The following is a 72,089-nucleotide window of genomic DNA, read 5'->3' as shown; positions in this document are numbered from 1 at the left end:
TCCTTTGTGGGATTACTTGAGAAATCCTGAATCAATGTCTCTCTAAGGACACTGAGATCTGCCTGGAAGAAAATGTGCCCTAAATTTATAGACTATAGAGACTATGAATGCTGTGTAGAGGAGCCTGATCCTTCAATTGACCCTGTAGGCTGGTGACACTGTCACTATAGCTGAGGCTATACACCTGCAGGTAGACAGTGATGATGCTGAGGAACTGGTGGAGGACTCTCAGAAGATCTACTGAGCAACTTCAGAAACTTCTGACTCAGCAACAAAGAACGGCAGCTGAGGAGCTTTTTGAAAAGGAGAGGGAGTCTATGACCATATGAATGTACCCAATCTTGTATGAAGAGGGACAGGAGTATCAACAATCAGTTTAGCAGGTCCTTCTTCTGAAATAAAGGCAATCCTGAAAAAAATGGATGGGGCTACAAACATTTTTAGAGAAGATCCACCTGGACAGAGAAAAATCCAGTTGTTACATTTACTTGCTAATGACAGTGTCATGTTATACTACAGAACAGTTTTAAAGAAAAGATAGAAACACATAACCTTAGACCAGTTTTTAGTTCTGAAAAAGTTGAGGCCCAGTAAGCCAGAAGTAGGTCCTACAAGCCTACAGTCTCCCAAAGAAAAAAAAAGGACAGCAGAGTGCCAGATTCCTGATGTTCTGACGGAAGGTGATTCTCCTTCCAAATAGTAACCACTTTCCATTTCGTCCCCCCTTTCTGCAAGCCAAAGATGTCAATTTGAATGATGAGTACAGTATGAAATTGTTGTTTCTGGTAAATTGGGCACAATCTATGAATTTTTGGTTTACACACTAGGAAAAATTATTGGTGTTTCTGATAAATTACATACATTATACAACCCTTTTTATTTGAAATGTTAGTTCAGGGATGCTTTGGGAGGTTCAGAGCGCATTGTGGGTAATTCCATTATTTCTTATGAGAAAAACAATCTTGAGTTACAATCAGTTCTCACAAACAAATTGAGTCACAACCAATACAAACAAATTGAGTTCGTAAGTCAAGATCTACTGTAGATCCAACAATCCCCATCTACTCCCTGATAGTTATAGTAGAACTCATTCAGTAATTAATTTATTTAATCAATAGAAGTACCTCATTATTTAAACATTTAGTCACCTAAACATTTTGCTGATATGCAAGGGTTACTAGTGAAAAAGGAAATCTCTCAAAAATTTCATTTTTCGGTTCTTGTGAAGTTTATATGCTAGTGAAGAACACTTACACTTACCAAAGAGTCACAGAAATAAACATACAATTAAACTATATTTTGGAGTAAAAGGAAAGAAACATGAGACAGCATAGATGCAGGCAGGATACTAGAATGCCTCCCTCCACTAACAACTCTGCACCCTGCTGTATAATTCTCATCCTTTGAGCCTGGAAAGAACATGCAAATATATAGTTTTATTATGATTAGGTTTTTAATTAATTGAAAGAGAGAATATCTTTGGTCTACCTAAATGAGTCTGGCTTAGTCTAAAGAGCATTAAAGTAAAGTTAAACATCAGAAAGATGCATGGCCGCTGTCTCAAAGAAAGTTAACAGTCGTGTTATGATCCTCCTAAAAGAGTCACACTGCAAGGAACTGTGTAAAACTAGAAACTGTCTGGTCAACAGGCAGCAGGAGAAAAGAGAACCTACATTATGTAACTTTAAGGAAATGAATTTTTCCAACAGTCGGTGAGTCTATGAAACGGTTTTGGACCTTTTATAATGAGAACATCAGTTCAACAAACATCTTGATTAAAATCTTGTGAGAACCAAGCAGATCTATGTTAGAAAATCATGTGCAGACTCCTAATTCAAAAAAGTATAATTTATGTTTTCCTGCTTTAATAAGCTTACATTATTTACAAATTTGTGTTAATTTGTTTCACAAAAATATAAAGCTAAAATGAGCATAGCAAATAGAGTTGACATAGTCAAAGAAGATTTCTTAGGGAGAGATATTTGAACTGAGTTTAGAGAAATGAATTGGACTTAAAATAAGACAGAAAGAATTGGAAGTGGGAGAATCAGATAAAGAAAATTTAGATTTAGAAGTATTATATGGCTTGGAGGTATGGCAAACATTAGATATGCAGAGCTATCTAGGGTGGTAAAGAAAGAATAAAATAATAGAAAATGTGGCTGGTAATTAGTATTAAAAAAACAAGTTTCAAGACTATTTAAAGAAGTTAAGATTTCATTTGCATTGAAAACAATCTGTAGTTATCCCTATCCCATACCATGTTATCAGAAGATATCGTATTTCTTTTACTGAAAATTTTCAACCTAGAAGTCTCCAATCTTCAAGGAACTCTAATACAAGCTCTGGTACTCAAGAAAATAGGAACTGTCTCAATGATCCTGAAATTCTATTCCCTTCCACGAATGAATACAATAATTCCTATTCCCTAGTTTTCCCAAAATTTCCTGCTGCAGGGACAGGTCTTACTTAAGAGAAAGTAAGAATGTAAAAGAATTTCCCAAGAGTGAATAGATTTCTATAACTCACCATATAATAGCTTTTGAATTAAGAGTTTGCAAAAGAAGTTTTCAAATACTTCTTTGGCTAGGTTTTTTTTTTTTTCTGTGTATGAAAAGATTCTGTTTCTCATGCAACATAAAATACATCTTCTTTATTCTCATACTCTCCCATTTCAAAATTTAAATGTCAAAGTTAAATTTACATTCAAATCCCTTTAATAAATTCACACCAAACTTGACTTCATCAAGTCAAACAAACTGCTGCTAAAGTTAGTATTTAAAAAGCAAGTATTTATCAGGTTGCCACTGGCTACAAGAGAAAGCTTCATCCTTAAACTTTTTTAAAAGGTAACTGATAAAGCATAATAGAAATTACATAAGTTATGGTTCACTAGATACAGCAATTCCACATTACATAGAATTTTAATCAATCTTTCAGAGATTGCAGACATAGATCAGTAGGAGGTACTTTTGACCTTTCATGGAAAGATAAGCAAGATGAGATAGTGAAAATGCATATTTCAGTAGGATTGCTAGATTATATATAATTGCCTTTTTCAGAATCTCTGGCCAAATTTGAGCCCTTCTATTTGGCAACTCATTTTGTTCTACATAGATAAAGCAAAAAGCACATTTTATTTATTTTAATCAAAATTTTCCTGTTATTTAAACCTAAATATTTTCTCTCTCTACCTAAAAAGGGGAGAGAATAAGTAAAAGAGATCACCACACAAAATTATACACGACACATTAAAATTATTCTTCTACTATTCCCTGTATATTTCCCTCATGTGTTGGTTAACAGTGGTCCCCATAATTGTTAACAACATTCCACTCTTACAAGTATGCACATACAGTAAGGTGTATTTTGATTCTATTTCAAGTTTGGTGTTTTGTTCAGCAAAGTAACCCCAATATATCTATCTAGTTGTTGTTATCCTACATTGTATGGTAATGTAGAGGGGTTATAACTTCTACTTCAACATAGGAATCAACGTAGCACAAAACAAGGTTCCAAAGAAGTAGATAATCCCAGGAACCAGAATCAGGAAACTACAGATATGACACTGAAGCCCAGTTCAACTATAGATAAAGGGAATAGAGCATGAACTTTTGATCATTTACAATCCAGTGTATATGATTCAACACTTAGAATGCTCTTTTTTCCATTGGGTATGTTTTAGTACTTCAGGGTTTTGAAAAATAACAACAAACACTTAGAATTCAGCTGTTGAAAAATTATTTGATAAATGAGAAAGAGAAGCCCCAGACACAGCAAAGATGTTCCAAAAGCACCCAGCTTTTTGGCTGAAACAGAATGGTGACTATCATGATTCTCGAACAACACTTTTCCCCTGCCATACTCTCTCTCATGTCTTATAACTATCTACAACTGTCAAATTTTGAGTTTATATTTATAAGAAACTTTTATAATTTAAGACAAAACTTAAAATACTTGTCAGTTTCCTGGACTTTGTAACAAATAGTCTAAATCCATATTTATGTTAAAATTTTTAACTTTAATGTACTACATGTAGATATTAATAAATATAAAAACACATTCTTTTTTGTATCTACAAAACTTCATTAGAAAATGACACTAGTTAATGCACTATGTATTATAATCTTAAAAGAACGGCCAAAATGCCAATCAAAGTACAAGCCATAGACAAAAAGTCTCTCTCTTACAAAAAGAAAAGAATAACATAAAGTTTTCTTTTCAGTGAACTAAAAAGCTGGTAGTATAAATGATACAAATTAGCTTATGTGCTGAATATTTTGAATCCACAGAGTAGAGGAGTTGAGGAATGATTTGAATTTCTCCTTTCTTATATTTCTCTACTTTCTATTTTGCGCTCTCTGTCTCTCTCATTCTCTCTATATATTAGGTACACATAATAAATATAAAATATATATAATTTATCTGTAAGAGAAACCATGAAATATTTAAGCTGTGTGTCTGGGCTTATTTCACATAATCTTAAATAATGTTAGTTCATTAGTAATCCTATAATCATATAGTTTCAATAGACCTTTTAAAACTCCTGTTATACATTTCTGTTTAAAATTCCTGAAACCAATACTTGATGAATATATCATATACAAAGGCAGAGGTTTGGATCTTCGGAATAGAGTTCTGAAATGAACACTCAGAATCTGCTTGTGCTAGGTAAAATTGTTCAAATATAAAATTGATACTGTTTTCAGAAAGCTTTGCAAACAACATCCATTAAGCTAATTATTTCTTAGGGATGAACATCTATATTTATATCTATATCTGTATCTATATCTATATATTATATATGTGTATTTGTCTGTGTATAAATTGGCAGAAGTTGTATTTTTACACTTAAAAAAAAGCAATGTCACCAGGTATGGTGGTGTATGTCTCTAATTCCAGCACTTAGGAAGCCCAGGCAGGATTGCTGTGAGTTCAAAGTCAAATTAAACTATAAAGTGAGACTTAAACTACATAGTGAGTTCAAGACCTGCCTGAACTACATAATTAGACCCTGTCTCAGAAAACAAAAAAAAATTTTTTTTAAATGTGATGTCAAACTCAATAAAATTTTGCTCATCTTTAATACTGAAATTTAATTCAATGATATCACATTTTGTATACACTCACTCATATAGGATCTTACCTTGAGAATATAACCTGATAACCAATTAAGAGAAAAAGGTACTTTGAAATCTAATTCAAATTTTACTCAAAATCTACACATTCTCACGAGTCACTTTTAGAAAATTTCTGTACTTTCAAAGGCAAAATCTATCTTTTCTATGGTTTCTAAAATGATAAAGAAACACAAAACTGCTTCAATACACTTGAGATATTTAGAGTTTTTCAGCAAAACATAAAACACGTATACTATGAGATATACACACTAGAGATTTTATTCATGTTGATGTTGTCATGCCCTGTGGAAAATCTGCCAAGATTTTTGTCTTCCTAGTTGTATTGTTAGCACATATACTCCAATGCAGAAGCATTTCTTGACAGTAATGACAGTTTTTAAGCAAAAAGGACAGTACTTATGAACATTTCCATATTGACATCATAGTAATATACAGAAATAAGACTACTCATAGGTTAATCAGTCTGAGAAGGTTATTACTAGTCATATAATTTTCTTTAATTTTAACTTATTTTCTTCTTATAAAACTAGTATATTCTCAGTCAATGTTATAAAATATTCATCATAGTTTATTTAAAAATCATAAATTCAAATATTATAAAAATGTATCTTTAGTAAATCAAAAGCATCTTCTACTTTTCACTCTGAGAGCTAAGACAGCAATATTAAGTAAAAGAGTATTTTCTTACAAATCAGGAAACTTAGAGCTTTAGAACTGATGTGCCTATTTCATCCATTTGATGCATATTTTTCAGTGTCTTTATTTAAGCTAGAGACTGTGAGAGAAAAGAAATATAGAGACAAAAGGAAAATCCCTAATATCAGCATCATAATTAAGGAGAAGAAAAGTAAACACATAGTTATAAAAAGCCTACATGCCTTAGTATATGAGTCTAAAAAGTGATGTTAGCCCATAAGAAGAGGCAACTATCTTCATTCTGTGGCTGTTGAGTGGAGAGAGATATCAAAATATAAGCATGTTCAAGAAAAGTGATTATCAATAATTGTAAATTAATTTATCAGGCAAGTGCTTTGCATAAAGAGTGAAAACTATAGACATATATACACACACACACACACACACACACGAGTCACTAAAGAAAAATGTAGGAACAAACTGAAGCGTATATACAAGCACTGAGAAAGAAAGGATTTGGGAGAGCAGAATGATTGGAACACGAGAATGAAGAATGAGAAAGGGAAAGGTCCATGATGAACTGGTGAGAGCAGTAGAGGCCGGAGCAGATGGAATTATCCTGAGAACACTTAGAAGTGATGTAAGGGTGTAGGCTGAGACTGGTGTATCTGATTGGTGTTTTCAGAAATGTCATTTTTGACAAAGACAATGAATAGAACCAGCATAAGTTATTGTAGTATTCAGACAAAAACTTAGTGAGAATGGTAGCTCAGATTGGTTCTATATAATATGCCGATAACCAAATTATTCCTGAGAGTAATTCACCTGAACATCCACTTGCCATTTTGCTAAATTTATCATTTTTATTAATTTACTTCTGAGAGAATGCCTTTCATAAGAACTTCATACCAACTCAGTGACTCAAATGTCTGGAGCCCCTAAACAGAGATCCAGAAAACACTTATTGATCAGCCATTGGAACACCACTTTTCACTCAAAAGGAACTTATTTGCCTTTTAACCCAGCACAAGGTATCATTTTAAGAACACAAACTTTAGTCACAAGTAATTAAATATCCACCATAATGAACTGGTACTTAGGAACCAGCTTGAACTTGGAACTTCAATAACTGTCTTTGTTTGCTTGTTTGTTAACAACTCCAAGACCAAATAATGTATCTCCCACATGATTTAATGGCCTTGGTGGCTTAGTGGGTTGCAGCTGAAGTCCTGTATGAATGATACCAAATAGAACACGGTAGCAAGTCTGGGTCTGAGAACTAAGTATCATCTCACTATGGGAGAAATTGTTCACTTTCTAATTTAAAATTTTCTCCTCTTAAAAAAAAGACAGACAAGATAAAAAGAAAAAGCAATAGAAAGGTCAGTTAAAATATTCTGTATCAACCAGGTGTGGTGGCGCACACCTGTAACACCAGCACTTGGGAGGCTGAGACAGGAGGATCGTTGCAAGTTTGAGATCAGCTTGCTACAAAGTGAGTTAAAGGTCATTGAGACCTTGCCTCAAAAAGACAAAAAAAAAAAAAAAAAAAAAATTCTGTCTCATAGAGTCTCACAGAAGCTCACAGGATGGTTAATTCACTAGATTTCTGGGAAGAAAACACAAAATTAATATACAAGTTAGTAAATAAGCAGTTTAAATTCATAGCACAGAGCTGAATGGAGATAAATGATATTTCCCACAGTCTACGGTAGTGATTATGACTATGAATAATGAGAGAGAAAAGATGTGGCAAAGTTTTTAAATTTTCTCAACCAGGAATCCAAGCATTGACTATTAAAATCACATACCTAGATTAAAAATAACCAAAAGAAAAGAAAAGTTTCAATAGATTTTTATTCACTTTTCATCATAAGACTAGATTTTTATGAAATTAATTTGCACTATATTTAGAACAAGAACCAGAATTAAAATAGAAAACTAAAACCAGATTAAAATACTGAGTCATTGCTTTGTTTTCAAGGAAAAGGGAAGATAAATCCATCACAAGGTTGGAAACATTAATATACTTAAAATTAATACTGACAGGCTTTAATCCATTTACTTGACACTCCACAAATGTAATTAAAGAAATTCAGTAAATGCAAAACAGACACAGGGAAGAATTAAACATTATATCCCACCAATGAGGTCTCTTTTAGGAAATAACTAAAAAAGAAAAAAATAAGGGTCTAACTTTGCTTTCATTGGTGCTATATTTTGAGCTGTTTAAGAACCAAAATTGGTATTATAATTTTGGGGTCTATCTTACAGTTCAGTGACAAATTCCCTCTTTCTTTCCTACGGCTGGGACTAGATGGTGAACATTTGCCTTTCCCCGGTAGGGTGTAAAGGCCTTATGATGTGTACTTCTCTTGTTTCTCCAGAGCAATAGACAACACCAGTCAATCTAGCAGACACTTAAGGGAAATACGTTGTCTCAACTGCCGAACCCTGAAAGGCAGGGCTCTCAGGACATAATGGTGTATCTTAATAACTGTATTGAACATTTTTTCTGTTGCACAGAGGCAAGTGTAAAAATTTGCCCTTTGGTTTAACGGCTCTAAATTCTGAGAAAGTCCAAATTTGTTATGAAATATATCTGACGTTATCTTCATATGGTAACTTTGCTTTACTCCGATGAATATGAAAAAGAAGTTATTAGGCCATGAAATGGATAAAAAATAAAATGCTCATATATTGCCTATGATAGGGCAAATGTCTGGGTATCTCCTTCATAACTTGCCTCAGTAAAACTTTTTCAGTACTGAAACTAACATTTTTATTTCCTTTCTACTTTGAAAGAATCATGGGTAAAGAGCAGAGAGGTGATAAATATTAAAAGTATTAAAAAGAAAATGAAGTTTATAGTAATAATACATCAGGACCAAACTAGACTTCAAGGCAAAGACTGCTAAATTTGGCCTGACAACCACTGTTATGACTAGACAATTTTAAATTCTATGTGTCAGGATCTTTATGTATATAATAATAAATTTAACTAGATAATCATTAAGATCTCTTCTGTCCCTAATCATCTATAGAAACTCAACATTTTAGAACTGGTGATTCTTTCACATCTGTACATTTTGTCAATATTTTGACCAATATTAAGAGTCATGGTTTGAGTTTAGCATTTATAATCATTTTGTTATTGCATTATTTTTATATAAGTATCTATGGTCATGGCACTGTTTATCATATACTTTAATAAACAAGGCAATATTTATGAAAACAGGCAGTTTCAGAGAGTTACCCAGAGACAATATTGAACTGAAAATACTGTGACCATATTAGGACATCAAAAAGCAATGTATTTTACTTATTCACCATTTTCTTAGGCTCTTCTAATTATCTTCGGAACACTAAAATTGGTTTAATAAATAGCAAATGCACAAAAGTGTGTGACTTGTTGCAAGACTTCATAAGCATCATTATAGATAGCTACCTACAAATTACAGTAAAGTGACTATACTAAGAACAAAAATCTTAAGACATATTTCAATAAAACAATTTTAAATCAAGCCTATGTTCATAAAAATTGCTTTCTTCTAAAACAAATAATAAATATAGATAATACAAGGCATGATTCTACCCCAAAAAGTACAGTGCACTCAAGCAATATCTTTTCTTTGTAGAAATAAAAATAATTAGTAACCTGATATTTTACTACAAGGACTGTGATAAATATTTGACATTGTGTCACAGAAGCTAGAAAGCTAAAACTATATTCCCTACTTTCTATATGGAAGTCCGGATGTAGTTTAAGTCCAATTAAATAACCTTGCACATTACTTAAATTGAGCACTAATTTCAGCGGGAAAGAATTTGTGATAACCTAATTTGTTCTGGATCATTTCAAGTAGGTGTGACACAGCTCTGAAATCTATAGTTTTGAGGTTAGCTTCTTTGTTCCCCAGCTCCTTCACTAGGTCAGTCTGTGACTCATGGCAGAATTGTTACACAACATTATTCTAGGAGTTTCCCTGCAAGGAAAATCCAACTTTTGATCCTCTCAGTTCTCAACATTTTCTAGGTAGCTACTTTTTAAAAAATTCATTTCTTTTGTTTAAAATAGCTGAGCTAGTTTGTGTTATCTGCAAATAAATCTCTGACAAATATATAATTTATCAGTGATAACTGGACAAATACAAGTGAGATTCTTAAGTTTATCCTTCTTGAAAAATGGATGCACCCTTTTTTTCTATGAGAAACTCAAAATATAAATAATGAACAAAATAAAAGACAGATAAAAGGAAATAGGGTATTAGGTATTTTTCCATTGGAACAGAGCCAACAGATGGAAGGAGAGGAGGGGAAAGGGGTTAAAAAAGAATTGAGATGTATTATGTACGTATACCAACCTCACACATACAAAAATGTAATCATTGTGTACTGTAAACAGGTACCAATAAAAAAATTAAAAACTGAAAAAATCCAAAAAGACTTTTAACTACTAGAAATTAGGCAAAACACTATATCAACATACACAAAAATGTATCTGAGTTTTCTTTTAAAAAATGAGGACCTGATTGTTGCAAAGGGTTGCAAAACAGCTAATTAGTTATTACTAAGGTCATCTGAAACGTAGTGCCTTCTAAAGACACAATTCCAGAAAATGAATAGTGTTTCAAAAACATATTAGGATGATCAAAAAACACAACAAAAGTCAGATTTTTGAATTACTGTGGCAGGCAGGAACATAATTTTTTTTTTAAGCCGTAAGCCAGAGAACATAGACTTTCTCTGATTTGAAAGAATCTTTATGGTCAGTCACAGAACTGATTATCTAAAAGTTGAAAGAAGAGTCTAGACCATTAGTTACTGAAACAAAGCCTTATATTTGTAATGTGAAAAATTAGAAACACTGTTAGGAAACAGTAAATACTTTGAAAACTCAAAACTGATAATTGGGATCGTTCATACAGCTTTGAATACACAGCTTTCAATTCCTTCAAACAAATGATACATGGAAACTCATAAGAAAAAGAGGTGTTACATGCATATTTGTAATTGTATTATATGAGACAGATTATATCATATATTTCAAATTGTATAATATATTTTGTCATTTACGCGAAAAACTCTGGTAATTCTTTTATCACTGCTCTTTTGGGAAGCAGCAATACTGCGGAGAACTTAGCTCATCCCCTTCCTGTACAGGTTACTTCATTAAGCTATCTATTACTAACTAGTAATAGAGATCTCAGCAATTACCAAGATGACCTATTCCATGATCAATGCTTAAAATTAATAAATTTTTAAGTTAATGTCAAATTATAACACCTGAATAGTCTATCCATGAATTCAAGTTTTTAACCACCTGAATAACTGAGATCAAGACATACTCTTCTCATATTTGTCAAGATTTCAAATACCTGGACAGCAATTATAATATCTTAATTTTCCCAGATGAAACATTCCCAACTCCTTCTACTGTTTCTGATATGGCATTCTATTTGTTAATGAACACACCTTGGTTCTGGTGTTCCCCAAATTCAGGGCTAGGTTTTAATAAAATTTTTAGGCCACACATATATATTATGACCCAGTAATTCTGGGATAGAAATAAATCACAACTCTGGGTGAAGGAAGTATAGCCAGCTCACATAAAAATATTACTCTCCCTGATTACAAACAATAGAGCTTAAAACTGTATTATAATTACTAGTGTTAATCACTTTTAGTATACCCAAAATTAAAATCTCTGGGGAAGTACCTATGCCATCTTTCTATTCTTGTGTGTTAGCCAATTATACCCAGGTGCATTGCTGACAAACAATCGCTGTCATTGCTCCTTTTACAGTTTCTCAGCTTATAGTACTTGTATTTTAATTTTAGATGATGTCATCAAGACTATATGCACAGTTCAATGTTGGGAATAACAATATTTGTTCATTTCCCATTTGTTTATCTTTTCCTTACCACTTTACCAATAACTATTTAATCAACACTTGAAGTAGTTTTAGGTGCTCATATTTAGTATTATCTTCTAAGAATAAAACATTCTTGTATAGTCTAGTAAATTTCCACAATATTAGGTTTTTTTACTTATGTAATAGCTGATCAATAATTAAATTATTCAAAGTAACTTAGTATTAATGTCTTTTATTGTGCTATTTTCAAACCATAACTTCTGTTTTTTCAAATTTCTTAAGGGTTTATTGGATTCCAATAAACCCCCAGGCACTAAACTAAGACACTGGGGAAAGGTAGTGAATAGCATCTTTGATCTCCTTTTTAGAGCTTAATGCCCACATGGGGACATACTGAACAAATAATCACACGGGTAAATAGAAAATAACAATTGTGATGGGCATCACAAAGGAAGTATAGAATGTCAGATGATAATGGGACCTGATTTACACTAAGATTCAGGGAAGAATTCTCTAAAGAATGTCATTTTAGGAGATGCCTCAATGAGATACAGGCTACAGCCAGGCAAAGGGGAGAAACTCCAATCAGAAGAGCAGTAAAGATCCTTTTGGGAAAATGGAAAACAAAACAAAAATTTGGGCATGTGGATGAAGTGTAAGGAAAATGAATCATGATGAGACTGAAACTCATTAAAGGAATGAAGTTATACAGGTGGTAGTTACAGATCAAATTAAAGTGACTTAGATTTATCTTAAACATAATCCACAGTCACTGAAGAGCTATACTTGGGGAAATGCTAAATTTTTAAAAGATTGCTCAGAGCTACTATAGCAGAATGTATTGTTAGGTAATAAGAAATAGAAAATCAAGTTTGGAAACCTTACAGTATAGTTCAAGAGATAAAATATATTTGGTTAGACAACAGTGATGACAACAAATGTTTGAGAAGTGTACTTATTCAAAATACACCGTGAAGGTAAAATCTGTCGGAATCACAAGGAAGCTGTAGAACTTGACACTTTTGCTTTTGCAGGCATTGTCTGAAACCTCAAAAAGATACCTAATCATCTCTTTACTTTTTTCCTATTTGTTCATTTCAGGTAGAAGCAAGGTTTACTTAACTTTACACAACTGGTCCAGCATGACACAACTTTGTTCTTGTCTATTAAACCTCACTTCATAAAGTTCTATCTAACAATACTCTGGTGTTTTTTGTGAATCAGTATTAAAAATACTTAAGGAGAGTGTCATAATGTTTAGATGTTTCATTCAGTTCCAACAAACAAACCTGATAATCCATTTAAGTGTCATTTTTTCTCAAAAGTTAAAAGCAATTCTGAGTCTGGAATGTGAACCTCATCAAACTAAGCACAACGGTAAGCTTCCAGGAACCACCAATATCCCTACACTCAGTGAAGCACATCACTATATATGCCATGAGAATATAAGATCGTTTTAATATTTTCTATATGAAGTATGCTGGACTTACAAATACACATAATATGCATGGGATGAGGTTGAAAAATAAAAATAGTTTCACATGTTACTGTATTTGAATATGAGATGTAAAATTGTTTCGTCCTAAATTATATACTCAGAAAAAAACATACAGAGGAAAATAGTGTTAAATTTATATAATACCCTTTAACTTTAAAAATCATGCTAACTAATTCTTCTGTCTCCTAGAATGTCAACTAAAAATGAAACAATATGAATTACATAGCTGCAGATATTTTAAGTCCGTTTTCTTTGCTAGGACAGAGATACATTTTGAAGAATAAAAAGAGGGAAGAACTGGTCAAGTGGAGATTTATATATATAATGACCATATCTTCTCCATCGGTACATATTCCTAATTCACCTTGATCATTTTCTTCATGGCCAGTAGGCACAAACCTAGGGTAAAATAATGTAAGAAGACTGTGTGCACATATAACAGATAAATACAAACCGCTCCCACTTGAAGTGTGTTTATCATTAACTGCTGTTGCATAAACTGAACATACAATGGCCTGTGACACTGGATAAATCATTTGTTTCAATGTGTTATTGATGACATTTCATAACTCATTTGAGGCTCTGCTTTGCCCCGTCACTCATGAGTTATGAGGTCATCAATCATGACTAAGAATAAATGATTTATTTAAGTGTCCCTATTGTCTATTTTAGTACAGTATACAATAAAATACATACTATTGATTTCTAATATGCATGCATTATGTTTTTCACATGTATTTATAATACTGTTATCATCCGCTCCAACATCTATGTATGAAAAGTTAAATAATTTGAGAAAAATGCACAAACATAATTTTGAGAATTTTTATTTTTAATGCCTTTATTTAAGTTAATCTAAGTTTCACTAAATTAAAAATGTTCTGTCTCAAGGAAAGAGAATTGTAACTAAGGCCATGAAATCATAAAAAAGATTATGATTAGGAAACCAAAGAAGACTAATAGAGACTCTGACTAGGGCAAATAGCACCCCAAGTACTCAGTAAGATTCCGAGGAAACACTGCCTCCTTAAGAACATTTTTGCACCATGCGTTATGTTAGAGACATTAACAGAGAGCTATCAAAACTTTCAGCCATTCATAGACAGGAAAGAAGTACAGATAGGAAGAGATTGGGAGAAGAAAATAATCCTTTAACCATAATTCCTTTCTCCATGAGAGCTTAATCCTTTTATAATTCAAATTGAGTTTTCAAAAAACCCACAATTAACACATAAATAGAAAATACACATAACAGGATCAGGGAATGTTCCTGTTTGGATGGCGCTCTGTACCAGGGGAGAAGGCGTCTCAGAGAGCGGACTCTCACTGCTGTTGTTTTTTGCCTACATCCTTCTTATTCCATCCAACTGATTATCTTTTTTAATTTTTCTCCTGATGAGCTTAAAACTATGAACATGGTTTAAAAATATATATGTAACTGCAAGAAAATGCAAAGAAACTTGAGGCAGGCAATCAAAAACATATTGAAAATCAAACCTAGAATAAGAGCATCAAAGATCCAGGAACTTTCAGTTATTTGCAATTACGAAAGTAATTGCTATTTTAACGTGTTTGCCTGTTCCAAAGAAACTGGTTTGTAAGCTGAAATTCAAGCAGTTTAAATCACAGCAAAATCTTTTAGAAGCTGATCAAGACTAAATATACAATCAAAGCAACCTATTATCTACATATATTAGTTGATTTAGAAAAGATGCCTCTTCTTCAGTATGAGGTAGATGATGTTGACCAATATTACCATCACCAGCGATTAAAAAAGCCTGAAGTATAAAAACTGCAGGTCAGACACAAAGAAAATTTTCTTCTAACAGGAAATACAAACATTTATATTAAATACTGAGAATAATGGCAGAATTTGGAAATTTAAATATCTTTGTATAATAATATAGTTTTTCTACTAATCTAATGGGCAAGCATTGCATTAGAATTTCAAATGATTTTTCACTGTTCTTTCTCTGCGTAATTTGATAACCACACTAAATTAAAGCCATCGTTTTATAGAGCAATGACATAAGAAAACAAGAAATTTCAAATGTTAGTGGTGGTAGTTTTGGAGATTAGATTATCTACTTCTTGAGAAAATGCATCAGAGTTCCATGATTATTTAAAAATTCATAGACTCAGTCCAATATTATTTAAAAACCATTTTATATAAAATTCCATTTTTAAAATTTTTTGTCTAGATTTTTTTCTAAGTGCTTTAATTAAGTATGAGATTTCTTAAACTACACCTGGTATCAACTTTAAAGAAGTTCAGGAACAACCTGAACTTCTATACTGTACCTATATATTTAAATAGGTACAGTATATGATGAATTTGTTGGGGAGGACTCATAACAGTAAGATTTTCACAGTAATCAAAGACCCCATCCACAAACAAGAAACTTTAAAAAGTGACTATAAACCACTGATAACCAAGATAACTGTTCTTTTTTCTGAATTGTATATCAAATTAATTATTTAATTTGCTATTTGTTAATTGTCTCTCTGTTCCTCTCTCTCTCTCTCTCTCTCTCTCTCTCTCTCTCTCTCTCTCTCTCTCCCCTCCCTTCCACCCTCCCTTTCCCACCCCCCACCCCCCCCCCCCGCCGCCACTTTTTCCCTCCCCCCAGCCACCCTGCCCTGATTCATTTGGTCCAAAGGAGTATTTTAATTCAGTCGTTCAGTGACTAATCTTGCTCTTCTTCAAGGGCCTGTGAGTAAATAAGGCTTTGTTGTGAATACACAAGTTAAAAGTTGTCAACTAAAATCCATTTGTTTTCTTATCTGCAGATATAAATTAAATGTCACTTCCCTTCTGCTCCACATATAATCACAGTAGGTACTAACTTAACCATGGCAACTCAGCCAGGGATTTAGCTCAGTGGCTTAAGTGCCTGCCTGCCAAGCGTGAGGTTGAGAGTTTGATCCCTGGTACCAGAAAAAAAATATGGCAACTCAGATATGGAATCAGAAGTCACTTTTTAAAATGTTTCTTTTAAAACTTAGGGTAAAACTTGTAGCTTTTAATTTCAGATTTTACATTTTTAACAATAAAATGTGATGCAATATAGGAAGATCATGATTTGATATAAGAAAGCAACACAGAGAGGTGGAAGTATAATTAGGAAGCATCCCTTACAAATTTGTTCAGTAAGTGGTATACCATCAATCTAGGATATTTAAAAAACAATTAAAGAATGAGAGAAAAAGAAACTGAATAACAGCCTGGTGGAAGCCATTTAGAGCTGATTTAATTAGCTTGCTCTTTACGCCTTTGAAATGCTGATGAAGGCATAGCATATATATTTGCTCCTGTACCAAGATGGGTTTGAGGAGACTGAGGACTTAACCTCAGCTCCGTTCCTGACTCACTGAGTGACATAAAGCCTGTTAAACCACCTGTTATGCCTGAGGCAGGAGATTCAGTGTAAAGAAATCAGTCTTTACTGCTCCACCCATCACATCAGCACCACTGCTCTTGAAGGAAGCTTTAGATACTTCATTTTGAAATTTTCAGATCACTAAATCAAATGAACCAGTTCAAGGGTAATTTTTAAAGGTTGCCAAAAATATGCACAGATAAGATACCTATCTTAGAGCAAATTAGAGCAGAAAGGTTGCTTTGTAATGATTAAAAAAGAAAATGGATGAGAAAGCAGCTTCTTGAGTTTGGAAGTTTTTAGATCTTATGTTTTGCCCTTATTTTGGTGGATTAGATTTCTTGAATCTTTTAAGACTTGTTCCATCTTATTTCATATTTACAAATTAAAAAGCAAGCTGAGGATTTAGCTCAGTGGCATAAGTGTTTGCCTGGCAAGCATGAGGTTGTGAGTCTGATCCCCGGTACCAAAAAAAAAAAAAAAAAAAGCAGCTTGGACATGTAAATCATAAAATACAACAATAAAGATTTACCATAAAGGCCTACTGTTTGAACAATGTCTCACATAAACTTTTTTGTTAAGAAAATATACCAAATTTGGGTAAAAATATTGAAGATATAGGGGTAGGTAGAGAATTCATGAACAAAAATCAAACTGCACAAGAAATACTACCCAGAATCAGTAACTGGGATCACCGCTTATTAAAAAGTTTCTGAATGTCAAAAGAAATCTCCAGCATAGTAAAAAGAAAACCCACAAAATGGGAAAAAAATCTTAGTGAACTGTCCCTCAGACAAAGGACTTCTGTCTAAAAGATATAAAGAATTAAAAGTCAAACCCCTGAAATTCAAAGACTCAATCCAAAAATGGGCATCTGAGATGAATACACAGTTCTCAGATGAAGAAATACAAATAGCAAATAAATACATGAAAAAATGTTCATCATTGGTCATTAGAGAAATGCAAATTAAAACCACACTGAGATTCCATCTCACTCCAGAAAGAATGGCCAGGATCAAGAAAACCACCAACAACAAATGCTGGAGAGGCTGTGGGGAAAAAGAAACTATTCTGCACCGTTAGTGGGAGTGTAGACTGGTGCAACCACTGTGGAGGTCAGTCTGGAGATTTCTCAAAAGGCTGAGATTGGAAGTCCCATTCGATCCAGCTATTCCACTGCTAGGCATATTCCCAGAAGAACTGAAAACATCATACCACAGTGATATATGCACACCCATTTTGTAACAGCACAGTTTGTAATAATCAGATCTTGGGAATAACAAGTGTCCACCAACTGAGGAATGGACAAAAAAGATGTGACATTTTTATACAGTGGAGTACTGTACTGCTCAGCTATAAAAAATGATCACATTGAGATATTTCTAAATAAATGGATACAACTTGAGACCATACTCAGAAGTGAAATAAATCAAACTCACATGTATAAATACCGTTTAGTCTCCTTATTGTAAGAAATGCTAAGAGTACTTAAAAGTTTATGGTAATCATGATTCCCCATTACATTACTTTGAAACCTTATTATGTTTCCATTCATTAGTTGGAATAGTTTTATCCTGGGTTATTTGATTTTATTATCTTTGATGGTATGAACAGCTATTTTGAAGAAAACAAGACATTATAATAGCCAGTGCTGATTTAATATCATCTTGATTTGTGGTGCTACTGTACTTTTGATCCTCTGTTTCCATTGGTTCTGTCATGTAGCATATTATTGGATTTTATCATGTGTGGTAGTATAAACAAATTTTTTATGGACAATGAAATAATATGATAACCATTGTTCATTTTCTTTTATTTGGTTTTGAATGCCCTGCACTAATTCTCTTTAATGGTTTTGTACTATTTTGTTATGTTTGATACTATTGTATATGAAGGTATACTCAAGTATTTCAAGGAAACAGACATTATGGAAACTACTATTATATTGGGTTGTCTCATGGTGAAATACTGTGTTGCTTAAATTGTTCTGTTCTAATCTGTTTTGTTATGTCCTTTTCTATCTTAATATCTTTAAAATTAACAAAAAGAAAATATACCCGATTCTTAAATTGTAAACATTCATTAGTTGAGAGATAAGCATTCATAATATAGTTGCATATCTATCTTCCTCTGTAATGTATCAGGTTTCTAAATCAAATAATTTGTTTCATTGGAATTGATATCTTAGGGTACCAAAATTGTACTACAAATCCAGACCAGTTACAAATTTTAATCAAGTTTTAATCAAAATTAAAATAAATAAGTCATGCAATATAATTAATAACCTAAAGTGTCCACGACAACTAAACTTACCCTAAGTAATCATGCAGGAGGGAAAGTCACGAAGGAGAGGAAGAGGACGGATCATTTCATTCTAAACCCTAGGCAACAGTAAATTTCGCTGTTCCGGAATTTTAAAGAAAAAGTAACAGAGCTTTTGTGTGACTAGGAATCCTGAGCCAAAAATACCACCTATCTCAACTACACACACTAGACAAGGCACATTCCTTTAGAAAATAAAAAGATCAGCAGCTGTAAACGAGCAGAATCCATCAGCGCAGTGCACTGCAGCACCCTTGCAAGGCTGCCTCGCGTGCTTAGAGCTTCATCAACAGGGTTTGAAAAGCGCCCTCTTCTCCAGATAGTGCTCGCTACATGAACGCTAACAGAAATCAAAAGTACCGGCGTGTGCTCCTGTAGTCACTACTGCTGAATCCTCTCCTCTAACCCCCTTCCCACCTTCACACAGGGTCATCTCTCCATGGAACCGATGTATTCCCCTTTCAAAAGTCTTTTCTTTCATGAAGGATTATAAATGCTTTATTGATTTTTCAACACGAGGCCAGTCAACTTCTGGCTTTACAAGAAAAGTAGAATATAGTGGCTGAACCCACTGCTGCCTTCCTGCCCACATAACTGAAGCGCCCTGCCCGGTCGATTTGAGTTCTACTAAGTGATGTGGTCCTAGAATGGCCATCCTCGGTTCAAGCATCCTCGAAGGACAGAGGCATTCCTTGCTTCTGCCTGACAAAGTGACGAGCTCCTTGGCCAAATAAATTCATGACTGGTGGTTACTTCCTCAGTCTCAACCCTATAAAACAATATTGACTCAATCTCTGAAAAGATTCTTCTCATAACGGATTATCTTTTTAGCATATAAGTAACAAAAGAGTGCCATATCATTTGCACTTTTTAACAAATTAAAATTATGAATTTAGAACTTTTACCTCAAAATTTACTCAATTTTGCAATGAATCTTTAAATTTTTCACCTATCTTTTTAGAAAATGCTTATTCTAGTATCTTTTTTTTAATTATAGGTTATTAAAATATCAGACTACTTGATAAATTTAATTATGCAATGGATAATATTTATATGATCCACAGATCATTTCTTTTCAGCCTCCACTTTCTTTAAATAAGATTAAGCATTTTCAAAATTAATCTTACATCTAATTTTTCTGCCTTAGAAATTGAACAGCAATTTTACACTTTATATAAGTACATACATTTGTGTATACCTATCACTACTCACTATATAGAAGTATATATGTATCTTTTCACATAGTTTCTCTCCTGAACTGTACAAAGATTGGTAGTATTAAAACCTAATAGAAAATAAACAAATGAAAAGACAGTAAAAAGTCACATTTTTAAAAATTACATTAACTGCATTAGGAAAAACTCAATAACCATTAAAATTTTGTTCTTACAGATTATTCTCCTTGAAACTACTCGTAAGATTCTTTAATTTTTTAAATTTAATGTGGTTTAATACAAGAAAGCTGCACAATGTTGAGTAGATACTAAAAAAATATATGTATGTAAATACCATAAGTATCATGAACCACAACATTTCCTTCATCTCAAAATTTTCTGTCGTGTCTTTTTGTCATAAATTCACTTCTCTCTTCCTGCCCCATCATAATTACTGATTAATATTGTCTTTTCTAGAATAATGTATAAGTAGAATCTATAATACATAATCATTTATGTTTTATTTTTTTAAACTCAAGATATTGCTTTTCAGTTGATCCATATGGTTGCCAGGATAAATAGTTAACTGCCTTGACTGATAAGTATTGTATTATATTTATAGAGCGCAGGTTTTTGTTTCCATTCATGTATGAGTTGAAATTTTTGCGTAATAATATAAACTGAGCTGCTATAAGCATATGAATATAAATCTCTTTGTAAGCATATATTTTCATGTCTGAGCAGAGGAATTGTCAGATCATGTGTAAGTATATGTTCTTTCTTGATGATTTTTATTAGATATTTGTGATGAATAATAACTGCACTCATCTTGAGTAATTAGCATATACATACATCTTAATCATTTAATATGTTTAATTTTAAAAGGACTATAAAACTATTTTCTATATTTCTGTATCATGCTGCCCTCTCCTAGCAATGAATGAGATATAAAGCTGTTCTGTGTTTTCAACAATATTTGGCAGGGTCAGTCTTTTTAATTTAACTATTCTAATGAGTATGTCATGGTATCTCATTTTGTTTGAGGCATAATTTACATATCTTAAAATTTGCATTACATATGCATAGTTCAGTATTTTTAGTTCATTTATATACTGTACAATCATCACCAATATTCGATTTTAGAACATTTTAATTCCTAAAAATTCCCTCATGCCTATTTGCAATCAATCTTCATTCTTACCACTGGCTAGCAGGCTGATCTGCTTTATCATCATATATACTTGAAATTTCCAGAAACTTCAAAAAAAAACAAAATCATACATACATAGTCCTTCTTATCTGGCAACTTTGATTTATTGCAGGATATCTGAGGTTTGTTGTGCAGGTAATCCATCTCTTTTTTTAAATGTATGTCAGCACATGATGTACCACACTTTGTTCATGTATTCACCAATGCATACACATTTGGGTTATGTCAGTTTGAGTTCTATATGAACACTGCTATCAGCATTCACATGCAAGTATTTGTATAAATAACTTTTCATTTCTCTTGAGAAGGTTTGAAGAAATAAAATTGCTGGGTCATTATAATAAAGATATTTTTAACGTTTTAAGAAAATTCCAAAGTATTTTTCATTCCCAAACACAATGTACCAGGGTCCAAATTGCTGAACATCTTCACTAACCAAGACATTTTCAGTCTTGCATTACAGCTATTCTATTAGATGTCTAATGACTTCACCCTTGATACTAATTTGCATTTCATTAATGTCTAATTACTTTCAATATCTTTTATGTTCTTATTAGTCACTCATATTTTTGTTTTTTTGTGAGGTCTATTCAAATTATTAATATTCCATATTGTATTATAAATCATATAATTCTGTACCTCATATATATAAACTATAATTTCTCAATCCACAGTTTTAAAAAATTAAAACAAAATAAGTCATATTTACTCTCATGAGACTTGGCAAAGCATCAGCTTTGATGGCCAAGGGATTATCTCTACTATCTGCTACCCAAACGTGGGTAGCATAGCTATCGTAAGACCAGAGCTCACAGACAGAGCTCTAGAATTCATCTACACCTAACAAAGACCTGCCTCTCAGAGGGACAGACTCATATTCTGACCTACATCACTAACAGCTGTGACATGAGCAAGTGAACTCTCAAGACTGTGCAGGTCCTGATTGCTGTGAGATTCAGAGATCACAGCTTAGAGGACTAAGGCTTCACTAACCGTCACTAACAAAAGCCCAGCTACAGATCCCATTAGCGAGGAGTAGGACAGCACATAACACTAAAACAGTGCTGAGCTGTTGAACCCTAACATTATTGATATTTACAAAGTCTCTGAAACAGTTGTGGGCCCTGGAGAAAACATGTGAACCTAGTCTACTGGTCATCTTTTCCAGCTATCATCTGCCACTGTTATCACCAGTTTTTGATCATGACTCCATGTCTTGTGAGCCTTTGTTTTATCCCAATGTAGTACTAGTCTCGTCTTAATAAACTATAGGCTTAAACTGCCACTCAGCTAAGGGATGGTGTTAGCCACAGGAATGACATAGGTACCAGGAATTGGTCTATTCATGAGTCTGTTCAGAGAAGGGCAGAATGCCCAGTGCCTGATCACAAGTTGGTACCCATGAGAGAAGCCTCTACACCTATTTTGGTTCCAGGGAGAGGCTTTGGGAGAACAAGCTATTCTCTCTCTAGATGCCCTCCCGTTACGTTTTGAACAATATATTCACAGCATACTGGGGCAGCCTTGTGTTTGAATTGTCTTCTCAGACTGAAATGGTAAAAACTAACAGAAGGCTCGTAACCAACGTGGACAGGGGTGTCACACAGTGCTTAAAGACAGGAGAAAATAAAGAGAGTTGCTTAGAATGTCTGGAAAAACAGGCCCAACACAGCCAGACCAGGAATACTAAAGAAATACTTAATCCTTCAATGCCCAGGGAAAGCTAAAATACCTACACACATCAGGCACTTTCAGGTTTTTAAGTAATCGTGACTTCACCTAATAGTTAAACTAAGGGGCCAGAAACTTAACAAAACATAGTCAGTATGGGAGAATTCCCAGATAAAGAACTAAAAATCAGCTTTTTAAAAGAAATTCAATGTATATTTTAAAAAAACCCTGAGAAACATTGCAATATTCTAACAGAGACTCCTAAAAGAGATGAGCTGAAACACTGAAATTTAAAATTCAACATGAAGGATCAATAATAAGATCAAATAGAAGAACTAGTGGGCTCAAAGACAGACTTTTAAAATACATAGTTAGAAGAGAAAAATGAAAAGACATAAAGAAAGCATGCAGCAACTTTAGGACAATATTAAAGAGCAAATACTTATATGGGGGAGGGGTCAAGAAGAACTCCAGAATGCCAAAGGTATAGAAAAAGAATTCAAATAAATAATAACAAACCTCCCCAAGACTATAGGAGAGTAAGTTTCTCAGTTTCAGGAATGTCAAAGATGCCAGTCAGTGTTAGCTCAACAGAGACTACTAAAAACATCTTACAACCAAGTTCTCAAAAGTGAAAGATAAAAAGAAAATTCTCAAGATATCAACAGAAAATACCTAAATAAAATAGAAGGTGTCCCCATTTGCCTGAGGTCAGACACCAGCAAAATTTATGTCAGGAGTAGCATGACGTTCACTGAAGGAAGAACTGTCAACTGAAAATAAAGAAGACCCAAAAAAGATAACTCTTAGAAATGGAGAAATAATTTCCCAGACAAGTAAAAGCTGAAACCCCACCAAGACTGTCCAATAAGAAATGCAAAAAGAAATCCTTCACAATGAAACAGACATTAATGGGTAAGAAGCAACACGTGAAGGCATAAAACTCAGTGGTAATAACAATTATATAAACAAACTCAGAATGCTCTAATACTGTAAGCACGATTTATAACCATTCATTTCTCTAGTATACAGCCTTAAAAATTAAAAAATAACAATAGCCATGTTAATGTATCAAGAAGTAGTGAACGCTATAAATGAAAATAGAAAACGAGACATTAAAATTTCAAAATGTGGGAAGGAATGGAATGCAAGTGAAGAATATTTTAGTAGTATATTTTTTCTCATTGTTTGTTTCTGTCTTGTCCTCCCAATCATGTTAGGTAGCTAGCATTTCAAGATAGTCTGCTCTAATCAAAAGATGTTTTGTAACCCACAAAACAAAAATCTATAATAGCCTTATCAAAAAATAATAAGTGATGCCAGGAGTGGTGGCACATGCCTGTAATCCCAGCACTAGGGAGGCTGAGGTAGGGGGACCACTCCAAGTTAGAGACCAGCCTGGGCTACAAAGTGAGCTCAAAATCAGTCTGAACTGCACAGGGAGACCCTGACTCAAAAGATGATAATAATCGTAGTAATAATAATAAGTGAGCAATAAAAAAACATACTAGACTAATTCACTTAAACCCAAAGGAAGAATGTAAGACAGGAGCAAAGAAACTACAATAAAACTAGAAAATAAGCTAAAACATGGCTGTAGTAAATGCATTAAAAATCAATAATTATTTTGAATGTAAAGGATTAAACTTCTACTTATAAGATATAGGGAAACAAGTGATAAATAGAACAAAATCAGCTATATGCTTCTTCCAAGAAATTTTATATTGTTTACAAGAAGCCTGCTTCACCTGTTAGTGCATATATAGACTGAAAATTAAGGGACAAAATAAGATACCATGTGAATGGGATTCAAAAGAATAGCCGTATTTAGGAGACACAAACTTTAAACCAAAGCATTCAGCATAATTCACAATTGCCAAGAAATAAAAACATCAATAGTCCATCATGAGTTGGTAAAGAATATAACATGGAACACATAATGTAATATTATCCCATTAAAAAGAATAAAATCTGGTCATTTACAACGGCATGCATAGAACTGGGAACAATATTACTGCATGAAATAATCCAGGCACAGACTCATATTCTGACAGAAAGGCAAATACTGCATTTTCTTATTCATATGTAAAATCTTAATAAACTCATCTCATAGAAATTTATAGTAGCATAGTGGTAACCAGAGGCCAGGAAAGAGGATGAGGCAAAGTTGATCTGTGTGCACCAAAATACAGATAATGATAGATATTAATAATATACTATGCACTTCAAAAGATAGAAGGTTTTCAGAGTTTTCAGTCCAAAGAAAAAGATATTTTGTGGTATTGGGAAGTGAATTTCATGGAAGTAAAAAGATAAGTGTTTAAGGAGATAGACATGCTCAACTATATTTAAACATTACATCATGTACACATGCCTTGAAACTTTATATGGTAACACATTAATATCTACTATCTATGTTTCTATGTAAGAATTGAAAATCAATTTAAAATAAATAAAATAACATTAAAAGAAAAATGATAAAATTTTCAAAAAAGCAAAACATTACAGAGCAATACATGGGAATAAACATCAAAATAACTGCAGAATTTTCATCAGAAAATGTTTATTACAAAAACAGAGAAAGTAGTACATCTTTAAAGTGAATAAAGAAAAAAGCAACAGATTTTCAATATTAACTTTTCCATCCAGAAAATACTCTTTAAAAACGTAGGTAAAATAAGATTATTTTAGATAAAAGAAAATTAAAATTATTTATGAACCAACATTCTACACTAAAAGAAATGCTAAAGAAAGATGACATGGTACTCTACATAGAAGACCCCAAAAACTGCCATTAAAAAACTACTAGAGTTAATAAACAAATTCATCAGTGTATGGATACAAAAGCAACACTCAAAAATCACTACACTTCCTGTACACAAACAAAAAACTCACGAAGAGAGAAATTATGGAAATATCACCTTTCACAATACCACCTAAAAAAAAATAAAATACTTAGGAATCAACCTAACCAACAATGTAAAAGAACTATATGCTGAAAATTAAACTATTCTTTAAAAGGAGAGTGAAGAGGATATTAGAAAATGGAAGAATATTCTTTGCTCTTGATTAGGAAGAACCAACATTGTGAAAATGGCCATAATCCCAAAACTGTTATACAGATTTAATGCAGTCCCAATCAAAATACCATTAACATAATTTACAGATCTGGAGAAAACACTCCTAAAATTCATTTGGAAACAGAAGAAACCTAGAATGGCAAAAGCAATTCTGGGCAACAAAGGCAAGGCAGGAGCCATCTCAATTCCTCAATTCCTTAATTCCTGACTTGAAATTATACTACAACGCTACAATGATAAAATCAGCATGGTTCTGGGAAAGAAATAGACCTGGGGATCAAAGAAACAAAAGATGCAAACACAACTACAAAGATATTCAGCCACCTTATATTTGACAAAGGGGCTAAATATGTCCACTGGAAGGAGGATAGTCTCTTTAATAAATGGTGTTGAAAAATTGGCTTTCCACATGCCAAAGACTGAAACTAGACCCATGTGTATCACCATGAACTAAACTACAGTCAAAATATATCATAGATGTAAACATTAAAACAGAAACACAAAATTTACTGGAAGACAAGGTAGGTAGAAATCTTGGAGACATACGGATAGGCTAAGAATTCATAAACACAACACAAACCACATGGGAAGTACTTCAAATTATGAACAATTGAGATCTCATCTTATTAAAAAATTTTTTGCACTTCAAAAGAAATCATCAATAAAGTGAAAAGAAAACCCACAGAATGGGAAATAATTTTGCCAGCAACTCCTCAGACAAAGGACTTATATCCAGAATGTATAAAAAATTGAAAAACATCAATCCCCCAAATTCAAAGACCCTCTCCAAAAATGGGCATCTGAGATGAACACACATTTCTCAGAGGAAGATATACAAAGGGCAAATTAATATATGAAGAAATGTTCACCATTACTGGTCATTTGAGAAGTGCAAATTAAAACAGCATTAAGATATCATCTCCAGAAAGAATGACTGCCATAAAGAAATCAAACCCTTAATAAACATTGGCAAGGCTGTGGAGAAAAAAGGAGCACTTCTCCACTGCTGGTGGGAGTTTAGACTGGTGCAGGCACTGTGGAAATCAGTATGGAGATTCCTCAAAAAGCATGGGAAGTCCCACTCAGTACAGCTATTTCCCTGCTGTTTTATGTCAGAAAAATTGAAAATATCATGTCACAGTGATATATGTGCACCCATGTTTAGAACAGCACAAATTGTTATAGCTAAATCTTGGAAACAACCTAAATGCCAATCAATGCAGAATGGATGAAAAGATGTGGAATTTTACGCAATGGAATATTATTCAGCTACAAAAAAGATGATTTTAAGGTTTTTGTAGGTAAATGGAGACTTGAGACTATCCTAACACATGAAATAAACCAGACTCACATTTGTAAATACTATATTGTCTCTCTAGTATAAGAAATAATAAAAATCTGACAGATTAATAAGATTTAAATGTATAATAGATATTATAATAATGAAATGGAAAGAAAGTGCTCTAAAGGATGTAACTGCAGGCATGTTTAAGTGTGCAAGATAGATAACCCTCCTCCTAGGTTTTTGTTAGTTTATCAGAGAATAGTTTGTACTGTCATTGTTTGTCCACTTTTTATGCTTTGATTTTATGACTTGAACAACTACTTCTAAGATAACAATATGTAATTTTTTTAAAAAGAGAGAAATGTTAAAGGAAGCCATTTAGGCTGAAAGAAAATATCAGATGGAAACATGAATCTTTAGGAAGACAGGAAGTGTTGGAAATAATGAACAGCTGAATAAATATGTTATTTTTCCTTTTAATATCTTTAAAAACATAACTTAAGAAAATGTTTAAACTATAGAATTTATAATGTATGCAGATGTAGTACACATAACACTTACAGTGCAAAAGAAAGTGAAGAGTGTTAAACAGCAGATAGAGATACAAGCTTTTTACCATTTTATTTAAAGTAACTCAATATTAACACTAAACTACAAAACCAAAGTACACATTGCAACTGCTACAGTAACCACTAAAAAAAGTTATACAAAAGGATATCACTGAAATGACAAGGTTTAAAAAGGAATTCTAAACATTTATAAACATTTGTAATATATATAGCATTTATATAACATTTATTATATATTTAGTACATGTATAATATATAACATTTTAATATATATATATATATATATATATATATATATATATATACATATCCAAAGGAGAAAAAGACAAATAAAATACAGAAGAAAAAGGCAAAAATTTTAAATAGTATATCCCATCCTAAACATATCAATTTCAGTTAAATATAAGTGAATTAATAATTCTAATATAAAAGCACAGGCTGTACCCCAACATGGTGGCACACACCTGTCATTCCCACACTTTGTTAAAATGAGGCAGGGAACTCACAAGTTGGAATCCAGCCTGAACAACTTAGCAATTTAATGAGATCCTGACAAAGTGAAAAATCAAAAAGTACTAGCTACATAGCTCAGTGTGAAGGCACTGGGTTCAATCCCCAGTACAAAAGAAAAAGAAAAAAATTTAAAAAGAGTTTTTCAGATCGATTTTAAAATAGGAGCTCTTTCTCTATGCTGTTAATGTGAGATGTGTTTTAATTATAAAAACATGTATAGCAGCACAACTCCCAACAGCTTAACTCTGGAAATAGCCTCAATGTCTATCAATAGACAAAATATATGTACTAAAGAAAATTAAATATAAATTATATATGTAAATCATATATATAAATTTTATATATAGTGAAATGCTACTCTGCCATAAATAAGAATGAAATCATGTCATTTGCAAGAAAATGAAACCTGAGACAATAATCTTAAGTGAAATAAATCAGACACAGAAATTCAAATATCGCATGGTTTCTTTTATGGAAGAAACCTAAAACACAAATAAACACTAAAAAAGAAGAGACAGTACAAAAGATGGTGGTGGGAAGGAGGATCAGGAGGGATGAGGGGCGGGGAGAGGGAGGACCAAGGGAAGGAAAACGATGAAGATGTGCTACATATAGGTGCCAATTCCTAAGCACAGTGTAACTAGGACGTACCACAAACATACGGTAACAACGTATAAAATCCAAGGTAGCATAAATTACTGAAAAATAAATACCTTCAACCTGCTGAGTGTTACAAAGACAGAGTGGCTTTCATAGCAGCTTTATGTATAACAGGCAAAAAAGAAAGCCTACATTCTGTCAAGGGGCAAATGGGTAAACAAACTCTGATTCATCCACACACTGGAAGTTACCTGGCAATTAAAAGTACCTAAAAACTGATACATCCAATGACATGAAGTCATCTCAAAACGTGAAGGAGAAGCTTTAAAATCACAGGATATAGTATTTGTTTCGATTTACTTCAGATTCAGTCTTAAAACAAGCCAAAGTAAGTGTGGTGGGAAAGATCAGAGGAGTGTTCCCAGCTGGGCTGCAAGGAGACTGACAGAAGAACGCGCATGAAGGGTCCAGAACAAGGGCGATAGTCCGCGTGGTGCGTCACCGTGGTGGTGCTGTCACAGCAGGGTGCAATTATCACAGCCTGATCAAAGTACTCTGAGATATTCTACTCTTCCAGTCAGGGCTGGTAATGTATCCTCGTAATCCCAGTATCAAGGAGCTGAAGCGAGAGGATCATCAGTTCAAGCCCAGCAAGACTTTTGCCTCAATATTAAAAATTTATAAAGAGCAGAAGGTATGGCTCAGTGCAAAGGCTCTTGGTTCCATTCCTAGTGCCAAGAACAAAAAAAGGAAAGCAAAGCAAAGGAAAAGAGAGAGAGAGAGAGAGAGAGAGAGAGAGAGAGAGAGAGAGAGAGAGAGAGAGAGAGGAGAGAGGAGAGAGACAGAGAGAGAGGAAGAAAGAAAGAAAGAAAGAAAGAAAGAAAGAAAGAAAGAGGGAGAGGGGAAAGGAAAAGAAAAAAGAGAAGTCTGTACTTCATCTTACATAAAGTTAACACCGAAGGGAAATATAAACAAATTCGGGACACTATTTCAAGACACGTACATGACATAAGTAGGGGACAGTGGGAAGTGTATTGATGTCTACATTTTTACTTGACATGAATCCAAAAAAAATAGCTGAAATGAAGAATGAAGGAATAACTAGATATCTGACAAAGCAACACAGTAAAATATTAATCAGAGGGCCTAGACAGTAGTTATGTGATCATTACTGTACCAAACAGTCTGAAAATACGACTTTAAAGACCCTTTTGTAAAGTACATGGGTATTAATTGTACGGTTGCCTTTTTTCCTTTATTCATGCTTCTATGTATGCTTGAAATATTCCATTAATTTACTTTTAGATGAAATAAAAGGAGGCTGAATGCCACACAGCAAAGTGTAAATGACAAGTGACTGAGTCATAGGGCCTGGTCCTTTTATCTTCATTAACTGACGACCTAATACAAGTGGCAGAAATTTCTGGCATTTTTTCTAATGTTTTTTTTAAGGAGTTAATTGGGTTATAATAGATATGCATTTTCATTTCCACAATTTTATGACTTTAAAATAGATAAAAATAAACTAAATGCAAAAAGATTCACTCAGTAGATCACTCTTGAATGCATGAATAATCAATTTGTTTTCATCACTGACTTTTGCCTTTATAAGATGCTATACCATCTACAACTAGTTTTCATTAGAATGATGTGTACATTTTCTATGGAAAGGATTCTGTTTCCTGAAATGCAGTGTTCTATGAAGAATCAGGAAGTACACTCCCCACAGTCTATGTTAGCTGAATTAGTTACCTGTCTCCTGAAGGAGCAGCTTGTTCTCTGGATGTTGACCTGTGTTTTAGAAATGCTTTCGCCTTCTGTGCACCGCTGCAGGGCCGAGGACTAACCCTGCAGGCCAGATCTAACCAGCACCTAGGGCTTCACTGAAGGAACGGGGTTCCAAAGTACACTTCACATTCTGCCATTCCTTCTCGCCTGGCTTTCCCTGGACTTCATTTCCTTTGGTTAGTTTTAAATTTATTTTATGTATCTTTGTAAATGATCTTAATTTTTTTTGGAACAAGGCAGTATATAAACAAGTGGATTTTTCTCCTTCATGATAAAAGCTTTCAACTCTGCTGCAGAAAAGGGGCTAAAGAACACAAAATATAGACTTTGGCAATGTGTTGCTAATTGTAAGAGACTTTGGGAATACCTAGTAAAGAGAATATACTATTTGAATCCATATAGTATAGTTTTAGTTTTACGTATGTACACACAAGACAACTGCACATGTCAATGTTTTATTATGTTATACATGTTACATTAATGCTACAAAATATTTTAAAATAATCAGACCTGGAGAAACTTCAATCTTACTTATTTTCAGAATATTAGAAATAAAATAATTTAGGGTACTGTAAAAGTACATAGAAATCATTAGTACAAAGTGGCCAAAGTTACTCTTCTCTCCTAAATTGTGTTTTGGATATATTTTGCCTCCCTGGTTCATTCTCTCCTTCCCAGAAAAAAACATCAGTTTTTCATGGGAAGTGGATTCTCAGGAGACAGAGAACTACATAATGTTAGATAATAACCAAAAATCACAATTTGTTTTTGAGAACTAGCCTTTGAATTGAATGATTTGCTCAGAAATCCAGGTGTATTCTATCATAACCTAACAAAAATCTGAATATTACTGTGCTTGCTTTTCATATCCCTACAGTTATATATCAAGTGCATATAATTGAAAGAAAAAAACAATGATAAAAGAATACACACACAGAGTCAACTGGTCCAAAACAAAAAAGCATCCCTATGACAAGAATAATGTCTATTTCTGCTCCAGATTCATTTGGAGAACCACTGTTGATCTATTTTAACACACTGCTTTAAATTTTGCATGCATTTATAAATGCAGTTATCATTATCAGTGTTGCTTATCACTCTGCACAATTGCTCTCTTTCAGTCAAGTACAAAGGGAGCCTGACTATAAATGTTTTGTTATGGAATTGCTATTCAAGCAATAAAATAAGGTTATAATGATACTAGAAAAGATTTACCCTAAGGCTGCCATATAGACTGGGAGTGTACAGACTGAGGGGCACAAGACACCTCTAGCTGTATTTCCCCTACTCTCTAGATTCTTCTACAACATCTGCACTCATATCTGCAAGCTTTCAAAGACAATGATGGATACTGTTAGCATAAGATGTTAAAAGGCACTAGTTATTGCTAGCAATGTTATTGTTACTGTAATTATAAAACATGGGATAAATTAATTTTAGAGTTTGTTTCTTTTAGAGACAAAGTCACTTTTAAGTTCTTTGGAGGCAACTGTGTAAATATGTAGTATATAAATGTATATTGCACATATATGTTATACAACAAAGGTATATTCAGTGTACACAAATATATGCAGTGTATATAATATGTACACATCATATATATTACAAATATATATTTCACACAGAACTATATCCTTGCTATGCATATATTATATACATGCATATACATTTTTATGTACATACACATCACACACACATATATATATCATAAATATACATGCACTTACGTATGAATCTGTGTATTGAAAATGCTTTTGTTAGTATCAGGAGTAGCTGTGCACTGCCACCCAGGGGCTACCTATAACACTTGAGCACTGTTATCTTGCCGAAAGACATTTAGTATTTAGAGAACATATCCTGGACAGTTCTACATGGTAGCTGTTAACATTCCTACTGCATTATTCTGTAGTTTTGGTATTATTTTCTGTAGCATAAATGTGCATTTCCAAGAAAAGCAGAGAAAATGAAGAGAAAAAAGAATGCCAAACAAGCAAAAGACCATCTAGACGGGAGCAAACAAAGTACACTGACAAGACTGTCAAAAAGGAATAAGAAGGAAAAGGAGGAGGCTTATCCAGGTTTCGTGCCCAGCACTCCAGCTAAACATCCCTTCTTGTAACAGTAAAGACAAATAGAATATACAGAAAGGATGAAGAAGATTACAGACCCGACCACCGTTTGATAAATGGCACCCACTTCACTTTGCTTATTGTGTACTTCATACCTCACTCCTGAATATGGAAGAGAATTTTATTAAAGATTTAGCCACAGTGGTGGTGGTGACTGGCTCACAGTAATTTTCCTACAAAGTAGTTTAATCTATCACAGGGCAGACAGTGCACCTTCTTACCATGTATCATATCTGTCTATTGAGTAAGTGCTATCCAAATCCAATTTCTTTTCATTTTTGGAACTGTGATGCATATTCAAGACACATTTTCATTTTGTCTTTTCCCTAAATTGGGTGTATAAGGTGTAAAAAAATAATACTACTAATAAAAAGGAAATCTTCACTCTATGGTTTCAATATCATTCTGGCTATTTTTTATATCTCACAAAAATAAATTGAATAATTTTAACGACATACAATATTGGTCACGTGTGGAGTCCCCAAGACCTTTCATATTTATGGATATGAGTATGAAGTATTGCATCACTGATTATGAAATGAACTTAGAAAATCATTATAGTGAAGTTCCAGTTTTGAGCTTTGTAGAGTACATAGAGGTGTCTCATTCAATAATGAGATGACTCGTGCAATAATAGAGAAACCCTTTCACCAAAATCATTCATCAGTTTATTATGTGATAAAATGTGAATCCAGAAGTGTCATCAGCAAGGTACATTCAGAGTGCTGTTTGATGCTGTGTTATGGAATCACAGAAATTAGAGGTCGTTCCCTTCATCTGCTCCTAAGGCTCTCAGCAAATATTTTCAAATACAGAGTCCAGCTTCCCATTATGAGATTTTATTATTTCTCCTTCTATTGCATTACTTTTTTCACAGTGATGAACTATTTTGTAACCTGACAATTGTTTCATTTAAATGTGACTTCTTTTTGTAACAAAGAAGCAGATTGCCTTTACCTAGCTATAACAAATCCTCCACATTACTATTATATTGCTCATATAGTTTTCCTTTAAAACTGACCTTAAACATTTTAAAGGACCAATATTACATTTTAACCAACAAAATTTACATTTTACAGTCATAAGCCATAGCTGTCCAACTGTCTCCTGGAGTCAGAAATCCAAAATACAGAAATTCTGGAGTCAGAAATTCAAAATATCTACAATTTAAAAATCATTTGTGTTTCCACCAATTCCAAGCTATTCCCATTCTTAGCAGCTTGAATTTTGTGAATCTTTTTCTGACTCCAAATACAAATATAACATTTTGGAAAAACTGAAATTAACTTTTTAATTAGAAAAATTTCAGTGCCCCCTCAAACCTTATCCAACTCCTTCAATTTATATTGAGAAAATATTTGAGTAATTTGTCTACATTGCCAAACAATTTATTAAAAGGTAAGTTATATCACTTTATATTATTTTTCCCAACTATAAATGATGAGCATTTATCCATACGATTATACATTTTTGAAAACATGAGTTTAAAGTGAAATAGCATAGAGATATGACACTTTTTTATTTAACTCCCATTCTGTTGTAAATATTTCTGCTGCTCCTGGTAATTCTATAATAAGCATTCCTTATTCCTATGAGTTATTTTGAATTAGGATTTTTTTATCATTCATTAAACTAAAATCTCCTTGAAGGCACAGCTTTAGTCCACCCTATTTTTTGAATTTATTTTCTGTGTGCATGGTATGAATATTCAATAACAACTACTCTGGGACAATATCCCTATTAATTAATATTCAATGATATCTCTTTTTACACACACTGTGAAACTAATTCATAATTTGTAATTCACACCACTTTGATTTCTTTATAGGGCCGTAGAAATTTAATAATTACTGCTAAATAGCCCCCTCCCTGAAAGTTTCCTCTATAAACATGGATATCCTTCAATAGTGATACAGTAAAGATATATACACAAATTCACCTGCATTGTTAGATACTATAGTACCTAAATGCCCCTACCAAGAAGAAATAAGAAGGTTGATACGCAGAAAAAATACCAATTACAAACCAATATCTTTTAAATGTGATATTTTAAAAATCCAAAACAATAACATTATTTTGTAATTCTGACAGTTATTCCATATTAAAAACCATGTCTGTCATATGTATTTATGTATTTGGAGAACTTTAATTTGCAACAGCAGTAAAAAATCAAATAATAATTTGAGATCTGATGTATATTACCTGCACTGGACTTGAAAACTTCCACTGTGGAGATTGATTTGAGAGTAATTTTGAAGTGAGGTCATTCTACCATAATAATAAAGAAGAAAGAACCAAATTGCATCATGCCAAAAGAAAAAGAACTAGAAAGTTGGCCATTTTGAGAATGATTAAAACTGTCACTGGAGGGAAAAAATGGGCAAAAATATACTCTTTGAAAAAAAACAAGACTTTTTTAAAAAAAAATTTAAGTGTCTGCTTACAAATGTTCAATGAATATCACTTGTTCTTTATTCACTGCCTTTAAATTTTTTGTCTGATTCTTTCGAAGTGAGATGTGACCTACTGGCAACAAAAAACTATTATTTTTAATACTACCTTATTTATATTCAAAGAAGAGCATTTATAAGGCATAAGCACCAGTTATAATGAAAAACATTAGTATATTCTGCAGATGATGAGTCTCGTACTCCATTAAGGTGCATTCAATAAAACAAAAGTGCCATGCCAAAAAACAAAGAATAAGACCTATTTAACTACAGTTATGTAGAGATCTGAAAAATTTTAACAAGTTTATTTTCACACTTCCAGTGTATCAGTTACCAGGGTCAGCAATACAATTAAATCATCAAATCAAGAGCAGACATTTCGTTTTATAAGATGGTACCTACTGCCGCACAGCGCCACCTGGCACGGGATGCAGAACTGTGTCACTGTGGTCTCATGATAATTGAGCCATTAATTGGTTCTATACACTCTCTTCTGAAAAACCCAAATGACGCTGACCTCATTTTCCTCATTAAAAATGGACACATTCAGACACCAACTCTGAAAAGACAGTGTTTTTGTTCACTTGGTTTTTGTTATTTGCACTTCTTAAGCATCTTAATTTACAGCACTGCATTTCCAAAAACATCTTCACTGCAGCTGATCACAGCTGATAATGATGAATGTATGTACAATTTTCAAAAGTAATTTGTCATCAGTTTGCACAGAAATCATCACAAGTTAATTTGCAACAGTGACACAAAGAAAAATCTAGTGTTAAGTGAAATGTAGCTGTTTTCCTCTTTGAAAAAGGAAATCCAACAACAAAAGTAATATACACATACTTGAATCATTCCTATTTTTACAGTAACTTAACCTATATTTTAATATGTTAAGACTAAATTATGTTTTCTTAATAGTTTCATATTGTGCTTTTATATTTGCATACAGAGAAATGTTTATGAAAATATTCTACTTAAGGATAACAGAAAATTTGAAACATCTATAATACAATATAAATCTCTTACATGATTATCATTCCTATTTTTATTTATGATTACCTACATATAAACATATGTATTCATATCTTATGCATGAACCTAAACACATGATTTATGTATAATAGCATGAATGAATTCTTTCAATCCTTTGTTATTTCCCTTCACAATGATTTCCTTTACCAAGTACATCTAAACAACTAAAGATATTCATAAAACAAAGGCTGAAATAGTAGCTGCTTCTAAAATCTAATCAAAATCAGTTTTGCTTTTTGAATGAAAAGGAAATCTTATGTTCATTACTTTGTCATTAAAAATCATCATTTGTCATTCTTATTAATCATAGCTTGGCAAATAAAAAGTTTTTTTAATGGAAAAGAGAATAGCAAGAAACTGATGTTAGTAATCCTCTCTTTACCACCTTACAGTTTTTCTTATCATAAAGAAACAAATAATACTTGATATCCACTCAATTTGTAGGGCAATTATATTGAAATATATTATTTTTTCTTGTGTTTCTAATATTTTCTTCTATAGTATCTCAAAACTAAAAATTTATCTTATAACCAATAAAAAATCATTCATGCAAGATATATAAAGGGTTCAAAAATGTGTGCCCAGTAAAAATATAAGACAGAGGATATAGCATACTTTGCATTATACAATCGAAGAAACACCTCATTTTAACATTTCCTTTAGAACTCATATAATGGTACCCAAGAGGTAGCAAAAATTGTTACAGAAACGATATACTTTTTGGACAATGGCTTAAATCATTTCTTGATCATCCATTTCCATTGTTCTTTTTTTTTTTTTTTGAATGGTTGGAATAGTAGTCGCCATATTGACAATGAAAAAATTAAAAAGTGGAGATTTTCACCATCTACACCTTTGTCTATGCTTCCCCATACTAGTGGCTTGTCTTCCTGGTTAATGTGGAGGATAAACCTTTTAACTCAAAATTGGACTGAACAAGAGGTGAGTTATTCAGAAACCTTTGTGACCCCATTTGCATTATTAATGTGCTGAGCAGAATTGCAGGTCTGAATCTAACCTACTGGGTTACCCTCAGGAACTGATCAAGGCAGAAAAACCCAGGTTCACATGTCTTGACTATTTGAAAGACCAAGCTTTCACTTTTAGGCAGGATGTGTATTAGTCTTTTCTGGATCATTGTAACAACGTACTCATGAGTAGAAACACACAAATATAAACACAGACACAACACGTAGGGTTTGCACTGGATACCTCTTAGACCCACTTCACATTCTCACAGCTCATTTTTTCCAGAAACTTTTCCAGGGCAGCCAAGTGTCCTTCAATATGATCAGTAAGTCTTCGCCTCAAGCACACTGGGCGCCTCCACTAAGGACTGCTATAAAATTTTGAGGTAGTAGAAAACGAAAACACAAGTCCTCTTGTTCCCAAATAATTATGAATTTTAAAACAGCGAGACAATTGGTACTAATATTAGGACTTTCAAAATCTGTGCCCTTAAAGGCCTGGGATTTAGCTCAGTGGCGCAAGCATGAAGTCATAAGTTTGAAAAAAAAAAATCTGTGCCCTCGAAATTGAACAGATTAAAACCCAGTGAAGCCATCCTAGTTCTCTTGGCCTCTGTAATCAAATTTCCCTGCTGCAACCTCGTGTTGGCATCTCTCCAACTACACCTGGAATTCTGTGAGTATGCATTAGCATGGATAAAGAAATTCTGAATTGGGGTTGGAAGCTAGTTTAAAGGTTCTCTTAGTTTATTCTTGAATGTATAATTCTTAATTTTTAATTTTTTTTTATTTTTAAAAAACAAAACAAAAAGGGTATAAGTAATGCAGAATTTCAAAAAACTAACAGGAAGAAATCAACACTAGTTAATATGCTACACATTATCTAATATGCTATTTATTATCAAATAGTTGCTCATTGCATAAAGCATAAAAAAGGAACAGACAATCAAATAATGACAGCACACACCATCCTTTTTGATGAACTAACAGAGAATTACTAGTAGGGTTATCTGTCTTGCACTTTAAACATACATAAAGTTATATGTGTTTACCTATAAGTTATTCTTTCTTTTGAGCACTTTGGTTCCCTTTCATTATTACAGTATCTATTGTACATTTTGGATCTTATTACTCTTTTAGTTTTTTATTATTATCTTTATACTAGAGAAATAATATGATATCTATAAACATGAGTCTGCTTTATTTCAATTATGAAGATAGTCTCAAGTTGCCTCCATTTACCTATAAAAGCTCAAAGTCATCTTTTTTATAGCTAAGTAATATTCCATGAATAAAAATACCACATCTTTTTTCATCCATTCTACGGTTGATGGGCATTTTGGTTGTTTCCAAGACTTAGCTATTACAAATGGTACTTCTATAAACATACATGCACATATGTCACCGTGACATGCCTTTTTTGTTTTTCTGAGAAAATACCCAGTACAGGAATACTATATTGAATGAGGAATTGAATGAAAATACCCAGTAGAGGAATACTATATTGAATCCTAGTTTTTTTTTAGGATCTCCATACTGATTTCCACAGTGGCTGCATCAATCTACACTATGAACAACAGTGGAACAGTGTTCCTTTTTCCCCACAACCCCATCAACATTGGTTATAGGTTGGTTTCTTGATGGCATCCATTCTTTCTGGAGTGAGATGGAACTTCAATGCTGTTTTAATTTGCATTTCTCGAATGACCAGTGATGGTGAACATTTCTTCATGTGATTTATAATTTTTAAACATATTTTACAGGTTCTTCAAGGGAACCCAACTGATAACACATCCAAAGCCACCATTCTCTTCTTTTCCCCCTTTTGTCAGTTACTCTCATAGTCCTCCCCGCCAAAAAAAAAAAAATGTACAGTAAGAGCCCTGGTGTCAAAATCTGCTTTGGAGATTTGCTAGGCTAACACAGGGCAGAAGACAGGTTAGATGAGTGTGGCCTGGCGTGAAAACTATAGGCCAATTTACAAGTCATAGGAGTAGTAACAAGGTCCTGAAAAATAAATGATTTTGGAAATTAGAAAGTTAGATGAAAAGGACTTAGCAACTGAGTGCAATAAATGGAAAACAGAATTGAATCACAACTGAAAGATTTTCTCTCTGAAAAAATAGATGGGGACAATGCTGACCAAATTAAGGAACTCTTGAGACAATTTGAAGTATAAAAATACTAAACTACATTTTGTATCTTTTGGACTTGAAGTGCATCTCAGGTTATTACTCAGAAAAAATGTATCAGTAGCCAGTTTTATTAGATTCTGATGTCCATAAACACCACTGGGTAAAGACACAGTGATGACTCTAACCATAAACACACAAACAAATAGATGCTGAATACAGAAATAAAATTGAAGGAAATTTTCTCAAAAATTATTGTAATGACATTCATTCTTTATTTTTATTATTTAAGCTCTTGCTGGCAATGTGTTATGCTTTAAAAATACCTCTGTAAGAACTAAAACCAATAATAAGAAAAACTGGATCAATTAATTATTATATTGAATTATTTTAGTGTGAAGTGCTTCTATAATCAATCCTTTAAAATTTCAAGGTTATTATATCCATTTTTATTATCCTATCTCTTCAAGTGATATAACCTACTTGAGAGTTTCAATAAATTCAAAATTTTATTAGAAAATGAAAACATTAATACTTTGGTGAACTGCCAAAAGCGTAAGCTTCCAAAGATTTTCCATATGACCCCAGATATTTAGCCAAGAACTTAGGGCAAATCTTTTCTCTAAGTAACATTTACTGTAAAAATCATGCAATCTTTCATTTCTGTTGGAAATACATACCAACTTGGTTTTACGGTGATAGTTTGAAATTAGATATACTAGAATCATTAAATTTGGCTTTTTAAATATGTCTTGGGAAGACCTAAACTCTGTCTGAATATCTGGAGTTGACCTCCACCTGAAATTGATTATGTACATATACATTTTGTTTACAATTCTGTTTCTGAGATCACAGGTACTTTCAGAGGTAGCAGCTCCTTCAAAGGTGGAGCAGTCCATATGGATCGTAAAGAATGAGACTGGCATGGATTAGGAGATACTTTTGATTTTACTAACCAAAATATTATTAACTCTTAGAAACAGTTAAAAGAAAGACAAGACACCTAACCTTAGAGTAGGCCTGAACCAGAATACATCCGTAAGAACTGTTGCACCAAAGCTTCTATAGCAAAATACAATGGTACTGCGAGAAAAAGAAAAAAAAAAAAAAAACTTTTAATGAGATAAAGGATTTCCTTAAAAAGACACCAAAAAAAAAAAAAAAAAAAAGACTGACACAACAGACACCAAGTTTTAAAATACCAAGATGACAAAAGTTACGTGGGACACTAATAGATCAGCTCTGGGATACAGCCACCGTGTAAGTGAGTAACGGCAAGATACACATGATAATAGAATTCTGATGCATAATCTCTGGAGTATTCTGCTCAGAATGGTCAGTGTGCCCGCCTTCTTGTTTTGTTTGCTATTCTCATAATTCAGGACTGAGACGAGGTTAAAGATGCCTTCCACACCCACGACCCAAGATGCTTGTCTTCTAGCTAACCTGCTTCCACTTTCCTCATGCCAATAACCTTCAATCAAAGCACAGCAGAGGTCTTCCCTTTTTTCTATTATAACATGCCCGACTTCTCCATCTGCCCTTGAATCTCTGCCAAAATTATTCACATGATAGGTGGCTTGTCCCTTCTTGTAGCATGCTATGAATACTAACTTACGTTTGCTCTTATTTTGGTGGACTTCATTTCCAGTGTAGACAGATCTCTCTATATTATTTCTTACAATCTCATATGAATCTATAATTGCCTCAATAATTTCAATTAATATGCCTAGAATTAAAAAATATTTTGTCCATACAGTGTATTTTATCTCTCTCTCCACTCTACACAATCTGTTTTACATTTTTCTATTATAGTAGACCACCACAGAGTTGTTGCTTAGAACAGATAGGAAAAAGGATGGCAGGGAGAAAAAGAAAGTCTTGGAATAGGTCTATTAAAAGTATCTTTTAAATTGCCAAAAGCCTAACCTATCTTTAGCTGCATATAAATGTACCTTTATATCCTAACGGGTCTATCAACTGGGAGGGACTTCTTGGTTAAAGATAAGAATTTTTTATTCACAGATTAGAGCTCAGAAATTGTGTGTCCCTGCACTCTAGGTCCAATGGAAGATTTCAGAATATCCTCTGAAAATAGACTCTCTGAGACATGTGTGGCAAGGCTTCCTAAGGCAGTAATAGTAGAATAGATAGGTTTAAATCTAGCTACCGATAGCATCATGACAAATCTTCTTCAAAGCTATGTAAAGACAATCAACCAAACCATTCATACCATCATGAATTAAATTCAGCACATAAATTCATATTCAGAAATCAGCAACAACTAAAACATATTCCAAAAGATGCTCACATTGCTTTCTGCAATAACAGTCAGATGCGTATTATTGAATATTGCGTGGGATGTAATTTTGTGGCCCGTTAAGCTCCTGCTCCTCAGAATGTAGTGTAAGATGCACAGCTGAAGCAAAGCTTAGGATCTTGTTAGAAATGAGAACTCAGTGCCACCACAAGCCTACTAATTCAAAATCTCCATTGTAGCAATACCCCTCCATCTGCCCATGTAGGTCTGAAAAGCAGCACTACCAACTCACTAAAACTTACTTAGATAGAGTTTGGTCAAGCACTTAAGAATTATTATGCAGTATTCTAAAACTGATATATGGCCCATCAAGCATCAATGCTAAAAAATTTGAAGGCTTAGTTTCATATCATCTTCCTTGAAAAGCTAAAATCTTTTTAAGAAATCTTTCAAATGCTTAAAAATTCTTTTATCAATGTTCAGTTACAAAAAATAAACCACAGAGCTATTTTGCAATTAGAGGTAAGGTTGCTTAGCAAATGCAGCTGAGGCCAGGAGAGGGGAGGGATTGCAAACTTCTGTCAATCTAGAAGAAAGAAAATACAGCTCAAATCAATTTTCTCAGTCACTATCAAAAACAGCATTTTCAAAAGAAAATGAATGTGATTCTCTTTTTACATAATAAAATTATTCCTATCATTTACAGATAATTGTAAACCCTAGATATACCAATGTGACTTTAAGCAATTTTTGCAACTTTTTGAACTTTAATTTCTTTCCTTATAAAAATTAGACTGTATTACCCATTTCATAGGAGTTTGGAATTAAATAGAATATAATTAGGAATTCCAAGTAAATGCCAAACACACAATAAACACTAACTTCGTTACTATGATATGTGGTCATTTTAGTTAATTGGATATTTGCCAAATATTTCTATCATCAATAGTTCTAATTGGCAGGAAAGCCAATGAGTGGTAGTTAATAATAAATATTTTGAATTAAAACAGACTGAAAGATAAAAAGAAAATGAATCATAGTTAAATGAGTTGAGATTAAAACTAAACTCTGTCACTGTGTAGTAACATTATTATTAATTACAGAATAATATACACCAATTTTTGTAGGTATCTATCAAGTTATTCAATCTTTGTCATCTTCATTTCATATATGTGGTTATTCAAAAACAGAATTAGCACCTTTCCTAAGTTAGTAAATAAAAGAGTGAAGATTAGTATCCAGGAAGATTTGTTCTAAATCATATCTTATTAAAGCTTATGAAATTACTAAAGTTTCCTGTTATAATTAAAATCTGTTACTTATCTATAAAATATTTAATATAATACATCAAACATAAACTTTACAATTAAATTACATCACTAGCTGGTTCTTATTCAATTTATAAAGTAAATCAATTCTTATAGATATTACATTTTCCCAAATCATGCAGTAGTCAACTTTAAACATGCACAAACAATTAGAAATATAAATTTGTGGTGATGGTTAACAGCAAAATAAAATCTAATGTTCATTTTAAAAGTCGATAGGTGAGAAACATTCTACAGAACACCTTTAATTTCCTGTAGCTTGAAGGACAAGAATATATTCTTTAAAATCTTTATCTGGGTAAATTCAAAGCCCAATTGTTCTCCCCCTTGATCTTATACAAAACGAAAAGTAACACTGTAGTTGAGAGCTTTTAGAATGTTTTACCTTAAAGAGCACCATTAACATTTATTTTAAGCAAGCATGTATAATATAGGAAAAATGCACTAGACTATAATCTATACCAATTTGGGAAGCTCAATATATATACTCCTGCAACTGATTTTAAAAAAGGAAGACAAGACAAAAATTATACAATACTCAATACCCAATTAAGATACTACCATTTGGAAAAAAATACTTCTGAGTCTATAATACTACCAAAATCAAAACCAAAATCAAAGATGTCACAAGGAGAAAAATCACAAACCCTCCTTACAGTAGGAGCAAAAACTTCTTAACAAAATACTCGTTTATATAAGAAACATATTTAATTTTTTTTGCATTATACTATAAAAACAACTAGGATTTATACTAGGAAACAAAGTTGGTTTAACTTATAAAAATTACCTAATAATAATGTACAATATTAGTTCAATACAGTACAAAACTTTATTAATTGTTGGAGAAAAAGACTTGGTAAATTCCATTCATTAAAAAACATAAATTTAACAAAGCAGAAAAAAGGGAAGAAACGTATTATACTCAGGGTTTATACGGGAAAAGATTTAATACAGGACATAAAATTTATAGGATTAGTTTGTAATATTCACCAAAAAGTCAAATGCAAAAGAGCCTGGGAGATCTGCCCACACACTAGAGATCCAAAGAATCCAGCTGAGGGCCTGGATCCCATAGAACATCCCGCACAAATCCAGCTGAAGACCTAGGACCATGTCAATGCCTTCTATGAGTCCAAATGGAGACCTAGAGCCCATGACAATGTCTCATGTAAGTCTGAACGAAGGATCTGCACTGAGAAGGCCCAAAGACCAGTGGTAGAAGCTAGAAAGCAGGTGAAGGATCTGTGCCTCCAGAGCTGACGGATCTACACTGAAGCCAGGAAGTGAGCTCAAGGTAAGGACCTGGGCTCCCCCAAAGAGAACTGCAGCTATCCTCAGTGACTGAGTGGGTTCACACTTCTCCAACAAGGAGAACACTTGAGTTCCTGTCAGGAAAGTCAACATGACAAACTTCTGCAGGAGAATCAATACCACACTGTCTTCCCCTTCTCTTGTCATGCTGTTGGCAACAATCCTCAGATGGCCCATCCACACCCAGAACCACAAATATTCAGTTCTGCTGGGTGTTGCAAACCAACTATTAATTAACCCATCTCAAGAAGCAATCTCCACATTCATCCTCTCTGGCTAAAAGTGGTAGCTTTCCAGGAAACTGGCACCCTCACCTACTTACTGCCTTTAAGATCCTCTACTATTCAAGTTATGTATGTTTCCTGCAACTGTTCAGGGTCTTCTGCTTTACTCAAGCCCCTGTAAATTATTCCTTCTAAAGGATGTGGCAATTACTTAAATTAACTCAATTCAAAGATAAGTACACTGGATAAAAACTACCACAATGATATTGTAAAAGTAATGGATTAAATCCCACTGATCAAAAAGACTACACTTATCTCAAAAAAGCTTTGTTTCAGGTGCTGATATCAACATGGGAGTCATTTGTAAACACCCCCCCCCCCAAGAAGTAATACAGGATTAACAGAAAGGACAAAATTGTTGGGTAGCATAAAAAATCCAAGGCTGTGGGAGTTATCATCAGTGGAACCTGCTTGGGGAGAAGACATGAATTCACCATTTTCGTGCCAGTATGGAATAAGAACAAAAACAGAAAACAGCATTAGGTAGCCTGAAGTCTTGCTTCATGTATTACCAGAAATAGAAGTCACACAAATACTACTGAAAGTGACTGCCTCTGTTGCTTATGACATGATGTTGACTGTTGGAAACATTGCTGCAGACACAGCAAAGAGCAGTGGTGGAACCCCTAGGACAAGAAGTAAAACCTTTAGAGGACAAATATATACCTGGAATAAATTGCAGGTACTTTTGCCAAAGGATTAGCCCACAAGGACTTCTCAAAAAGACAAGACATTGATGGAAAATTGACATTGTAAATCAGGACTGTTTCATTTGTTAGGCATTAGAGGTACAAAAAGGCAGAGGAAAAAGTGTGAAGGTAGAACAAAGGTCTTTATCCAGCACGTCTTAAGATAAATTATGTGGTAAAGACAGAAACTGGGTAAGGGAATAAAACTGGTTATGATGAAGAATTTCAAAAATGTCCATAGCTTGCAGTGACCAAAGAAGTAGAGGCCTTGCTGGAACATTATCATGGTCAGGTCCCATGCAAGAACAAATCTGAAACTCCACAGAAGCATACTAAGCATGTAGGTATTCTTGGGAGACAGTAGAAGGAGCTAGAACTGACCAAATCTTCATAGACAAGGGTCCGAAAACCGTACTTTAATAAAAGCTACACGACAGGCTAGGCCAGGTACAGCAACAAATGTTCAAAGACTCAAAAGATAAAGGAAAAAGCTGCAACATCATTTGAAAGGGATTCCATTTTAAACAACTTGACTGGCCAGTGTGGTTATCAGGGTTTCCAAAGGTCCCTGGTGTGATCGAAGCTGTTTTTGAAGACCTTGGTCTTAACTATACAGTGCTAAAGGAAGTAGAAATGCTGACCCCAGATCACAGCATCTTTCTCAGTGACTTATCTGCTCTCCAGTCAATAACATTGTTGCTATCAGTGAAGCAACTGAGAAGGTGACTGGCTTGCAGTACTTCTCTCCACGGACAACATATAGCTACTGAAATCATCATAACTTAGTAAACCTTCACGGAAATAACTGGATTAGCTATAGCAGCTGTTCTCAATAGGGGAAGGTCTTGAAATCATCAGCTTCCATGCCACCTGATGACTTGCATTGATGATATCTGTAGTTATGCAAATCCCCAGGAAGTAGTTGATCCATAAAAGCTAGATTCCTTGATACGATCTTTGTCTTTCTTGTGAGTCCTGCTAACTTAGTGTATGAAGTTAGTATGGATGTAACAAAACATGTGGTAGAAGATGTAGGCAAAGCCTTTGGGAAGTGGCTTGAAAATGAAACAGATGGTATCCAAGGGCTTCCCGGTCAGAAGACTGGAAGCAGCTTTTATGTCTATCAGGAGGGTTCAAAGAATAGGAGCTCAAATTTGTACACTGATAATAGCGTGGTAAGCCTGAGATAGAATAAAAAACTCCAATATCTCCTCTGATAGCTGTATCCATTCTACCTGGTTGTAAGATTGTGAATGAGGCAGTCATATTCCCACAGGAGGAGGTCTTGGCCTTACCTGGAGGAGACACTGATGCAGTCTTCAGCACTGGCTTCTCACCTTGGAGGCCCCTTTCAATTTTGTCAATGTGTGTAGACCTAATAGTGTAATGGATTGGTTCAAGAATTAGGAGACTGTCTACAGAAAACACTACATACTTCAGTAACTGTTATTTGACTATGCTAACATCGCTAACAAGAAATTCAGCTACTAAGCAAGCCCTTGCAGATGTCTCAGTTAATATGTGAACCCCAACTGCCAGCAGTATTCATTCTTCAAGAAAATACTATTTAGATATATTACACTAGGCAGAGGAAGAAAAGCTGTGGCACTGAGTGAATCACTCGTTAAATAGATGCATTCGGTTATGACTGCCTCTCACTTCTGATGAAGTCTGTGAATTAAAGTTTGTACTTCATGTTGGAAAGTGGATACACTGGGGTTATGTAATAAAGAACACGGTGACAGGAAATAGTTATGTGGAGCCATTTGTGTAGCCTGCTCCTTCTGAACAGCCAGTGGTGGGGGCAATTCTGCACCCTGCCAAACAAGTTTAACAATGGAAACCAAACTATCTTTCATAGACTGAAAGTCAATCATCAGGCACCCAGAAAAAAGCAGAGGTAGCTATTCTGTTGGCAGACAATGTGCACCTCAAACCAAGAATGGTCAAAAAAGGTTTTTAGAAAAAGGTCACTACATACTTGTTATGGGAAAAATTCTAGAGGAAGAGTTATCAATCATAAACATGTATTCACCAAATACAGGAGCACCCAACTATATAAGACAAACATTAATAGACATGAAAAATCAAATAAACAATAACATAATTACAATAGGGGACATTAATACTCCATTGTCACAAAAAATAGATCAACTATCACTGTTTGCAGATGACAAGATGCTACACATAAAAGACCCCAAAAACTCCACCAAAAGACTACTAGAGTTAATAAATTCAGTAGTGTAGCTGGATACAAAGTTAACAATCAAAAATCAATAGCATTCTCCTACACAAAGCACTCACTGAGAGAGAAATTCGGGAAGTCCCACCTTTTTCATCCAAAAAAATGAAATACAGAGGAATCAATCTAACAAAGGATGTAGAAGATCTGTACAAGGAAAATTATAGCACTCCAAAAAAAAAATTATAGCACTCCAAAAAAATTATAGCACTCCAAAGAGAAAATAGAAAGGTATTCCTTGATAATGGAGAGACAAAACCAACATTGTGAAAATGGCCATTCTCCTCAAACTGTTTTTCTACAAATTTAATAATCCTGATCAAAATAACATTAGCATACCTCCCAGATCTAAAAGAAAACACTCCTAAAATTCGAAAATAAAAAGAGCTAGAATAACAAAGCCAATCCTGGACAATAAAAGCAAGGCAAGAGACATCATAAATCCTATGTTTAAATTATACTACAAAGCTACTGTGATAAAATCAGCATGGTACTGACAAAAAACTGATCTGAGGATCAATGGAACAGACACAACTACAAACACATTGAGCCACCTTATCTTTGATAAAGAGGCTACAAATGTTCAGTGAAAGAACGATAACTTCTTTAATAAATGGTGCTAAAGCACTGTGTCAGCTGGGCATGGCTGTGTGGATCCCAGCCACAAGGTCATCTCTGCTCTGCTGGAGACACAGGCTTCCTCTTCTCTATGTATTCATCAAATGAGGTCCCCCAATGAAGGTGGACCTCAAAGTGACTGGGGTTCTCGGAGAAAATTGCCTTGAGCTATGGCTATCAAGGTCACTGACATTTCAGGAGATGATGATACATGAAACTAAAATTGAATCAGAAGAATAGAAGACAACTGTCTGTCAGCAACAAATAGTCAATCAGGCACTAAAAGAAAAGATCAAAGGGATGCATGGACTATGGATATTTATCTCTGTCTCCAAACACCGATCCTGCCCTGGCTGTGCAGATGCTACTGCCTAACGCTCTTGATGACATCACCTACAGCATTCTTCACCAAAAAATGTGTCTACTTTTGTTCATAGAAATCTCTATATTGTAATTATAAAGATATGTAATTTAGATAGATGCTCATTAAAGGCCATAGACAACTGAAAAAAATAAAATAAATAGTGCTGAAAAACTGACTCTCCTTATGCCAAAGGTAAAACTAGACCCATGTCTATTAGCATACACTAAATTAAAGTCAAAATGGATCAAATATCTAAATATTAAAACAGAAACACAATGTAGGTAGAAATCTTGAAAACATAGGGGAAGGCAGAGAGTCCATGAACAAAACCCAAACTATATGGAGAGAACTTCAAGGAATCAACAACTGGGATCTCATCAAAAATTTTTTGCACCTCAAAAAAAAGTCACCAACAGGGTGAAAAGACAATCCACAGAATGAGAAAATTTTTAGCCTACTGTCCCTGAAAGAACTTCGGAAATCAGTATAGATATTCCTCAGAAAACTAGGATTAAACTTCAACCCAGCTAGTCTCTTTGTGGCTATTTTCCCAAAGAATTGAAAACATCATATCACAGCAACTCATGTTTACAGCAACACAACTTGTAGTAGCTAAGTCTTCAAAATAACCAAAATTTTCCATTAACAATGGAATGGGTAAAAAGCATGTAGCATTTTATACAATGGAGTACTTCTTGGCCATAAAGAAGGATAACTCTAAGCTTTCGTAGGTAAATGGATGCAACTTGAGACCATACTTATAAATGAAATAAGTATCAGACTCACATATGCAAACATCATATTGTCTCCTTGGTGTAAAAAACTGAAAGAATAAATATGATCCAAAATGTATAGTTGATACTGTGAAAGTGAAAGAAGAAACTGCTCAAAAGGAAAGAGAAACTGGGGTGGAGGAAAGAGGAAAAGAAAGAAGGGAAAAGAAGACAGATAATTATACTACCAATTTCTGGTAGTTCATCAAAAAGAATGGCTTGTGCTTTCATTGGTTGATCACTTTTGCTTGCCTATATCTTGTAATCTGTGCAAATACTTTAAAAATAATACATCATATATTAACCATTGTTAATGTCTCATTATTTTCTTTTGAAATTCTGTATCTTTTCTTATTCTTTTTTTCTTTTTAAAATAAATTTGTTTTTTAAAAAACTTCAAAAAGAGAAGAGAAAGAGGAGGAGAAAGGAGAGGGTAGTGGAAGAGAAGGAAGAGAGCACAAGGAGGGACAGAGGGAGAAAGGGAAAGAGGAGAAAGGGAGGATGTTTTCTAAATATCAAAAGGCCCCTATTAAAAATGCCTACAGGTAATAGCAGATTTAATTAGACAAGAATGAATGCTTCCTCACTGTGGTTGGCAAGAAGAAAAAGCTATCCGCACTCAGTACTGCCAGTCAACATTTTTCCTGAGGTTCTAGTCAGTACAATAAAGCAAAAGTACAAGAGTGGGAAAGAGTGAAAAATAGAAGGCATCTAAATTGAATAGGAGGAAGTGGTACATTGTTCTTTATCTAAAGATAATTAGGAACACACACACACATTTTAAAGGATAACTTCAAATATGGCCACAGGGATGTAAAAATCATTAAGAATTGCAAAAAGAATGGCTCATGCCTCTATTGGTTGATCATGTTTTCATGTCTATATTTTGTAATCTGAGCAACTACTTTGAAGATAATAATAAACAATATATTTATCATTGTTAATCTCCTATAAAGTTGCTTTGAAATTCTATATCATTATTTTTGCTCTTTTTGAAAAAATAAAAAATTTAATTGCATTTTATACAGTAGCAATGAAGAATTCAAAAATAAGATTAAGAAAATAATTTTATTCACAAATACCACAAAAAGACTTAAAAATAAAGATAAGAAATGGAAGATTTGTACTCTGAAGACTACAAAGCATGTGGTCAATCAAAAAGAATGAATTAAACATCCCTCCTAAAATCGAAGTTGCAAGACACACTGCTAAGATACAAAAAAATCAGTCACTTCCACTTAGCAACAAACTTGGTAAGTTGTTTTTCTTAGTAATGAATAAGTGGACTTTGAAATCTATTAACAGAATGCTATAAATAGCATATCACAAAATTAACATACCCCAAATTACTTTGACGTAAGTCTAACAAAAATTAAATACTTTGACATAAATCTAACAAAATATGTGAAAGTCATATACAAGATTTATGTGTGGGAAAAATTGATAAAAGAAATCAATGAATAATTAAATAAATGGAGAGATATGTAATGTTCATAGATCGAAAGTATCAATTTTGCCAAGGTGTCAGTTCTTCAATTATTGATCTATAGATTCAATATTATCCAAGTCAAAATATCAGCAAAGTATTTTTGGGATATTAGCAAAATGATCCTAAAGTTTACATGGATAAACAAAAAACTCATAACAGAAAGTATAATTTTGAAATAAAAGAACAAACTTGAACAACTATTCTTCCTGACTTTAGAACAGCTGTAAGCCTATCACGGTCAAGGTAGCATGCTTTTGAAAAAGAACGCAGATACAGACTTTATGCCTTCTATAACATTGATTAATCATAGAACTAAATGCAAAATACAAAAATAAAAAAATCCTAGAAGATGACATATGAGAAAATATAAGTGACTGAGGATTGGGCAATAGCATTTTAGTGAAAACAGCAAAGTCCTAATTCAAGAATGAACTGATAAACCAGACCTAATTAACATTAAAACTTTCTGCTCTGCAGAAGACACTATAAACATACTGAAAACAGAAGGTACAGAATGGAAGAAAATAATAATTTTAAAAGCATACTGGATACAAAAATCTTAAAGCTCAACAATAAGAAAATTAAGCTGGGCATGGTGGTACATGCATGTAACTTTAGAAGGAAAAGGATTTCCAGTCTGGATTACATAGTCAGTTCAAGGGTCAACCCGAACCACAAAATAAGACGCTATTTCAAGAAGAAAAACAAAGGAGAGGGAAAACGAAAGATAGAGAGAGAGGAAGAAGAGAAAAATTAGCACCCCAGTTTAAATATAGACCAAAAAGATATACAGAAAACAAGTAAGTATATGGAAAGATGTTACACATTATGTATCACCAGTAATAGTGCAAATTAAAGATTCAATACCATTACACAATAATCAAAATCAAGAAAACTGACACACCACATGTTGGGAAGGTGGTAGACAAAGGCATTCTTGTTCACTGCTGATGGGAATAAAAAATGGTGCAACAAATATGGATAATATTTGGAATACTAAACATACATTTAACGTAGGATGTACCAATCATACTCTTTTGTACATATTCAAAAGAACTGAAACATGTTCACACAAAAATCTGACCCTCATTCTCTATATAGCTTTATTAATAATTGTTAAAAGTTGGAAGAAACCAAAATAGCCTTCAGGAAGTAATAAACATTTGAGTGCAATACATGAAATAAATAAAGAAAACAATACCAAACGCCAGTGAAACTAAGAAATCTTTTGAAAACTTAAAATCAAAAAGCTTTACCTAGAAAAAGAAAAATTAAAACTCAAATAAACATAGAAATCAAAGATGATACACTGTGATTGATACTGCAGTAGTACAAATAATAATAAGAGACTATAATGTACAATTATATGCCAAAAAAAATTGAGCAACCAGAAAAATAATGCAAATTTCTGGACACATACAACATTCAATGACTAAATAAAGAAATGAAAAATATGAATGGAGTCAAAAAAAATAAGGAGATTGAATCATGTTCAAAAATACATCCATGAATAAAAGCCCAGGACATGGGGGCTGGGGATTTAGCTCAGTGGCATAAGCACCTGCCTTTCAAGCAGGCAGTCGTGAGTTTGATCCCTGGTACCGATAAAAAAAAAAAAAAAAAAAAAAGCCCAAGACATGATTATTTCATTGTTGAATTCCACCAACTATTTATAAGAGCTAATACTAATCCTTCCACTATTAAAAAACAGTAAAGGAGAGGAACTTCCCAAATTCATTTTATGAGACAAGCATTACCTAGGTTATAAAACCTGACAAAGACCCATCAGAAAACTTTCTTAAGAAGTCAAAATTATAATTAGTATATGATCCAGTAATCCCATTATATTAATTATAGTATATTAATTATAGTATAAAAGTATAAAATCAGTATATTAATTAATATCAAAAATAAAAATACATGCAATGTACATACAAATTTACTAAAAAGATCCTCACCATTCATGCTACTAGAACATGTACTACTAAACAACAAATGAGAAAGAAAAATCTATTTATTTTCATTACAGCATCATTCATAAGAACCAAGATATGGAATCAACTGATTCATTTATCAGTGTGTGAGGAGATATAAAAGATGGGGCACAGATACATGGTAGATATTATTCCATCTTAAAACTCAGGAAAATCTTGCCATATGCACCAGGCAAGATAAACTTGGAAGATATCATATTAAGTGTATTAAGCCAGTTATGGAAAGAAAATCACTGCATGATCTAATTTTGGAATAATTTGGATCAAACGACTCAAATTCACAAAACAGAAAAAAAATTGTGGTTACCCACGGCTGGGAAGTGACGTGGGGGCACACTGATGATATACTGGCCAAAGTATAATCATTTAGGTAAGAGAAGTAAATTCAAAAACTTATTATGCAGCATAGTGACTATAGTTAATAACAATATATTGTATTTTACAATTTTCTAATGGTAGATGCTAAGTGTTGTCACTATAAGAAAAGATAAATAGGTGAGCCAGTGGCAGCCATGCAGACAGCCAGGAGGAGAAACAAGAAACTAGTCCCTTCCTGTGAGCAATGGTGGTCACAGCCCACAGGGAAGAGAAGCAAGATGCCCGCCCCTTCTTGTGACCATTTGGTGTGTGGGCTGGGAGACAAAAAGAGACAACCCAAACCCCAGACCCCCACCATAAGCAACTGGCTAATCCAGAGAAACACAGGCTGGGATGATAGCTATTGAGGTAGAAAAAAACAATCTAATGCTTGGAGTGTTTAGTATTTGACTGACTTTGTAGGCCTAAGCCTGGTGGTCTGAGCATCTACTTGCAAGATAACAGTATGCAGTATAGCAACTTTGATGGGTTTCCTTCTGAAGGTGGTAGCCACTGTTTATTCACTATTATCTTGTTTTAAAGTCCTACATCATTTTCATTGTTTTGTTGTGTTTTGTTTGGCTTTATTTGGTTTTGTTTTGTTTGATTTTATATCTGATGGCATGGACAAGTATTTCAAAGATAAAAAGATATATTATGATATCATTGCTGATTTCCTATTATCTTGTTTTAAAGTCCTGTATTGCTTTCATTGGTTTTTTCATTGTTTGTATTCTGTTCTGTTTTGTTTGATTTTACTGTGTCTGATGGTATGGGCAACTCTTTTGAAGATAACAAGAGGCATCATGGTAGCCATTCCTGACCTCATTATATTGTTTTGAAGTCCTGTATCACCTTTACCGTCGGGTTTTTATTGGCTTTATTGTATCTTATTATGTTTGGTTTTACTCTTTTTAAAAATAAAATAAAACAGATAAATACATGAAGAAATGCATGTTACTTGGCCTGATCTACCCATCTCATAATGTATACCTACTTCAACACATCATATTGTACACTATAAATATATACAATTTTTCAATAAAATAATGTCCTTCAGTAAATGAATGAAAAAATTAACTTTGGCATACCCAAATAATGACATATTTTTCAATCCTAAAAGGAACTATCAAACCATGATATTATTATTGCAATAGTTTGGATCTGAAATGCTTCTCAAAGGCTCATCTATGAAAGGCATCCATAGCAGCATGTAGAGGTGGTGGAATTTCTAAGAAATGAATGAAACTCTTCCAAATTCACTCTACAAAGGCAGTATTTCTTTGAACCAAAACCTGATAAGCACATAAAAAATAGAAATATAGATATATATTTTGATGAACATAGTTACAAAATTCTCAATAAAATGCTTTCCAAACTCAGCATTACATGAAAAAAAAAATCATACAACATGATCAACTTAGTTTTATTCCCAGAACAAAAGTTTGAAAACAAATTAAAAGGTAAAACATAAATAAAGTTTGGTTCAATATTTGAAAGTCAACACAATTCAACACATAAATGGAATAAATGATTTTAAAAAACTCAAAAAATACAGAAAAAGTCTTTGACAACATGTAAATTCCTCCATGATTAAAAAAAAATCTCAGTGACCTCTGTACTGAAGAGTCAAACTTTAACATAATGTAGGCTTATATGACAAATAAATAGCCAACATAATACTAATGGAGAAAAACTGGAATAATTTCTTCTAAAATCAGGAATGAGAAAAGGCTGCCCATTCTTACCACTCTTAAACATTATTATACTACAGTACAAAATTAAAGTAGAACATAAAGACTTAGGTTGCCTGATTCAAACCTTATGAAGAGCTTATGTTAAACAAGAACAGATATTTAGATCAGTGATTTAGAATTGAGAGTCCAGAAATAATCACTTTTACTTATGATTAATTAATTTTCATTAAAAGTGCAAAAAGATTTCAAAAGTGAGAAAAAATCTCAACATATGGTGCTGGAATAATTGAATATTAACTGTGCAAAAATCAACTTCAACATTTACCTCACACTACATCCAAGAGTAAGTCAAAATGGATCATAAGATTAAACATAAGAGTTAATGCCATTAAATATACACAACAAAAGAGAGGATAACATTTTTGTGTCTTGGGCTAGACAAAGAATTCTTATATATGACAAGAAAAGTTCAATCTATAAAGGAAAATTTATAAACTGATCTTGCTTAAAATTAAAATATTTTGAACTTTAAAAAAGTACCATTAATACAACAAAGTAAGCTGAGAAAATATATCTGCATATGGTATTTCTGGAATAAGGATTTTTGTCCAGAATGTATAACATATCTAAGAATTTAAAGAGATAATAAATTGAAAAATATTGTAAATAGTGTAAATACATGAATGTAATCATGTAATCAATGTAATAGGGCCATGAAAACATGCTCAACAATAATAGTTACCAATAAAACTCCAACTAAAAGTTCAACAAGACAGCACTCATCCCATAGAATGACTGTAATACAAGTGATAAGTAGCATAAACTTGGATAAAGGAGATGAAGAGACTAAAACTGTCTTGCTTGCTGGCAGGAATATAAAAAGGTACAGAAACTTTGCAAACACCATGCAGCCTCTTTGATTTTAAACAAAAAATTCTAATCCTATAAATTTAATTAAGAATATAAATAAAGTGCCCACTAAAATACTACTAGGCAAATATTCATGTCACTAACATTTACAGAAGCCCCACACCAGAAGCCCATGCGAATGCCCATAAACCAGTGAGTACACAAAAGAAAAATAGTATATCAAATAAAAATATCAGTGGAAATACTTGAAGAAAAGAATAAATTACCGCTCACTAAGACTGTAATTACAACTCAGACTATTTTAGGTGCTTCAAAAACTACAGTCAATGTTTACTTAATAATTATCGGTAACAATAATGGCATTGGTTTGATCATTTCCATTACAAATTGTCTTCAAAAATGTAACCTTATTATACAAAGAGAAAGCTGCCTTTTGTTTTATCTTTAGAATCCATCATAAATATTGTACTTGATTCTCTATATCATACATCTTTTAGTGACCTTGAACAAAAGATGACTTTCTCTTTAACCAATTGGGGCTCAGGTTTTGCAATGTAGTAAAAATCAGTTACTCAGCAGGCCAATTTCAAAATAAGTTTAAAGGTGACTAGCTTTGTATTTTTAAATTCCTCCAACTCTAGCCCAGAAGTAGGGAAGAACTATCAACTAACTTAGAAAACTCAATCTATGAAGATTCTTCCTGGGAGGTATGGTCCTTATCCACTCATTGTATCCTAACTTTTAAACCTCTTCTCTGTATTTGTTTATATATTTCTCAGTTTAACTAGCTTCATGACTTGAATTACCTCTTAGCCCCGCATATGTGCTATTTTGTTTGTCTGTAGCTATCTTAAGCACATCCATTTTCACGATTACTAATAGACATTACTCAATTCTTCAAAAATCACAAAAGAGGTACGCCTTTGATCTTTTACCCTATAATTGATGAATATTTGCTCCTTCACATTTGTATAATCATCTGTTTTTTGTATTCTGTCACCTACATGCTTTAAATCTTGACAGTGATACCCTTACCTTCCCTAAGGTAATAGACCCAGAAGAAAGATAACTGTGATAGAGATAAACTTAGAATGTGGAGTAGAGTTGGGGTGAAGTATTTCAAGCTCTAAAGGAAACAATCTTCAAGACAGATTAATATACACCACTAAACTATCTTTTAAAATTGATGGACAAATAAGATACATCTATGAAAAAGAATAAGAGAAGAAATTTATGAGTACTAAACCAGCTTCACAGAATGCTCTAAAGATCACATTAGAAAGACATAATGAAGACAACAAATATATGAACACCAATAGAAAGAAGCCATCAGGCAGGGCAAGCAATTAAACAGAGGAGAAATACAGGGAATAAACAATAGGAAAATAACATAAAAAACAAAATCCAGTATGTATCAGTTATAACCATCAGTATAAATGGTCTTAGTCACCAATCAAAAGAAACAGACTGGCAGAATGAATCAAGGAGTGAAGTCCAATAATATACTGCATTCAAGCAACACATTTAGCCCAAAAAGAAATTTATAGACTAAAAGTCAAAAGATGGAAAACAATTCTTCACACCACATGAGTCTATGTGCAGACCAAGCAAACTTTAAGCCAAAACTGCTCAAAAGTTATAAAGTCACTATATACTTGCTGAGGGAAAACTCCAAGAAGAGATAACAATCATAAATATTTATGCACCAAACACAGGTTCACTCAACCACATAAAAAGATAATAGCAACATGAAAAACCAAATAAGCACTAACACAATTGTAGTGGGAGATCTTAATATCCCACTCTCATAAATAGATAGATCAACTAGACAAAAAATTGACAAAAGAATATTAGAATTAAATCAAGCCTGTGAAAAGGTGGACTGGGTAGATGGCCACAGAGTGTTCCACCTGAAACATCAAAATACACATTCATCTAAGCTTACCATGGAACATTCTCCAAAAGAGACCATATTTTATCTGACAAAACATGTTCAAATAAATGTAGAGGAATTAAAATCATCCCATGTATAATATCTACCCATAGTGCAATGAAACTAGAAATTAATGACTAAGGAAACCACAAAAACTACATAAACACATGAAAATTAAACAACACACTTCTGAACAACCAATGAATCATAGAGGAAATTAAACAGTATATACAATTAATCAATAGTGCCAGTACACAATACTGAAAGTTATGGGAAGTGATAAAAGCAGTTCTTTTTTTTTTTTTTTTTTTTTTTTGTCTTTTTCCTTTTTATCAGTACCGAGGATTGAACTCATGACTGCCTGCTTTCAAGGCAGGCGCTTATGCCGCTGAGCTAAATCCCCAGCCCTGATGAAAGCAGTTCTATGAGGGAAATTTATGGTAATGAACTCACACTTTAGGAAAACAGAGAGAACTCAAATAAATAACCTGATGTTGAACTTCAAACTTCTAGAGAAAGAAGAACAAATGAAACTCAAAGCTCATATGAAGGGGGAAATTACAAACATAAGAGCAGAAATTAATACAATACAGACTAAGAAAACAATACAAAGAATCAATGAAGTGAAAAGTTGCTTCTTTTAAAGAATAAATAAAATTGATGAGGCATTAGCCAACCTCAACAAAAACAGGAAAGAAAAAATACAAATCCAAGCAATAAAGAATGAAAAGAGGTAAATCACAGTGGATCCCACAGAAATCCAGAAAATCATCAATAACTACTATGAGAACTTATATTGTAATAAGATGTAAAACACAGAAGAAATGGATATATTTCTAGACCCAATTCAATTACCAAAACTAAACCAAGAAAATATAAAAATTCTAAATAACCCAATATCAGCCAATGAAATTAAAAATGTAATAAAAAATTACCAACAAAGAAAAGCCCAGGCCATGATAGAGTCACTGTTGAATTCTTTAAGAAATTTAAGAACTAATGTCACTAGTACTGAAACTCTAAAGAAATTGAAAGTGAAGCAGTATTTCCAAAATCATTCATGGAAGCAAATATTACCATACTCATAAACTAAATGAAACACTTTCATATGTGTAAACATCATATTGTCTCACTAGTGTGAGAAACTGAACAAGTAAATAAAGTCCAAAATGTACAATAGCCATTGGCACCTCACTCAGAAGCTACTAGCACGACCAGCATCCCCAAACAGCCAGGGAGTTTTGGTAGGTCACTCAGGTCCTTTTGGGGCCCGTCCAGTGACTCTGAGTGGCAAAGGAACCTCCTGCACTGAACGGCACAAGCTGAAGGCCTGCACAATGACCTCCACCTAACTGCACAACTTCGGTTCCTCACTTGGAACCTGTTAGGGCCCCACCCAGTGATCCCAAGCTGCTGCGGAGCTTTGGGGCACTGTGTGGCATGAGCTGAAGGCCGCACAGTGTACTCCATCTAACTGTTCAGCCCTGGTACTCCAAGCAGAACCTGGGAGAGTCCCACCCAGCAACCTCAAGCAGTTGAGCATAATGCCACGTGGGGTGTGCTGAAGATCTTTCCAGTGTACCCGCCCCATTTGAGGAGCATTCAAGTGCCACTAGAGAACTGGAAAGGCCTGCCTAAATACCCCACCCAACTGTGGAAGCTCCCTGCAGTACAGACAGACATCCTCAACCCAGGAAGCAACATTGCATTTGGCTTCCCTAGGGCAATACAGGAAAATGATAAAACAAAAGAGCAATATTCAAGCTCAAACTTCCAGCCCATCCCAAACAAGCCTAGGAGACATGAACATAAAAGAAAGTATAAGCCATACACTTGAAACTTCTGAAATGATAGCAACAGAAGTAAAGAAGCAACCCTATAAAGCTGAAAAAGAACTCAGATCAGAAACAACCTCCCAGGTAAAAAAAGAAATGAAAAACATAGTAAAGGAAAGGCTGAGCATATCTAAAGAAGACATAGCTTTTAAAAATTGAGGAGCACTGCAAAAAGATGGAAACCTTGAATGAACAATATAAGAAAGAAACAGAATGCATGAAGCAGATTAAAAGAGATATACAGGAAATAAACTACTCCATCTAAATTTGGCAAAACAGCCTGTGGATAGACTTTCAGACATCAAAGACAAGATTGCAGTTATTTAACAAGAAAGGAAAGATCTTTTAAAAATAACAAGGAATCAGGAAATAACAATTCAACAACTGCAAGATGAAGCAAGGAAAAACAAGAGTGATAGGTGTAATGAAGGTGACAACACAAATGATACAAAAAGACTGTTTACAGACTAGCCAAAAATTCCAAAAAATGGAAACAAAACTGACATACAGATAATGAAGCATATAGAACTCCAGTTAGCCATACCCAAAATAAATGTACACCCAGACATATAATAATCAACATCCCAGAAACTCAACAAAAGAATAGAATATTAAAAGCTGCTAGAGAGAAGAGACAGATTAAATATAATAAAAGAAAGCCCATCAGAATCACAGCAGACTTGCCAAAACAAACAATGAAGTTGAGAAGAGCACTTCAAATCCTAAAGGAAAATGACTTCCAACCCAGACTGATGTACCCTGATGGTACATCTGGGACTGATGGATAAAAAAGATACTTCCACAACAAAGAATGGCCAAATAGCTTCCTGACTACCAAACCAACCCTGCGAAGAATGCTGGAAAATACTGTAGATAGACATAAAAGTATCTATGACTTCAAGAACACCAATAGAAAAAACAACTAAGCAAAGAAATAAACAGAGGGGAAAGGTAAAGAACCAACAGCAGAAAGATAACTTGGCAAAAATAAGTCAATATATATTAAGTATAACCATTAATGTAAAGGGACCTCAATTCACTAATTCAAAGAAACAGACTGGCAGAATGGATCAGAAACAATATCTAACTGTACAGCAACCCATCTAACCCAAAAGGAAATTCACAGACTGAAAGTCAATGAATGGAAAACAACGCTTCATGAAACAGGAACCCCCCAAAAAGCAGGGGTAGCTGTTCTGTTTGCAGACAATGTGAACTTCAAACCAATAATGATCACAGGAGATAAAGAAAGACACTACATATGAGTTAGGAGAAAACTTCAAGAGGAAGAGATAACAATTCCAAATATCTATGCATGAAATATAGGAGCACCCAGCTATACAAAACAAATATTAATAGAAATGAAAAATCAAATAAGCAATAACACAATTTTAATGGGACCTTAACAGCCCATTGACACAAATAGACAATTAACCAGACAGAAAATCAGCAACGAAGTAACAGAACTGAATCAAACTTGTGAACAAATGGACACAGAGGATGTGTACAGAGTATTCCACTAAACAACATCAAAATAAACATTATTTTCAACTTCACACGGAACAGTCTCTAAAATAGACCATATATTAGCCCAGAAAACACGCTTAACTAAAGGCAAAAAAAAAAAACTGAAATTATCCCATGCATATTATCTTATAGTACCATGAAACTAGAAATTAATGACAAAAGAAACTACAAAAACTCCATAAACACATGAAAATTTAACAATACACTCCTGAACAATCAATGAGTCACAGAGGAAGAAGAAATTAAATAGTATCTACAAGCAAATGAAAATACAAAAGCAATTTACCAGAACTTGGGGGATTCAATGAAAGCAGTCCTCAGAGGAAAATTTATTGTGGTGAATTCTCACACCAGGAAAACAGAAGAAACACAAATAAACAACCTGATGCTACACTTGAAACATCTAGAAAAAGAAGAGCAAGTCTAGTTCAAAGCCAAAAGAAGGGAGGAAATTATAAAGATCAAAGCAGAAATCAATGCAATAGAGAGTAAGAAAATAATACAAAGAAATAATGAATCAAAGAGTTGGTTCTTTGAAAGAATAAATAAAATTGATAAACTACTAGCCAGCCTTATTTTAAAAAGAAAAACTCAATCCAATAAGGAATAAAAGAATGAAGTCATTACAGATCCTGTGCAAATACAGAAAACCACCAATACCTATTTTGAAAATCTTTACTCTCATAAGTTTGATAATATAGAAGAAATGGGTGGATTCTTAAACTCATAATTACAAAAATTGGATCAAGATGATGTAAAACTGCTGAAAACCCAATTCAATGAATGACATTGAAAATACAATTAAAACCTTATTAACAAGGAAAAGCCCAGATCGTTATGGATTCATTTTGAAATTCTATAAGAATCTCAAGGAAAACTTAATTCCAACACTGCTCAAATTCTTCAATGAAATTGAAAGGGAAGAATTTTTCTCTAACTCATTCCTGGAAGCAAGTATTAGCCTTATACCATAACTAGAGAAAGACTCAACCAAAAAAGAGAACTACAGGCAATCTCCCTAATGAACACAGATGCAAAAATCTTCAATAAAATACTGGCAAACAGAATTCAGCAAGTCATCAAGAAAATTATACACCAAGTGGGATTCATCCCAGGAATGCAGGTGTGGCTCAATATATGCAAATCAATAAATATAATACACCATATCAATAGAGCCATAAATATGAACCACATGATCATTTCAATAGATGCAGAAAAAGCTTTTGATAAAGTCCAACACTCATTCATGATGAGAATGGAAAATCAGAATAGATAATCTTTACCTCAATATGATAAAAGCCATCTATGACAAACCAACAGCAGGCATCATAATAAATGGTCAAAAATGAAAGCTTCTAGTCTAAAATCAGGAACAATACAAGGATGTCCATTATCATCACTCCTATTCAATATAGTGCTGGAAACATTAGTCAGAGTAATTAGACAAGAGAGAGAAAAAAAGGAATAAGCATATGAAAGGAAGAAGTTCAATTATTTTTGCAGATGACATGATACTCTACATAGAAGACTCCCAAAACCCCATTGAAAGACTTCTGGTATAATAACTAAATTCAGTAATGTAACTGGATACAAAGTCAACATTAAAAATTAATAGCATTCCTGTACACAAACAACATACTCAATGAGAGATAAATAAGAAAATCCACACTCTATACTAGAGCATCCCAAAAAAAGGGAATATGTAGGAATCACTGTAACAAAGGAAGAAAAAGATCTATTCAGAGAAAATGGCAAAACTTTGACAAAGAAATCAAACAGGATCTCAGAAAATGGAAAGACATTCCTTGTTCATGGATAAGAAAAATATTGTTATACAGATTTTTTTGCAATTCCAATCAAAATACTATTAACATACCTCACAGATCTAGAGAAATTATTCCTAAAATTCATCTGGAACCAGAAGAGATATAGAATAGTAAAGGAAATTCTGGGCAGCAAAAGCAAGACAGGAGACATCACAATCCCTGACTTGAAGTTATACTACAAAGCTACTGTGATAAAATCAGTATGGTACTGAAATAAAAACAGACCTCAAGATTAGAAGATATGACCACAATTACAAACACATTCAGTCACCTTAACTTGAACAAAAAGGTCAAACACATTCACTGGAGAAAGCCTCTTTAATAAGTGGTGCTGGAAAAATCCACTTTCAATATGCCAAAAACTAAAATTAGATCCATTCCTATCACCATGCACTAAATGAAAGTCAAAATGTATCAAAGATCTAAATATTAAAATAGAAACACTAAATCTGCTGGAAGACATAGGGGTAGGCAGAGAATTCACGAACAAAAATCAAACTTCATGAGAAATACTTCCCAGAATCAATAACTGGGATCTCGTGTTAATAAAAAAAGTTTTTGCATATCAAAAGAAATCTCTATCACAGTGAAAAGAAAATCCACAAATTAGGAAAAAATATTTAGTCAACTGTCTTTCAGATAAAGGACTTCTACCTAGAACATACAAAGAATTTTTTAAAAAACAGACCCCCAAATTTCAAAGACCCAATTCAGAAATGGGTATCTCAGATGAATACACACTTCTCAACTGAAGAAATACAAATGGCAAATAAATAAATGAAAAAATGTTCAGCATCATTGGTCATTAGAGAAATGCAAATTAAAACCACACTGAGATTCCATCTCACTCCAGACAGAATGGTTAGGATCAAGAAAGCCACAAATAACAAATTCTGGAGAGGCTGTGGGGAAAAAGGAACTCTTGGTGGGAGTAGACTAGTGCAACTACTGTGGAGATCAGTTTGGATGTTCCTCAAAAAGCTGGGATTGGAGGTCCCATTTGACCAGCTATTCTATTTGTGTATCTTCCCCCAAAGAACTGAAAACATCATACCACAGTGATATACATTCACCCATGTTTACAGCAGCACAATTTGCAACAACTTAATCTTGGAAACAATCTAAATATCCATCAACTGAGGAATGGATTAAAAAATGTGATATTTTTATACATTGGAGTACTCAGTGATAAAGAAGGATCACATTGAGGCTTTGCTAGGTAAATGTATGCAACTTGAGACTATATTCATAAATGAAATAAATCAAATTCACATGTTTAAATACCATATAGTCTCCCTAGTGTAAGAAACTGAAAGAGTAAATAAGATACAAAATCTTCAATAAATATTGCAAAAGGGTAAGAAACTGCTTAAAAGGGGGAAAATAACTCAGGGAAAAGAATAAGAGAAAGAAGAAAAAAGATATAAATTTGTATATATACACTTAAGATAGGTAATACGATTGGATCACTAATTCTATTAGTTCTGGAAACAAAGCAGTTAATGTTCATAGAATTAGATCAATTTTGCATGTTTATATCTGATAATCTGAGTAATTCATTTGATGATAACTATGCAAAGTAACAACCTTAGGTATGTTCCTACTACCTTGTTTTGCAAGCCTCTATTAGTATTTTTGGCTCTCTGTTATTATTATATGGCTTTTGTTTCTTGTTTTTCTTGTGTTTTGTTTTGTTTTGTTTTGTTTTGTTTTGTTTTGTTTTGTTTTGTGGAAGGGATAGATGTACATGTTATAGGCTTATATATGCCTAGATTTTCTCCTAATGAATTTACAAGAACTGATTTTATTACATGTGACGGTATGAACAGCTACTTTGAAGAAAATGAAATATTATGGGAGTAACTGATGATTTTCTATCATCTTGTTTTGAAGTCAAATAATGCTTTTATTCTTTGTTTTGATTGGTTTTAGTCTGTTTTCTATTATATGATTTCAGTATGTGTGAAGATATGGATAGCTATTTTGAAGAGAACAAGAGACATTATAGTAGCCGTTGTTGATTTTCCTATTACCTGGTGTGAAGGCCAGTAATGCTTTCATTCTTTTATTTTGATCGGTTTTATATTATTTTGTTTTGTTTGAATTCATTGTGAGTGAAGATATGGACAAGTGTTTCAAACAAAACAAGACATTATGTTAGCCACTATTAATTTCCTGTTGTCTTGTTTTGAATCCCATGTTGCTTGCATTGCTTTGTTCTGATCTGCTTTGTTCTGTTTTGTTTTATTCTTTTTACAATAAAAAAATTCCCAAAAATGAAAGAATATTAAAAGCTAGATAACAGTAATGTCAAATCACTATAATGTAGAAGCCATCAGGATAACAAGAGAATTAACAACAGAAATGCTAAAGGCCAGGAGTGCATGGAAAGATGTATTTAAATCCCTGAAAGAAAATAATAGCTAATGTAGATTAAGATAAGTTTAGCAGAGTTATCTTTAAGAAACAAAGGAAGAATAAAAACCTTCTACAATAAACATGAACTAAAAGAAATTATGAAAAGTGCACCAGCATTGCAGAATATATAATAATCCTAAAAACAGAACACAACCAAAAGACAGAATAGAAAAGAATAAATCTCATTAGTTGAGGAGATAAATAAATGAGGACCAGAAATGAATCAAACATAGAACAAAATGACATCCTTTACTGAACTCTCAAATGGCACCCATTACTTAATTCTCAAGTTAAAGAACACTGATCAACAGATTAGATTGAAAAACAAGATGTAACTATATGTTCCTAACAAGAAACAAGCCTCACCCTCAACAATAAACACAGACTGACAGACAAAGCATGGAAACTGGTACTCCATGTAACTGGAATATGGAGGCAAGCAAAGGTAAATAGACTCAGTCCAACAAAACAAACTTCACCCTAATCAAATTAGAAGAGACAAAGAAGGTTATCACATACTGGTAAAGGTATCCATCAAAAAGGTATAAATGTAAAGGTATAAAAATGTAAAAGTATAAAGGTAAAAAAGGTATAGGTACTGTACCCTGTTTTACAAATTAAACACTACTGAACATATAGGGACAGATCGAATCTAGCTCTATTTTATTTTTCAGACATCAGAGTTTTTTATTTTTATTTTTTGACTTTTATGAGTACATTATTATAGTACATAATGATTACATTCACCATAAGGAACTGGTACAAACAACACATTTCAATTCCCTTATTTCTTCCCTACTTCCCACTTTTTTTCAGGCATCAGATTCACTTATTTATCTTATAAGAACTTATAAGTTAATTAAATAAACTGAAAATCAGACTAACCAGCCAAAGAATATATAAAACATGTAAGACAATTATACTAAGTCAAAGTATAATTTTAGATACATTATCCTCACTGGATTAGAATAAAGTAGAGTGGATGATTTCCATACCTCACCTTCATATATAAATGGGTAATCCAAAGAAACATCACAATTAACTTGCACTGTAGATCAAACAGATTTAACAGAGATATACAGGTCATTCCAAGCAATAAGAGCAAATTATGCATTTTTTTTTCAGTAACTTGTCCGCCAAAGTCCTTATTTTAGGTTATAACGTCAATCTCAACAAATCAGAAAAACTGAACTAATCTCATGCGTTTTATCAGATCACAATAAAATGAAACTAGAAAGCCACAGTATAATAAATTACACAAACACTTAGAGATTAAATAATACATCATTAAACATTCAGTGAGTCACTAACAAAATCACAGAAATTTTTACATTTCTAGAATAATACTATAATGAAAATGCAATATATCAAAATCTGTATGCCACAATAAAAGCAGTCCCATGAGGAAATTTTATAGGTATGAGTTACTACATAAAAAAGCAGAAATTTCAAATCTAATAGTGTATCCTAAAGTCTCACATAAACAACAGCTAACCAAAATAAAACCCAATGAAGGAAAGAATTAGTACAGACCAAAGCACAAGTTGATGAAATAGACTAAAAAACAAAGAATCAATAAAGCATGGAGTTTGGTTTTTAAAAAGATACCAAGATTAATAAATAGCCAAACTCACCAAAAGCAACAGAGAAAAAGTACAAATTAATAAAACTAGAGATGAAATAGATGTTACAATAAATAATACTGAAATTCAGAGGATCACTAGGGACATTTTGAAAACTTCTATTCCAATATATTGGACAATCTATAAAATGGATACATTTCTATATATGACGTATCAAAATTGAACCAAGATGTTTATTAAAAAAAAACTTCAGTAGATCAATAACAAGCAAAGAAATTAAAACACTGAAAAAGTTTATCAACAAAGAAAAGCCCAGGACTGGACAGATTTATTGCTGAAATTTACCAGCTCTTCAAAGAAGTAATGAAATCAATGTTCCTCAAAGTATCCCATGAAAAAAAAGAAGGGGGGGGGATGCTTCTAAATTCATTCTACTAAGCCAGTATCCCTTGGATTGGATAAACACTCAAAAATAAATTACAGGGAGAACCAGCGGATACCCAAGATCAGGCCATGGTGGGACTTAGGCAGCTGCACAAGAAGGCAATTTGCCCATCCTCTTGGTAAGCACCCCTGGCAGACTGGCAGAAGAGCCAGTCAGCTGTTCCCATGCGGCTCCTGGTGCTGGGCTGAGAATCAAACTTCCCCACCCCCATCAGCAACGGGGGCAGAGGTCTCAGCATCTCGTGGGAGGATGACTATATGCAGTATAGCAAATATGGGGGATTTCCTTCTATCTTCTGTTTGAAGGCAAAGGTTATTTTCACTGTTTTGTTTTGATGGTTTTGCTCTATGCAATATTCTCCTTCAATTGGTTTTATAATGTTCTGTTACTGGTTTTATTTCATTATACCTAATTGACTGGACAACTACTGTGAAGATATGTAGCACCTATTACTACTATCCCAGTATCCTGCTGTGAAGTTCTGTACCAGTGTCACTGCATTGTCTCGATTGGCTTTATTCTGTCTTGTTCTGTTGTATTTTTACTACATTTCAAATAGAATTTTAAAAAAATAAGAGAACTTTAAATTAGGGCTGGGGTATAAAAAGAGAAGAGGGGAAATATGTAGGAGATGTGCGACTGCAGGCACAGGGCACAGGGCAGGCAACTGAACAGAGAGGAGCCAGTGCATGTCAGTCATAACCATTAACGTAGATGGCCTCAGTTCACCAATAAAAAGAAACATGGACAGAGTGGATCGACAGGTAGGATCCATCAATATGCTATATACAAGAAATACATTTGACTTGAAAGGAAATTCGTGGACTGAAGGCTGTAGAAGAAGAAGACAATGCTTCATGCAATGAGGACCCAGAAAAAGCAGGAGTAGCTTACCCATCGACCGCAGAATGAATATTTCTTGATGATATTCTTATACGAGAGAGAGCTACTCAGCTATAAAGAAGGATAAGCTTGAGGCCTTTCTAGGTAATTTGATGCAACTTGAGGTCACACTCTTGGGTGAAATGGTTTGGATTCACATGGGTGAACATCATGTCGTCTGTCTAGTATAAAGACCCGAGGGAGTTAGTGGGATCTAAAATGTGCAATAGCTATTGTGAAGATGAAAGGGGAGGAAGCAACTAAAAAGGCAGGTGGCAGCCACTGTTAATTTCCTGGTATCTTGTTTGGAAGTCCTGTATCATTTTCATTATTTGTTTGGTTTGGTCTTATTGTTTTGTTTTGTTAGATTCTATTTAGTTTGTTTTATTAGATTCTATTATGTCTGAGGCTATGGGCAGCAATTTTTAAGAGGAGGCATGGTAGCCATTGTCGATTTCCTATTATCTTATTCTGAAATCTTGTATTGCTTTCATTGTTTTGTTTTGATAGGCTTTATTCTGTTTCATTTTGTTTGGTTTTATTCTTTTTAAAGTAAAATAAAAGTAAAAAAGACAGAAATAACATAAAATACAGACTAGTATTATTTAATGAATGTAGATACCAAAATCCTGCAGATACTTTACTGCAAATAGGATTCAACAACACATTAATAAGAATGACAAAACAATTTGTTTCATCCAGAAATGCAAGGATGATACTACACATGCAAATTAAATAAAAAATATTACACAACATAAATAGAATTAAGGACTAAGTCATTTCAAAAGATGCAGGAAAAGTCTGCAATAAAACTTAATAACACCTCATGATAATAGTCCTAAAGAGCCTAAATATAGAAGGATCTTACTTTAATATAATAAAAGCTATTTATAACAAACCACTGGCAGCATTTCCCTGAGTGGGGAAATGCTGACTGCATTCCTTCTAAAATCAGGTAGAGTCTAGGGTGTCAAATGTCGTCACTTCTGTGCAATATAGAATGACACATTGCTAATGATATATTACTGTTAGGATGTCCACTACCAAAACAATAGAAAACAAAAAGAGAGACAGGGAGACAGGGAGAAAGGGAGGGAGACAGAACAGGGTAGGGGAAAAGGTAGCAGAAAAATTGGAACCAAGAATGTTTAAATGTTCCAAAAATGTTTAAATGGTATAGTAGGGAAAGTTTTCAAGGGAAAAGATTTAATACAGGAGAAATAATTGATAGGATTGTTTCATAATATTCACCCAAAAAGTCAAATGCAGAAGAGTGAAAGAAATCTGTCCATACACTAGAGACCCAGAGAATCCAGTGGAGGACCTAGATCCCAAAGTAATGTCCCACAGGAGTCCAGCCAAAGGCCTGGAGCTCATGGCAATGTTTCGTCCATGTCCATTCAAGGATCTGCAACCAGAAGCTGGAAGGCCAGTGGTGGAAGCTAGGCAGTCTGCACCGGCAGGGTGAAGAATCTGTGTGGAATGGTAGAGGGCGCACCCTGGAACCAGGAAGCAATATTCAACGTGAAGACTAGAGCTCTCCTAAAGAGAACAGCCTTATGCCCGGTGACAATGAAGACTTGAGCTCCATCCCAGTTTGAATCAGACAAACTAACTGTGGCACACTTCTCCAACAAAATCAACAGCATGCAACCTTCCACTCCTGTTCTCCTTCTATGTAATTTTGGCAACAATCCTCTGTGGATATTCCATGATCAGAAGCACACTGACATAGTTCGGCTGGACGTTTCCAAGTTGATCATTAGTTAATCCACAAATGATACAGTCAAAATAGAAAGCAAATATCCAATCCTATTTCCAATAGCCACAAATAAAATAAAATACTCAAGGAATAAACTTAACCAGACAGGTTTAATATTTCTAAATTAAAAATTATAAGTTATTGTTCAAAGAAATTAAAGAATGATTACCCAAAGCAACTTACATATTCAGTTGAATCCCAAACAAAATAGCAATGCCACTTTGTTACAGAATATAACAATTTTATATGAAATCATACTAAAAAACCAGCCATTTTAAACAAATAAACAAAAAACAAAACAGGAGCCATTAAATTACCTGAGTTCAAAATGTAGGAAAGCTGTGGCTAACAAAACAGCATGGTATTGGCATACAAAAGAGATCAAAAGATGGAGGGAGAGAAGTGACAGGGGAAGGAAACAAGAATTGAGATGTGCCACGTACATGCATAACGACACACAAGGAATGTAAGTAATGTATACAGAAAACACTCACCAAAAAGAGGAAGAGGATCAAGAGGCGGAAGGAGAGCAGAAGAGAGAAGGAAAAGAGAATGAAGACAGAGCTTAAAGTGTATTATATACAAGGACCAACGTCCCGCAAGGAATGTCAAAATTTTGTACTACACACACACAAAAATAAAATTTTTAAAAATGAACACATGATTTAATGGAAGAAAAGAGAAAATCTAAAAGTGATCCCATACATTTACAGCCAATTCGTTTTTGACAAAATTGCTAAGATATGCATCAGAGAAAGGATATCTTTTCAATAAATGGTGCTGGGAAAATTGGGTATCTACATTGAGAACAATGAAACTAGGGTCTTATTTCTCTCTAGTTATAAATAGTTGTAAATTTAAAAGTTATAAATTCAGAAAAAGAAAGACAAGGAAGAATGCCCTAAAGATATGAAACTTTTGGAAGAAAACATGGGTGACGTGAAACTATTAGGACAGGCAAGTATTTTTTTGTACAGGATCCAAAAAGAAGAAAAAATGAAAACAAAAGTAGACAAATGAGATTAGATACAACCAAAATGTTTATGTGAAGCAAAGCAAAAACTTAACTGAGTACAGAGAAAACTACAGGGTGAGAGAAAATATTTGAAATGGATACATCTACCAAGAGTTTGGTATCCAGATTACATAACATACTGAAAGAAACTACATGGGGCCAGGGATTTCGTTCAGCAGCACAAGCCCCTGTGTGGCAAGCGTGAGGTCATGAGTTCCATCCCTGATACCAAAAATAAATAAATATAAAAGAAACTCCAAAAGTAACCTGAAAGCCAGGGATACAGCTCAGTGGCACAGCGCCTGCCTGGCAAGCACAAGGTCCTGAGTTTGATTCCAGGTACCAAAATAAATGAATAAATAGTAACCAGAATAAAAATTGGGCAATGGATCTAAATAGACATTTCTCTAAAGAAGACAACAATAGGTCAACAGGCACACAAAAAATGCTCGACATCACTAATAATCAAAGAAATGCAAATCAAAACCACATTGAGATAGCACCCTACCTCAGTAAAAATAGCTAATATTAAAAAAACTAAAAGTCAAATCATTAACTTGATATGGAAAAAGGGAATTTTTCAAACAATTGTGGAAACGTAAATTAGTACAGTCATTATGGAAAACAATATGGAGATTGTTCAAAATGTGATCTAGCAACCCCTCTCCTGATCATTCATCCAAGGAAAATGAAATCCATATGTCAAAGTGATATTTACACTATCATTTCACTACAGCAAGAAATGGAGACAACTATGTAGCTATCAACTGATGAATGAATAACAAAAATGCAATACACATACACAAAAAATCAACCATAATAAAAATCATGAAATCCTATCGTATATAGCATAGATGGAAAAGAAGATGATTAGGCTAAATGAAATAAGTCAGGCACAAGTACTACATGATTTTACCTATATTTTGATATCTATAAATGTTGATGTCTTTGAAACTTTGAAAAGACCTTGAACTAAAGTGGTTACCAGAGGAAGGAGAAATTAGAGGGGTGGGCCAAGGAATGAGGAGAGGTTAATCAACAGGTACTAAATTATAATCAAGGGAAGAATTTTTGGTATATTATTGTACAATGTCTGACAATGGTTAACAATTACATAATATATCTTTGTAAGAATTAGAAGGTAGGCTGGGGA

The sequence above is a fragment of the Cavia porcellus genome, unplaced genomic scaffold (assembly GCF_034190915.1).
Source record: "Cavia porcellus strain 051 isolate PalLab524CR breed Dunkin Hartley unplaced genomic scaffold, mCavPor4.1 scaffold_22, whole genome shotgun sequence".
In the NCBI taxonomy this organism is placed as follows: domain Eukaryota; kingdom Metazoa; phylum Chordata; class Mammalia; order Rodentia; family Caviidae; genus Cavia; species Cavia porcellus.
This window is presented reverse-complemented; position numbering follows the sequence as displayed.